This window comes from Carya illinoinensis, chromosome 2 (genome assembly GCF_018687715.1).
Source record: "Carya illinoinensis cultivar Pawnee chromosome 2, C.illinoinensisPawnee_v1, whole genome shotgun sequence".
Classification (NCBI taxonomy): Eukaryota; Viridiplantae; Streptophyta; class Magnoliopsida; order Fagales; family Juglandaceae; genus Carya; species Carya illinoinensis.
Window position 1 is genome coordinate 35,944,814 of NC_056753.1, and position 53,056 is coordinate 35,997,869.

General features: G+C 36.2%; 6 protein-coding genes and 1 long non-coding RNA gene across 8 annotated transcripts; 2 read left to right on the top strand and 5 right to left on the bottom strand.

The window, feature by feature from the left end:
* Positions 1 to 325: 325 nt before the first annotated feature.
* Positions 326 to 4,974, bottom strand: LOC122295541. The gene is made up of 5 exons (XR_006238153.1): positions 4,377 to 4,974; positions 2,572 to 2,639; positions 1,277 to 1,336; positions 714 to 840; positions 326 to 631 (listed from the first exon to the last, which is right to left on the bottom strand). It is a non-coding gene; the product is annotated as an uncharacterized LOC122295541 (long non-coding RNA).
* A 2,483-nt stretch (positions 4,975 to 7,457) lies between these two features.
* LOC122301420 (aspartic proteinase PCS1-like) lies at positions 7,458 to 9,447 on the bottom strand. The gene has a single exon (XM_043112773.1). It carries the CDS (start codon positions 9,217 to 9,219, stop codon positions 7,906 to 7,908), a length of 1,314 nt encoding a protein of 437 aa, XP_042968707.1. The 5' UTR covers positions 9,220 to 9,447; the 3' UTR covers positions 7,458 to 7,905.
* Positions 9,448 to 14,394: 4,947 nt separating this feature from the next.
* Positions 14,395 to 16,449, bottom strand: LOC122301421 (probable E3 ubiquitin-protein ligase RHC2A). Its single transcript, XM_043112775.1, has one exon. It carries the CDS (start codon positions 16,042 to 16,044, stop codon positions 14,866 to 14,868), a length of 1,179 nt encoding a protein of 392 aa, XP_042968709.1. The 5' UTR covers positions 16,045 to 16,449; the 3' UTR covers positions 14,395 to 14,865.
* A 2,285-nt stretch (positions 16,450 to 18,734) lies between these two features.
* LOC122301422 (glycerol-3-phosphate acyltransferase 5-like) lies at positions 18,735 to 20,728 on the bottom strand. The gene is made up of 2 exons (XM_043112776.1): positions 20,004 to 20,728; positions 18,735 to 19,891 (listed from the first exon to the last, which is right to left on the bottom strand). The coding sequence occupies exons 1-2, from the start codon at positions 20,571 to 20,573 to the stop codon at positions 18,974 to 18,976; spliced, it is 1,488 nt and encodes a 495-aa protein (XP_042968710.1). The 5' UTR covers positions 20,574 to 20,728; the 3' UTR covers positions 18,735 to 18,973.
* A 13,691-nt stretch (positions 20,729 to 34,419) lies between these two features.
* On the top strand, positions 34,420 to 41,353 carry LOC122301423 (pumilio homolog 1-like). The gene is made up of 9 exons (XM_043112777.1): positions 34,420 to 35,509; positions 36,321 to 37,867; positions 37,951 to 38,092; positions 38,185 to 38,292; positions 38,910 to 39,122; positions 39,215 to 39,325; positions 39,720 to 39,914; positions 40,466 to 40,640; positions 40,929 to 41,353. Exons 1-9 carry the CDS (start codon positions 34,883 to 34,885, stop codon positions 40,973 to 40,975), a joined length of 3,165 nt encoding a protein of 1,054 aa, XP_042968711.1. The 5' UTR covers positions 34,420 to 34,882; the 3' UTR covers positions 40,976 to 41,353.
* A 1,704-nt stretch (positions 41,354 to 43,057) lies between these two features.
* LOC122301424 lies at positions 43,058 to 47,653 on the top strand. 2 transcript variants are annotated; one of them, XM_043112778.1, is made up of 5 exons: positions 43,058 to 43,933; positions 44,065 to 45,925; positions 46,648 to 46,849; positions 46,949 to 47,145; positions 47,234 to 47,653. In XM_043112778.1, the coding sequence occupies exons 2-5, from the start codon at positions 44,128 to 44,130 to the stop codon at positions 47,308 to 47,310; spliced, it is 2,274 nt and encodes a 757-aa protein (XP_042968712.1). In that variant the 5' UTR covers positions 43,058 to 43,933; positions 44,065 to 44,127; the 3' UTR covers positions 47,311 to 47,653. The 2 variants fall into 2 exon arrangements, with proteins under 2 accessions (XP_042968712.1, XP_042968713.1); XM_043112779.1 differs by having other exon boundaries at positions 44,108 to 45,925.
* Positions 47,654 to 49,817: 2,164 nt separating this feature from the next.
* Positions 49,818 to 52,230, bottom strand: LOC122301425 (L-type lectin-domain containing receptor kinase S.4-like). The gene has a single exon (XM_043112780.1). It carries the CDS (start codon positions 51,984 to 51,986, stop codon positions 49,938 to 49,940), a length of 2,049 nt encoding a protein of 682 aa, XP_042968714.1. The 5' UTR covers positions 51,987 to 52,230; the 3' UTR covers positions 49,818 to 49,937.
* Positions 52,231 to 53,056: the final 826 nt, after the last annotated feature.

Here is a 53,056-nt window from a genome sequence, read left to right on the forward strand (position 1 = left end):
CTTTGGCGCTGCAATAGATCAATTGCAGCGAAATTTATCCTTGCTATATCATTAAAAAACACTGCAATAGCCAGCCAACAACAGCAGCGCTACAGTTGGTTCGTTGCTTTTGTAACTTTTTGCAACACTTAAAATCGCTGCAATTGATCTATAGCCGCTGCAATTGATGTACCTCAAAAGCAACATATCATTTTAGCGCTGCTTTTGTTACTTTTTACAGCGAGTTTGGTACTATTTGCAGCGAGTTTTAAACGCTGGAAATACTCAATTACAAAATAAAAAAAAAAAAATACTACTGAAACTGTAGTAGTTTTTTTACACTTACATATAATCTGCAAGATATTCATACATTCATACAAATCCACTTGCACACTGTTTCAACTAACAACTGTCTATTCCTTACAAGTCAAATGGAGCTCTTACATGAATCATATGTTCAGTACATAATTGATATACAACAAGTAGAAATATGTTCAGTACATAGGCAAGCAGAAACTTCAATATAAGATAGAGGAACTTCCATATTGTAGAAAGATAAATCAGGATAAACAACCGACTTCCCATCAGAATATATCACCTCAACTGGCTCAATTTCAAACTTTCTTTCACAATATTCTGAGAAGGTCGTCACCTAAGAGAACAGATAAAAACCTTTCAATCATCAGCTATAAATCAGAATTACAATCTGAAACAACTGGGAATTTCTTGATTACCACTGTGTTTAAAACTATCTTTGCTTTTGTCAGATCAGTAGCAGTGCATTCAATGAACACATTCTTCGTCTTAAGAGTGATTGCTGAATGTGCACCATTGATAATTGGGGGTAAAGACAAAACAGTTCTGCATCAAGAATAGAATTTTGCATTAAGAATAGAATTTTCAGGGGAAGAAAAAAGAAAGAAATGAAACACTAAACACCAAGCAGAAATAAAATCTATTTGGAAATAAAGAGTTTTGAAAATTCTCTTAGACTTTTTTCCCTCAATCCAAACTTCTTGACACCAAAATACAATCCCAAAAATAAATTTCATAAGAAAAACGTCTTACTTCCATGCCAAACAAAAATCAAAACTCAAAAACAATTGCATAATACTTGCCAGTACTCTCAGTAAAAGGAACAATATGAACTCAACATCTTCCAATCAAATAAAGCTCCAATAACTTGACACAAAATAGAGTAAATTGATAGAAGGGTAAATAAATAACAATAACTAAATGATTGGCAGGTAAAAGAGACAAGAATATTTATAATTTCATAAACATTAAAGATTCATACCTTTTGTAGTCATATATCACAGGGAACACTGGTGAGTTCTAATATTGCATCCTCCCTGTTCTTCTCAAGGCCAGAAAGAAAGATTGCATCCTGATCAGTAAAACTATTAATATAACCAACATATGATCTTACTCCAATCACCCCACATGTTGAGGGTGATTGGAGTAAGATCATATGAGTGATTCAATGGATCTTTTGTTCTAATAAAAAAAGGAGTTCAGAAAAACACTCTTTGAACAAGAAACATACAGAAAAATGAACCAGCAATTGGAAGAAGTTTTGATACTATATTTGATATATATATATATATATATATATATATATTTGGGTATATATATATATATATTTGGGTATGATTACTATGAATGGAAAACAGTGGCCTTTTGAAACAACATATAGCTACTGAAAAACAAAAGGCTGAAATTTTAAGTGATTTAGGTATTAAATCTACTGATTTATTGCTGATTTATTTCCTCTGCTGCAGAATGAAATTATTTTCTACTTTGCTTCTATTTGGGATCAATTATCTAGCTACTGAACAGGTTTAATCATGAGCATATGAGGGGATTAAATGGTGGAGTGCTGTGTAAGAAGAAATGAAGAAATTCTTAGTAGAACTTAAGAAAACAGTAAGAGAATTCACAATAGGAATTTGACACAGAGTTGTGTAGATCTTTCTAGATCTCTTGTGCTTCTGGTTTGTGCCTTCTATTGGTACTTCGATTATGCTTGTGTGAAGTATATATTATGCATATTTGTAAGATGGTAACATTTAAGAGAGAGAGAGAGAGATATATATATATATATATATATATATGAATGTTATTACATTGATTAAAAGTTGTATAAGGACAATCTGTTGGATAAATCACAAACAAAGTAAGCAAGATCCCTTTTTAAACCAAATATGGTAGGGATGCAGCATGATCCAAGTGAAAGTTGGAAGCAGAAGGATCACTTTAGGTTAAACAAAGACAAGAAACTATACATTACATCAACATTGTTGGAAGAAAAATACAACTGTTCCTTTTTTTTATAAGTAAAATACAACTTTTCCTATTGATAAGTCAATGAAGGAAAATTGCAGAAGAGAAAACCAGTGAAGATATAATGGACGAACTCTTGGAGAGAAATTAACCAAATTGAAATTCCTTGACTCCCTAAAGTAAGGGAAAGAAAGGAGCACAATTATAAAGTACTGCAATCTCAATCAACCAAATGGAGTGATATTAAAGTACTTTTCACAATCTCAAAATACTCGAAACTAAAGCTGACAAGGCAGAAAATCATCTCACCTCTTCAAGCAGTAGATAGCATGAATTCTTCATGTTTCTACCTTCCCTCTACTTGGTTACACACCTAACTACATATTTAAGCAGCGAAACAAGAAACATTAAAAAAGCATGAGACTCTTGCAAAACATAATGAGGCTACCAATTTCACCAAGTCAAGCTGGCTTTTAAGAAACAAATTGACCAATAGCTACAGGATCAGCATGTCAACCAAAATGCTGGTGACTTGGCTTCGATGTGGCTATATTAACAGAATGATTGATTTGATCAAAGTTAAAAGTTTAGGGAGTAAAAAGTTAAAAATTAAAGTTCAGGGATTAATCTATTTAATGGGCAAACCACAATGGCTATTTTAGTATTTAACTTTAAAATGAAATATTGATAAAGAAAACTTTGAGGCACCGTAAGCTAAAAGCCTTGTCAAACACAAAAGTGTGGTAGCTACACTTACTAAGAGTACATGAATTACGTCTGAAAGGCAAGCTCTGAAAATATCCAATCATGACAGTCTCAAGAAGATTGTTCCAACAAGCTGAGATTCTTATTTTCAGCAATTCCATTGCCATACATTAACCATTAAAAGAAAGACATTGACAAAAAAAATAGAAGAAAGAAAAGAATATCAGTACACTATCTGTCACTAGAGGCCACCAAAACACCTGGACAAAATCCACAACACAGTATACACAACTGGACACAAACAACTACACAATCTACAATATTTATTTACACAATCTACTCAAGCAATTTTCAAGAATAGATAAATGGATAGTTTGAAGTCAACTCCCAAAAATATTAATCTATCTGCATGCTCATAGATAAAGTGCTCTGCAAAACCTCATAGTTCCAAGCAATACAAACAAGAAGAATTTTTACTTCAGTGACTTTAGGTAATTGAAGTATAAGTAGTGAAAAGTTTACCTACTGCGTCCCTTAATTTTAAGAAACTAAAGGCTTAGTATGATAAATAATTTTTAAGGAATGAAAACAGATAAATCTCAATTCTTTGGATTAGTGAAATAAAGTGCTCAAGTCTCTTCACTTAAGCTTGTATGATAAATAGTTTTACATACATGAGCTAAACCATAATTGATGAGGTGTCACTCTATCATGTATATCCCACACAATAATTATTTCCAATTATATAAATGACAATATACTAGCTTCATATGTTATTTATCACTGTTTAATTCTCAATAAATCTAATGTTACTTACTAGCTAGTATATTGTTTAATTATATAAACAATATACTAGCAGTACTACAGACAGTAGTCTTCATTTCATATTATAATTATCATTTACCTTCCATTTAGTGGTAGCCTAACCAATAAATTAGAGTAAATCATTTGGTATGATAATTCAGCTAGGTGAGCACTTATGACATGAATTTAGGGATTTTGATGGTTCATTTCTTTAAACGCCATATTATGGAACAAGGCCATAACTTTTTTTCATTTCACTGAGAGATAGACATGCAGTCTGTTGTGGGGGTAAAGGGGGCTTTTTCTGTATACAATATCAGTTACATTCTCGATGGATAAAGAGACCAAGTAGGGATTTCAAGCAAAAATCAGTCAATCGGAGGACACACAAATTAAAACTATCACCCAAAAATTATGAACATCCGTATACCCACATCAACACTTAGCCAAAATGCAGACATATATATATAAATCGAGCAAGAAAGGAGATGATTTTAGATTCAAACATCTATCAATAGTCTAGAAACAAAAAGCTACCATATTTGTAAAGCAACGAGCGCGGGTGAAGAGGGAGAGAGAGAGAGAGAGAGAGAGAGCAAAGATACCTGTGGTGACGGAATGGGGTAACCCAAGAGTCGGGCTCAACAACGTCAACTTCAACTTCAAGGTAGAAATCGGTGTGAAAATCACTCCGATAGTAATCACCCACAAACAGAGCTCGTATGGGGAGGAAACGATGAATGTAACTTCCGCGGAAGGAAAATGAAGTGGAGGAAAGAATCTAGGGTTTGGGACGTAGTCGACGAGGGAGGTTATCCAAGCCATGATTCTCAAGGTGGGTGACCTGGGCATTGATGATTCTGAGAAATGGTAAGAACGTCGAAGTGGAGGAGAAGGGTACTCGGTAACAGAGTGGGCATATAATTTCGGGGGGAAAAATTAAAGTGCTCTTGCGATTTGGCGCCCGGACACAATAGCAACGAGATTATCCCGCTGCAACAAAACTTTCCCTATTACAAAGCATATTTTCGCTGCTCTTAAGTAATAAATCGCTGCAAAAAATTAAAGTTGATGCGCCCCAGCTTTAAATCGTAAATTGATGCGAAAACATTGCAACGAGTTTAATTTCGCTGTAAAAAATTACCTATTGCAGCGATTTTAATCGCAACAAAATAAAAAACGCTGCAAAATGTCATATTTCTTGTAGTGTGTAGATGATTTAAGGAAAGTTTATTCAAATTTGAGAATAAAAATGAAGATAAATAAGTCATTACTGGTGCTCTTACCCATTTACCATACGAACAAAAGTTCATAAATAAAAAAATTAAAAAAAAAAGTAAAATTTATTAGATTGTAAATTTAATACGTAATATCTATGAAGCCAGATTTCTTATTGGATTGTAATTGCAGAAAACATACACATAACTTGGGATGCAAAAAGCTCCGCCGTTGATCAAACAGATTGCACGAGCGCAACGAAGATAAGTACGTACCAAACATGATGGAGTACCAAAAATTGTTCATTTTAAGATCTGGCTCATCTTTAAAACATCATGAAAATTGAAGAGCATCACGGTTCATGTTCAAGAAAAGTTACACGATTCCATAATATTCAACATTTGCTTGAATCTTAAACTCTGATTTTTTAAAAAAAAAAAAAAAAAACATAATCTTATAATTAATCAGATAGCATATATATATGCGCAACGATAAATTTGTGAAAAAATTAAGCAATTTAAATAGTGAAAATTGAAAAATACCCTAGCTAGTTAGCTGCTCGTCCAAACATGCCGACAATTTCTCCAATGGCGGATCATGTGTGGTGTATATATATTTACTTGCATGTACATGACCCAGACCCACTGTTTGAGCAGAGAAATTGGAATTTGTTTGGAAAGAAGATAACAATTGCCAATACAGCCATGTAGCCACTGGATCTGTCAGCGGGAAGCAACTCCATATATATATATATATATATATACACACCCATATACAAGGAAAGCTCCCAAAAAGCCATTAAATTTGGGAGGGCCCCTACGCTATATATTTGAGAATGTCTTTGTGACTTTCAAAAAAAAGAAAAAAGAGAGACGCACATGTTTCTGTCTTTGCTGCCTGTTCTTAACACAGATTTTGTGCGGCAAGATGCACCTCTTCGTGACTTAATAAAAAAAATATATATACAGTGACGACACCTGCACGTCCATGGTGTGAGTTTATAGAGATCGAGTACGACAGTTATGATGTAACTAGCTAGGGTTAGTGTACATGCACGTGTTTTCATAACTTTGATTGTTTTAAAGTGGCAATGCCAAAACCATATCGACTTTCTACGCGTAAACAAAGTTTCACACGTTTGAGAGCTGGAGAAAGCTGGTTTCTCCCGAATTCGACATCCCTACGGCTCGAGGTAAAGGAAAACAACTTATTTTCCTACACTACAAAAGTTCTCATCTAAAGTTTAGATTCTAAACGTTAATAAAGTTTTCATGTTTGGGAACATTATGTTCTTAGATATTTTTCAGACTATTTTATTAATAATTAAAAACAATTCATTACTATTTAAAAATTATTGGATACTATTTACAAATAATTTAAAAGAAAAATAATATTTATAATTTTAGAATGCTTACATTAAAAAATTATTTTTTTAATGACGGATCTCATTTTTTTTTTTTATAAATGAGTATGCATGACTTGCGTATTTTAAAACTGTATATAACATTCCTCAATCTAAGATACTCTTTTTACCAACATTAATCTTATACGGTCAAACACAAGAATATTGGCTATTCTAAACGATTTTGTAATTAGTCATTAATCTTCAACGATGTACGTCCATTTTATAACGTCATCAAAATTACTTACATAAACATTAAAAACATTTTACTCGGCAAAAACTAATAAGATTTATATAAATATAAATATATATATTTTCCAAAACTATTATCTTCGTATAAAAACTTTAATTAGTACGATCTTTTGACTATGGGATTTTGTGATATGGGCATTCCAATCTATCTATTCTTTTAGACTTTGTACCTATGTATCATCTGCATGTTGGTCGTAAACTAATATTCGAGACAATTTTAAGTAAGATCTCAATAAAAGCTTAGACCACATCTAGAAGTATATTCAAAGATCGAACTAATCAATATTATAATCCAATTCATTGAAATATCATTAATAAGCGGCAAGAGTTTCTCACTTACAAACACTATAAAATATCATTTGCCTACTACTAAATCCAGAGTATTAAATAAATTTATATAAATATGCTAAAACCTTACTTAAAAAATGTAAGTAATCTTATTTTATGTATTCTCACTCAACTATTGGGTAAGTTTTGAAAAACATTTAGTCACGATTTGGATTGAAATAGATTCTTGACATATTTCATATCATTATTATAATTTTTATAAATTTTAATATAAAATATAATAAATAATTAAATTTTTTTAAAATTTAAAATAATATATAATAATATTAAAAAATAATATTTTATTTAATTTTTAACTTTAATTTAAACTAATCTCATTTTAATGAACAAACCTAACCTTATTTTGAAGCAGTTTGTTTGTTTGTTCTACGTGGGACATAGGAGACCGAGGGAAGTGCCGTTGTGACCAAGGCTATTCCTGTATTTAAATAAATAAATAAATAAAAACATGATTGGACTCGGAATCTGCATGTTTCTGAAAAAAATATTTGAGAAATTTGGTACAACTTTAGGTAAATGTTCAGTGACATGACGTGCTTTATACAGTAAGATGTCATACGTACGGCTCCTCTGAAAGTGGCCAGCCTGCACTGTAAGAAGCGTTCAGAACTCCATGAGTGGGTTCTCAGAGCCATCACCATGAACATAACCCTTAAGTACTAGCTCGCTATGACACATCAAACCTAATAGTGTGGCTGCTGCAACCATCTACACGCAAATCTGTTATTTAAAACAAGGAAAAGAAGGCACAACTGCCTGATAATTAATTGGAGACCTCAAGTAGTGTCCTGGTTTAGGTGGGTCATGGAAAACCCAATTCTGAAATCACTCATAAAACTTGCTTTGGGTACAATGCATGGTCACAACTAGGCCTAAAACTTACTTTTGCTTCAAACTTTAGCAGCAGCAGCTAGCTAGAGATCCAAGCCCAGCCTTTGACTTGCAAGAGCACATCTAACCTCTGCTAGACCGACCCTAGAATTCACCAAATCGAACTCCATCCACAAGTTCTGCTGATGATGGTGACCAATCAGGAAAGCTTCCATGCCCAACAAGTCCGAGTTCCCAAATGTGAAACAATACACCGATTTACCACCCCTCACCATTTCCGGTACCCGATACATTAACCTCTCTCCCGATACCACCATTTCGGCCCCTCGGAACATTAAGGTCACTGCTGGTAACTGGGGCAAACTCCTTCCACTAGAGGGGACTCCGAAGCACAAGTCCATCGCTCCTTGAAAAACGAAATTGGGGTCATCCAAAGGACTCAGTATTCCCTTCGTTTGTTCAATGAACTCGTTCTTCAAAGCGGTGTAAACCGGGCCCAGTAGGAAAGTGAACTGAGTGCCCGAATCGACCATGGTCTGACCTGCCCCGGTATGATCCGGTACAAAGACGGATTTCGGAAGTGCCAAAATTTTAGCCGACACTTTAATACCTTCAAGCTGAACCGTGTAAGCTACCCGATCAAAATACGGTAACGGGTCTGAGATTTGAACCAGAGGGGTGTAGTTCAAGTGTCGGAGCCAAGTGAAACTCGCTTCACCGAAAAGCAAAACACCTGACGAGTCACTGCCCGATATGCAATACGAGAATTTCGGGAGACCCATTTGGCTGATAAACGACAAAGACCCCCGGTTCAGGCCCATCAATCCGGTGGTCTTGGAATCCTCTTCGGAGTTGGAACTGAAACCGGAATCCATGCACCCAAATATCGTACCTGGTCGGGACGAATTTCCAATATAGAACGTCTCGGACGCGAGGTTGCCTTCATTGGACGAGGCGTCCGCGTAGGAGACAGTCGCGTGGCAGAGCTTATTCGGGTCGCAGGATACAGGTTGGAGTAGGGTCTTGGTACGTGTTTTGCAGGCGAGCGAGGAGCATGGGATTGGAGAGTAGGAAGAAGATAGAAGTGGGTTGAATATGGAGTGCAAGTTTGGGTTTTTTTTGCAGTGAAGCCACGAGAGTTCACTCCCCGTGTCGAGGACCATGGTAACTCTCTGTGGGGGCGAGCCTACGGTGAGTGAGACTGTTAGGGTCACGTTGTGGTGGAAAGGGAGTTTGTCTGGAGGTTTTCGTGCAGAACCAGGTGAGAGTAGCGTCTGGACTTTGAGGGGCAATACGACTGTTCCATGTGTTGCAGAAACAGAGCGCTGCTGCAGTTCGTTTATCATGATCAACAACCGCAGAAGAAGAAGGCGAAGCAGCGATTGAAGAAAAGCCATGGTGGAAGAAAATATAGAAGGAGAGAAAAAAATATACGGAAATGTGACAACTCTTGAGAATGTGGGGATGTATGTTTCTGGTTTCTTTCGTCTTTTGGGCTAGAAAGCAATTTGGTGGGAGTGAAATTATCAGAGGTAGGGAACTCTGTTGGTTTGCAACACTCACGGATCGAAGCTCATAATTTTTATTTCGGTGAGAGCCGAGAGGTATAGCCTTTTTTTTAAAACGAAAAGCACTGAGATCATGTAGAAATTTGTAACAAAAAGATAATAAAGTACTCTCTGGACGGGCTGGCTTTGCTAAGATGGTTAACTTTGGGTCACTCCTAATTGAATTATTCTTCTTATTTTTTAGAATATATTATTAAAATTATTTTTTTAATTTTATATATTAACTTTTACAATAAGTGATCTATCAATTTATTTATTTTTTATATTATTTAAATAATATTTTTATTTTTTTAAAATATTTCCTTTCTATTAATAAATTTACAATATCCATATATTTTTTTATATTTGAAATATAATTTTATATACAATGTAAAATAATTCAGTCCTATATACATAAAACAAAAAATATATACACCAAATAAAATCAAAATATGAAAAAATTGGTTTAAAAATATTTCTAATATATTTTTTAGAAGAAAATAAAATATATGTGTTTTAAATTATGAACATTAAAAAGAATTTGCTTACATGGTAAAAATCAAAGTAGAAGAAAATGAAATAAAAATAATTTAAAAATGTTTAAATGATAAAAAGTAACCAGCTACATACCCGCCACATGTAACAGATACTGTAGCTAAATGTATTTTATATTTCATTTTATATAATTGGATAAAACTTTTAGAGTAATTCTTCAAATAATATACATTTTTTATATAATATAAAAGTCATTAGGAGTGCTCTGAAGCGGCCGAGATTGGCTTACTGCCTTCTTACATTAATCAACGTATTGTTTATGAGAGTTAAAAAAATAGATGAAAGTTAGAAGAGAATAAATAAATAAAATAAAATTATTAGACTGAAGAATAAAAAGATATAGATTGTGATTTATGGTGTAAAGTTAAAACAGAATCGATGATTTTTCAGTTAAAACTCATCTAAACACTGTCTTGCCCGATGTGAATGCGAGTTTTTTGGCTTAGTTTTAAGAGTAACTACATGCATTAAAAAAACCATCTCATCAAACAATACTTACAAAATAATATTAATTGATATGATACAGAGGGTGAGTGTAATAATATTTCCTTATCATGCGGCGTCGTATGAAAGAGGTGATATTTGTTTTTTCATATGAGTAAATAAATTACAGTTACATGCATGGTTTGGTGGAAAAGCGCCAAATCGGACGTGCCTTTGACATGAGTTGATTGGTCATTCAAAAGTGAATTACGTGACTGATATTGATCGTGCCAACGTGGTCCATGATATTTTCAACCATAATTTTTTTTTTTTTTTTTCTTCCAATCTCGCTCTGTCTTGTAGCCTGTGTTACGGCTGAAAACTGATCGGATCGGCGTAGTTTTGGTCCCAAATCGACGCCGCATCAACGTCTCTTATGAGAGTTTAGAACTGTCTGAAACCGGTTGAGAATTGTCTAAAATCGGTATAGATTGGAGGAGAGAAAACCAATATTTCTCGATCTCAATGCTTTGCGGTTCGATTCTTCAATTTATTATCGATGTCTCTGTGACGGAGGAGATATGCCGTGTCATTTGCCATGAGAGTTTAGAAGAAAGTTGTTAAAACGAGAAAACGACGGGAACTGATAAGAAGAAGACGCGGGAAAGAAGAGGGATGGGGGGTTTTATTAATCAATTTTGAAATGGTAACGTTTGACTATTGACGTTCTAATTTTTATTTTATTTTTTAACTTCTAGGCTCCAAAACAACTCCGGTTCATTTATTTAAGTTAAATAATACCGTTTCATTTACATATATTTTGAAAAAAATGTATATACAAATGATCGGCCGATTCAGTGATTTTTTCTAATTCAAACTAATGCTGAACCGGCGTACATCGATTTTCATATATTCCGGTTGCACCCCAATCGTTTCCTATAAGTTTCAACCAATTCCGTGCCTCGAAGGCCTGTCTGAGTTGGAGCCGATCGATTTTCTCGATTTCTATACAACCCTAACTTGTGTAGCTAAACATCTTTCCTGCCTTTTATATGTTTAGACAATGAAAATGTTTCATCTCAATTTATTACATTATATATTTTTTTAAATTTTTATATAAAATATAATAAATAATTTATTTTTAAAAAAATTTTAAAATAATAATATTAAGAATTAACATTTTAAAAATATTTTATTCAAATTTCATGTAAAATTATCTCATCTTGTTATCCAAACTATACCTTAGTCTTTACATGTATGGATGCTTCAATCATGGAATTAATATGAAGTGATTATTCACAATTAGGGCTAGGCAAAACTTCCCTAGGCTCTTATTTCGGTTGATATCCATTTCGATTTTGATTTCGACTGAATTGAAAATTTTGATATTTGGAGTTGAAATCAGATTTACTTCAAAAAAATTAATCGGTCTGAGTCGGAGCTGGTCAGTTTTCTCGATTCCTATATAGTCCTAGCTTGTATAGCTAAACATCTTTACTACCTTTTATATGTTTAGATAATGAAAATATTTCATCTCAATTTATTATATTATATATTTTTTTAAATTATCATATAAAATATAATAAAAATTTTATTTTTTAAAAAAATTTTAAAATAATACTAATATTAAAAATTAATATTTTAAAAATATTTTATTTAAATTTTATTTAAAATCATTCCATCTTATTATCCAAACTACACCTTAATCTGGATACTTCAACCATGGAAGATGAAGTGATTATTCACAATTAACCTTAAAAAGCTGTACATCAGTATTGGAACATATCGAAGACTCAATTTCGTAACGAACTAACGATACTGTCGAGTGAAATTATAAATATTTCACTTTATAATACCAAAGAGACGTGGCATTTTAAAGAAAAGAGAAAAAAATGTCCCTCTCGAAGGTAGTCTGATACAGCTAGGCTGTTGGGGACAAAAATTGATACTTTTTATGAAAACCCGGGAGGTTCCATGGGCCTGAAGAGACGAGAGACTTTTGTTTTATGTCTTGACACCACAAAATTATATATAATTGACTTGTTAAATCAATTATATTGGTGAGTTGTGACAACTACTTTAAATAATCCACAAACGCACAAGTTCTCGACTCTCTTCTCTGCGTGGGAGCCGCTGCCTCCCCGAGTTCCAATCTGTCAATTCCTCACAATTTTGAGACTTTCTGAAATCTGGGCTTCTCTTTTGATCCATAAACGTTCCAATATGTCTCGAATTTAGGCGTCATTAACCGATAATAATTGTGACTATTAGAGAAAGCTTTTCTTTGTGGTGTAACGTTCAACCTCGGTCGGGTATCCATATCATAAAGCGCCAAACCCTTTTTTACATGTTTTTTTAATCTCAAACTACAAATCAACATCAAACTAATAGTAGAATTCCTCTGTCAAAGATCCTTTATTTTAATTGGCAATGCTTTAATTTTTTACTAAGAGAACTAGAGATTGAATCCTCCTCTTCCATGCATTAAAAAATAAATAAAATAGTAGAATTCCTCTATATCGATTGGAAAAAAAATTATTAGAATTATTTTAAATGAAGTGCGAGTAAAATACATGGCGCCATTGGCCTTATTTTCACAGTTATTTATTTGATTATATATGCACTAAATAGAGTATTGATTACACAATTCAAATGAGATGAGATTAGATATTCTCTTAAAAGTTAAATAAAATATTATTATAATATTAATTTTATTTTAAAATTTACAAAAATTAAATTATTTATTATATTTTATATAAAAACTTATAAAAATTATAATAATAATATGAAATGAGATGAAATAGTTTGAATTTAGGTATTCAAACCAGGCTTAAGTTGTGTAAATTCAATCTTTTGTTCTCTTTTTCTGAAAAAAATAAAAAATTTAATTCTGTCGATTCGTCCAATTGCACGACAAAAGCTAATGTTTAAATAGTTAAATTCCAAATGGTTAAACTATAGACAGCTGGGGCACTAGAATGTTAACAAGGATGTTTTTGTCTACTCATTTCACGTGTAGAAAGTTACAACGAGATCCCCACCTCGCCTATTTCACCATCTATCTCAATCAGAATATTTATGACATGTACCATTGGCCTTGTTTTCACAATTATGAAGTAGGGATTCTACGTAGCAAACATAGGCTTTCACGGACCTATCTGTAGGTACATTTTGATGCCTTTCGGTGCCAGAAGTATTGCTCTACCTCTACTCCAAGAGTTGATCTTTAGTGTTCAACTCCAGCCACCCACGTCTCTCTGTTACCACCCATCAAATGGTAATGCCAGTTTGTCAATTTATATAGTTACCCACAGCCTACAATTAGATGAGGACAGCCTAAATGTTTGAGAATTTTCCTGTCTGATAAAAATTAAGGAGCATGGAAAATTCTAATTTATGATTTTATAAACAGTCCTTTTTTTGCTGAATAATGGGTCTAAGATTTGGTTTTTTAAGATCATCTTCTCCTTTGTGCTGTCTTCACAATCATAAGCAACGTTGCACGTAACTTGCTTTAGATTTCAGAACTTTTCATATTATAAAAAAATAAAAAAAAATGAAAAAATGTGTTGAGAAGTCAGGACTTGGTGTGCGTGCTTCCACAATCCGAGACAGCATTGAGAAAGACTTTGACGAAGAGTTTGAATTTGGTTTCTGGCTATCTTTTTTGCGGTTATGAACTTTGTATAATTGGAGCAATCATAGAGTTCCGGTAAATATTAAGAACTCTATGATTGCTCCAATTATACAAAGGCCAAACACGTCAACTTGAAAGGGCAGTAAATCAGTGATGTTTGATGAATTTCACGAACGTAAAGCTATTTTCCAAGACATAAATATCTGGATTGCAAATATTGAGTCAAGTACCAATGACTTGGTGCTGCAAAAAGCCGAGGCCTTTGACTTGACGGTTTTAAAAAAAACTCCTCAAAAGGAATAGATTTCTTTGCGAAGGAATAGGCCTCAAAGAAAGTTCATGAAACATGCTCAATTAAGCCTAATAGAAATTCAATAACTTTTTTTTTATTTTTTTGGAGAAAGAAAGAGTGACAGAAACACAGAAGATGACATATCCAAGCTAACAACCTAAAATTCATGGAACAAACAGATATAGATACAGTTGAAGGTAGGTATTTCTAATTCAAGTACAATTTGCAGAGGCAATTATGATACACACAAAAGTAAGTTCTTCCCAGCACAGTTTCATTTCTTCCGCTCTCCCTCGTTCACAGACTTACAATTTGCAAAGGTATTATGGGTCATGTACCTCAGCACAGTTTCACAGTTCCTCATCCTGCTGCTGCTCCTCTTCCTTGTTGTTTTATGCTTATAAGAGTAGTCTATTATTAACTGCACACTTTACCATCGAGTAAAAAACCAAGAAAAACTGCGCCATTTCCCGTTTCACATGTATTATAACCCACAAGTTCCCTGATCCGGCCCCCATTATCCCTCTATGATCTATCGCTGATTACAGTAAAGTCAAAGTTCAGACCTTTATCCTTCTCGCAACTAATTTCACCACTCCCTCATCCCACCATTAACATCCATGGACCAAGTCCTGCGCCTCCGCACTGCCATCATCGAATTATAACGCGAAGACGCTGATCTTGATCTCCTGGCTGCTCGAGTTACCGAATTAGAACTGGATCTGGAACCTGAGCCCGAAGAATCGATTCCCCGGAAGCACGCGATCAGATTGCGAATCATCCGGCCAAATCCTCCACTCTCCCTCCCTCTACTGGCCCCCGCCGTCCACGAAATCCTCCTCCCCGGTGCACCACCGTTGTTCAACCCTCCATAGCCCTGCGTGTGCACCTCCGGAAGCTCCCGCTCACCGCCTCTAGGTCTACCTCCAGAAAACCTACCCACTGCAAACCCACCACCAGGAAGCCGCCATATCGTCAGCCCGAAATTCTCGTCCGAGTTCGAAGCCAGAGTCTGCCTATTCTCGCTGCGGTCAGACTCCGCCACCGTGTTCTCAGTATCTGGAGGCAGCTGTTGGCGGCAGACTGGGCATGAATTTCGAATCAAAAGCCACGGGAGAATGCAGTCCGAATGGTATATGTGCTTGCAGGGCATTTCACGGGCCTCAGATCCCAATTCGAATTGTTCTTTACACACGGCGCAGTGTGGCTCCACGGACAGGTGAATGTCTCCTATTTCGATGGTGGGCATTGACTCGATGGCAGATTTCGAAGCCGGGGAGTGCTCAAGGCGTGCGGAGCCATTTAGTCCAATCCGAGAGAGCTGGTCGAGGAGGCGATCGAACCCGGAGCCAAATAGAAACTCTGACATGCTCGGAGGCAATGGTCTCAGCCCGGACCCACCGCGATCATCATAATAAAGCCCAAAGCCACGACTCTCTCCACCGCCGACGCGGATGCCCTCCGAAGGTCCACGAAGCACGATAACAGGGTTGAAGGGGGAGACTTCCTCGCCGGTCTCCCGGATCCTAGGAAGCGTGTGGCCCAAGTTCTCGTTAGGATTGCCAGAGCGGTGGTCAATCATTAACATCGCGGCCGCAGGGAGCCTCCTGCGCCGCGTGTCCACGTGGGCGGTCCGTTGCGTGCTATCGATGGCTTCCACGAACCCGCTATGGCAATCGGAGCACACGAGGGACGATAATTGGTTGGAAACTCTGACGAAGCGGGTACATCTGTAGCACCAATACGACACCGTTGCAGGCATAGGCATCTGGATTCCAACGCCGATGACACAAACAGCCGAATCCACAAGCTTTTCCCTTCGAATCCAAACCCAAACCCAAACCGACAGAGTTGAAATTTTCTAACCAAGCAAACCCTTGAATTCCCTGACAAGAATTAACACTCACGGGGAATAGAGAGAGGAGGTGGTGATTGAGAGAGAGATGAAAACGAATGGGAGAGAGAGGAGAAAATGAAGAAAGAGAAAATTATAAAAATAAATAAATAAATAAATGAAAGGAAGAACAAAGGGTGGCGAAATCGCGTGGTCATCTGTTGACGTGTCACGGAGGGTACGGGCGAGCAGTGGTGGTTTAGAGCGTAGACGGTTCAGGCTCTGTTTCGGAGCCAGATTTCCAACGGATTCGTTTGGAGCCGTTTGTTCCTTTAGGCTTCTAGATTCATTGAAGAGCGAGGCGGTTGCGTATTCGGTTGGTTGGTTGGTTTGTTCTGAATCCTAGCGGATAGTTCCCACGGGATTTTGAGAGGGACAGTATATTTGTTTCTTTTTGTTTTTTGTTTTTCAAAAGTTATTTTTATTGTTTACAGCTATTACAATTTATTGTAAATATTAATATATAGAAAATCATAGTTAAACTGTTTCGCAAATCAAATTAACGCAAATTTGTAAAAACAATATTTTATTCTTTATTTCATTATTTTTAATTGATGTGCATTTTAAGTATATTGAATTCAATTGATTGACTATTAAAAACGTTAAAAATGTATCATATCCTTTAGTATAATTAAAAATATCATTATTATTTTTTTAAATAATTTTTCTAATATTAATAGCTTAACAACGCTTAGAATTTATGAAGAGGACAAAGAAATTTGGTTGGCACTTTTTTCGTTTTCCACTTGAATTGGTCAACTTCATGAAATAAATAACAAGTGGCTTTTAAATATTTCAGCCTTTTCAGAGTTCGGAAACGTAATCCAAATCGTTTTGATCCAATGGAGAGATATCAATAAGAATGTTCCTCATGATATGATCTCTTTCTTTTCGAGTGGTGATCGTAAAATTTCGTGTAGTTTTGATCTGTAGGCTAGCTGAAACACCCAAGCAACATGTAGGTATGATGAAATGTTGTGGGAAAATGTCAAAGCTACAGCTCAGCATGCCAAAAGAAAAGCAAATCTCAATGGATAGAATAGAAAATAAATTCATGAGAGATAAGTACGTACTTCCAATTCCTACCTAATCCGTCTACCAACCTCATGTCCGGAACCAAACTGTCTCGGCCTAGGTAATAGCTAGTGCCACGTGGTTTACAGATATTTCAAATTATCTTACGTAATATCATTTTCACATTTAAACATATTTAAATATAAATATTTTGTAATTTCAACTTTTTTATTTTTTTATTTAATCATGATTTAATCATTATAATTTTTTTAAATTAAAAAAAAAAACATAAAAATAAAAATTATTTTGAAAAATCATATTTTAACTATCTTTTAATTTTATAATTTTTTATTTAATTTTTTCTCTCATTTTTTAAAACTCTATAAAAATTTTAACTCAAATTATTTTATTGCTATTCATAAATTATATTATTGTTAAGATTATAATTTTTCATCTCATCTCATCTGTCCAACCAAACAAAGTGAGGGTTGATTTTTTAGATATAAACGTACATGTATAACATATTGTTTTTAAGTTTAGTTTGTTTTCATGTATACGTGTATATATGATTTTTTTCACTTTATAGAAACTGAAAGATTGTGTTTGGGTTTGGTTTGATTTCATACATATACATATGATTTATTTAATCAATATGTAGAGAGTCAAACATCTTCAGGTTGGTGTGTGCGTTTGTCAATTGTTTTCCGTCATTTTTGTTGCCGGTACGCCGTGGGTATCGTTCAGTTTGATCTCCCGGTCGTGTTTATTGCTTGTAGTTTTTCTAATCGGTTATTTTGAGTGTGTGTTAAGTTGAGATTAAATAAATACAAAACCTGTGAAAGAGATAAGCTCAATGAAAAGTACCGTAAAAAGACATCAACCGGTAGTCGGCAAAAGCAAGAAGGAAGACAAAACAAAATACTGTTCATGTGTGATTCGCAATTATTTAATAGAATTAGATATATATATATATATATATTTTTTCTCATTTACAATTACTCTAAAAAACAAATCTCCAAAAATTTTACGACCAAGTTATATTTTTAACTGTTAAAGGAATCTCAAGCCGGTATCATTACTAGAAAAATTATACTCAACAATCCTTCATCACACATCTGGTAAGAAAAAAAAATATAAAAGAATTCATCTCACCAAGTATTTGGTGCACGGTAGAATAATTCTTTTTACTATTAAGATTTATTTTAGTTCCCGAACCCTTTAGGTTGTGCTTGGTCTGAGACTACTTCATTACTATTTATAAATAATTTATATTCACTATTTTTTCTTTAATTTCATCAATTATTTCTTCTCTTTTGGGTAATGAAAAGCATCTATAACTAGATACGCAGCTTAGCCCACGCCCGTCCCGGCCATATAAATGTCCGCGACTTTTTGGGCTACCCAACTGCTTGAATTTATCTGGTTCAGTTGGGCTCATATATATCGGGCTTGTTCCGAACGCTAACGGGTTGCATATGGATCCCACTCACCCCCCAATCATTGCGACAATTGCAGGATATAATTAATCATGGAGAAGCTGCGCCCATATATAGTATGTCAAGGAGGAACTTAAAAGATATATAAAAGGATATAATCTTTATCTTTTCAACTAGTTCAACAACACGGATATATAACTAACATTAACGGTCGTAATAGACAAATATTAGGCAGTTTCATACATTATTTTACAATTGCATGCGGAAACAATAATCCCCATCCCCGGCACCAACCTAACCACAAACAAAACAAAACAAAAACAAATAAAGACATCAACTTTATCCTCACAATATTATGAATAAACGGCTTGAAGATGCTCACCCACCTTCTTAACCTGATCAACGAACGAAATATAAGATACAGTTCCATCATTTCCGGCCAACACCCTATACTTGTCCTTTCTAGTAAAGTTCGTGCACTCAAACCCTAGCGTAGCAGCCAAGATCCTTTGCACATAATTTGCAACATCATGCGGACTTTTCCCAGAGGAACATGTCGCTTCGATTGGTAACTGGTTCAAGAACGTTACCTCATAGATAGGCCTAGGGTTCATGAAGAAGAAAACCGGGTCCAGTGCTTTCCAACCCCTGGCCGTCGTTGCATGGAAGAACCCAACGCGATAATTCATGGCCACTGGGACAATTCGATCGGTTAGCTCAGCAAATAGTGCACTAAACCTCAAAAGGAAGGGTTCCCTGCATGTTGTTCCTTCGGGGCAAACCACCAGGTCTCCTTTGCTTAATTGTCGCTTAATTTTCTCTGCGTCCGTCTCCCGGATTCGTGTTAACCTAACAGTGGGTATTGGCGAGAGGATCTCAGATAATCGAGAAATGGAGTATGTCACTGCTGGGGTTTTACGTCGGAGCACGGTGGAGAGTACCACGGGGTCCATTAGGCTCCGGTGGGTGCACACAAATAGAACCCCAGAGTTTCCACCAGATACAGGCGGGGGTGGTTTTCCCTTGACAATAACCTTGCCACCAAATACCCGAGACACGTAAGGAATGGCCCACATTGGTAGAATCAAGCCCACAACAATGCGGATTATTGCAAGCAAGATGCCTAAGGGCATCCACAAGAGGATTAGGAAGGCAATGAGCGGTGTTGGGCGCTTGACTAGGCGGCCATCATGAAAGATCACTGGGAGCGGGGGAAGAACCTGTTGGTCATGCTTTTGATCGGCGATCAATCGTGGGTAGTGCATTTGTTCCTGCATAGAAACCATGGTTACATACTACTTCGTATTAACATACGTCACGTCCATAAAGGATTTGTCAGTAGTGTTTACGTACGTACTTTAGAGAAAATATCTAGCTACTTACATTGCACAGCGATAAGAATGAAGAACCAGTAGCTGTAGGTCTTCCCAATCCTAAGTTTGGTGGTTCACCAACAAACAGCTTAGCCACTCGATCAGAGAGAGGACGAATATCATCCTCGACGAGGCCCGTTGCGAACCCAAACCGATTCACAACAAGTTCGCTTCCAATAACCCCATCAGCTCGCAGATGCTCCTTCGCAAACCTCTCCACCATAATCCTCGGTGTCTTAGTCACCACAACTCTCTTTTCGTGAGAGCTGAAGACTTTCCATGCCTCCATATCAATTTCATCCATGTAAAACTTGGGCAATACTGCCCTCGACACTGATTCGATCTCGGATTCACGAACACCCACGACTGCAACAAATATCATGAGCTTGAGCCCGGCGTCCGCCATGCCCATCACGTGCAGTAAGCGAATCACAGGCCATAATATCAATAACATCGCAAACCTAATCAAGCCCGAGGCCTCGAATGCGACTAACATGAAGTAGGAGAAGGGATCTGGGTTGTTCAGAAGGGTGCCTTCGAGCTCCGCAACAACGGACGTCTGCGCTGGGGCCTTTTCCATTTCTCTTCTTACCCTCGTTTTTTTTTTTCTTTGTTCGAGATTCTTGTGTTAAGAATGTTGGGAACTTGGGCGAGGGGTGACAATGGGTTTTATGGTTACGAACTTTCAGTATTGATCTATTTTGACTGATCTCTAATGTGGAAATATTGGGCAGTTCATCGGTTTACAACTACCCCTTTTATATCCTTTTTGGACAACGCCTCCCTCTCTCTCTGAATGGGTATGCCTGCAAGAGATTAAAGCATTATACGCCACGTACATTTCTTTACAAATATAGACTACTTCAGTCCAACAACTTAGCCTAATTAATTTAGCGCTGGGACTTTCGTAATTCGTATAAGGTCCGTGTACGTACACCTAAAAATGGGTCTAACTCGAACCTTTAGGTTACTTACTACTGTTAACTTGAGCCTTAGGTGATGTTATTCCACCGTGCGTATGTGAATTTTCTACCACAAAAAGTTTGTGACGTTGTTGCATGGGAAACTCTCGGAAATTTTTTCATGGTTTTTTTTCCTGTTTTGCTTTTGGTGCGTGGTTTTGTCATTTGTGATCACTACAAGTTTTGGTTGCATTTATTAGTTATACTCTCTCTCTCTCTCTCTCTCTCTCTCTCTCTCTCTCTCTCTCTCTCTCTCTCTCTCTCTCTCTCTCCCCCCTTAATTTGGTTCAATAAGTCATGAGGTTATTGCTAATGCTCTTAATTACTTGCATGCTAGGATATATATATATATATATATATCCAAGTTTGTAATTGAGAGGACTAGGGCCATAGAATCAGTAGTACGTACACATGACCTGCTTAAATTATAGTGTTATGGATAACACGATAAGCCCCAGATAATTGTTAATTAAGGATCATGAATATTTCTCATTGTATTAAATTTGTTGGAATAACTTCATGCATCGATCACATTATAATATCCGGTCATCCTCAAACGCGGAATATATTGCTCCAACAAGAAAACGGATCATCATCATCATGGGCTATTGTATGTAATACACACACATATTAACAATCAAATGTAACTAAATCTTTCTCATTAATTAATTCAAGCAGTCTCACTTGAAAGAGAGTTTCATTTTGTCAACTTTTATATATATTCCGATCGAATAGCTTGTTCACATTCAAAATAAAAAAAAAAACAATGATTAAAATTGCTTACAAGCAACCTTAAATTTCTTATGCTGTGTTTACAAGTCTAATCATGGATCTATATATATTTTTCTAAACCAACAAAAGTGGTCGATATATTTCAAAGTAGGTTAGAACTCCCAGCTAAATTATTGGGTTCTCGAAGCTTATGGGTATCATGGGAAAGCTTGGAATAATTAATAGGAGCATTAAAGTAGCTAGCTGGTTTAATTACCAACTTGTTTGCCTTAAATTAGCACTGATTTCCTTGACGATCGTTTGCTCAACCTCCTGATTGGTAAAACATGACTAGTTTGTTCAAATGTACGGTATGCTAGCTATCTATTTCGTTTTATCAGGCAAAGGCCAAAATTTTCTTTTGGGTAGGTGAGGTTGGTTTGATTTTGACGATTAAAAGCTTTTGCAAATGCTGTTTTTGTGTAATAAGTTATAAAGATGGGCTTTTATGTTCACGTCCAATGGAAGTTGTTACGTTGGTCGCTCCGTCTTCTAGTTATTTTTTTATGAAAAAAAAGTTATAAAGATGGATATGACGCAACATTTTATAATGTTCCTTCAAACTTTTTAGTTAACATCCAGCAGAAAGAGCAATTTTACAGTGCCTAGTTGTCTATTTGATCAGTATTTCTATGGTGTGTATATATATATATATATATATAGAGAGAGAGAGAGAGAGAGAGAGAGAGAGAGAGAGAGATTCATGCAGTTTGCAACATTGTCAATAAGTAATGTGTATGACCGACATCAGTTATTAATTTGTTCGAATTAACTAAGTTATTTAAACTTTGATTTATCACTGTATACGTCTAGCTAGGACAGGCTTGCTCTTTCACTGGCCTGTCTAATCACTATATATAAGAAAAGGCTACTTTGCAGCCTAACAGAGATATAAAACCAGAGTTGCATTTTATTTATTTGATAAAATTCCACAAAGAAGAAATCAAACTGAAAGAATTCATTTCATGATTCGCATTTCCTTGATACAGTAATACCAACACAGTGCACTATTTATAGACTGATTTAGTCTATATTCCAGATAGAAATAAAAGAATTCGGTTACAAGAAAATTTTAAGATTATTCCACACTATTCTAGCACGTCCTCTATGTAAGTTTGTTGTGAATTTATTGCAAAAGATTCCTTTGATGCTGAGTCACTATTTGCTCTATTAGCCCCTCAAGTCAAGCGGCATAGGCAGTGTGGTAAGACTTGATCGCAGCAAGGAGAAACGGGATGATGACAAGGGCATAGTGAGAATATCAGCAAGTTGATCATGGCTAGAGACGAAGGACATAGTGAGTGTCTTGGCAGCCACACAGTCCCTTATAAAATGATAATCCAAATTTACATGCTTTGTTCTATATTGCAAAACAGGATTCACAAAAAGATAAGTAGCATCAAGGTTATCACAAAGTAAAATAGGAGGGGCAGTAAGAAAAATGCCTAATTCTTTTAAGACAGATTGTAGCCATAATAGCTCACATGCAATGTTTGCTACCGACTTGTATTCAGTTTCAGTTGAAGAGCGAGCAATTGTAGGTTGCTTCTTGGATTCCCATGATATTAAGTGTGAACCAAAAAAGATAAAAAAGCCATCAGTGAATTTCTGATCATCAGGGCAACAAACCCAATCAGCATCAGAGAAAGCATGGAGTTTAGGCAATGAATTGAGAGAAAAATGTAAGGCAAATGAAGTTGTTAAATGGAGATACCTAAGTATGCATTTAACAGCTTGCCAATGAGAGAGGCAAGGACAATGCATAACTTGGCAAATCTTGTTTACAACATAGGAGATATCAGGCCTTGTAAAAGAAAGATATTGAAGACTCTCTATGACACTATAGTAGAGTTGTGGGTCCTCAAACGTAGACCCATCAAGAGCACTAAGTTTGGTGGAAGTGGACATGGGCATAGATACGGGTTTGGAATTTTGCATATTAGTCCATGAGAGAAGATCTGAAATATAACGAGATTGTGATAGAAACAAACCAGCAGAGGTTCTTGACACTTGGATTCCTAAAAAGTAATGTAACATACCAAGGTCTTTTACAGGAAAAATAGAAATTAAGGTAGTGATGAAATCAGAAATGAGAGATGACTTAGAGGCAGTTACTATGATATCATCTACATAAACAAGCACATAGATAGAGATAGAATCTGAAGTGTAAATGAACAATGATGAATCAGAAATAGATGCATGGAAACCCATATCAATTAATTTCAAACTGAGCTTGGAAAACCAAGCCCTTGGGGCTTGTTTAAGCCCATAGATGGATTTTTTGAGTTTACAAACATGCTAAGGAAAGTCAGGATTTACAAACCCTACTGGCTGCTGCATAAAAACGTCCTCCTCGAGATCACCGTGTAAGAAAGCGTTACTGGATGCAAAGGCCAATGTCGAGAGACAACAATGGAGAGCAGCAATCTAATGGTTACGGGTTTGACAATAGGGCTAAAGGTCTTAGAATAATCAAGACCAGCCTACTGATGAAATCCTTTAGCAACTAGAAGAGCTTTACGACGCTCTAGGGTGCCATCAGCATGGCGCTTAGTCTTGAGAACCCATTGTGAATCAAGAACATTCTAAGTGGGGTGAGATGGAACAAGGGTCCATGTGTGATTGTGTAGGAGGGCCTCAAATTCACTGGCCATGGCAGCACGCCAATCAGCAAATTTGGAGGCTTCGATGTATGTGTGGGGTTCTTCAGGAATTGGTGTAGATTCAATAAGATGAGAAGAAGGTTTTGGAGAGGGCCACGATATAGTACCATCAGAGTGCAGCAAGGGGCAATGAGTGTTTGCTTTTGCTCGAGTGATCATAGGATGGGTGTTGGAAGTGGTTGACGTAGATGAACCGGATTGTGAGAAGGGGTATTAGATTGAGAGATGAGAGTACTATGACTCGGGTTTGAAGTAGGATTAGAATGAGAAGGAAGTTCCAGAGATGGTGGCGGTAGCGGCACTAGGAATAAAGAAGGAACATTAGGGTTTGAGGGAGAAGCTAAAGATGTAGGAGGGATGTGATTATCGGGAGCATGAGGGAGATTATCGGGCCGAGCTGAAGAGGCTCGGGGAATATGTGATGATGGGCCGAGAGAATAGGCTGTATTTTGAGAGATATGAGACGGTGAGGTGTTTAGTGGAGAAGAAGAATCCGAAGTTGGGCTGGCGGGCCGTGGGTTTGAGGAAGGCCCAGAGACTATGGGAAGCTGGAGATTCTGTAGAAACCCAGGATTGTTTGGTATAGAAGAAGAAGTAGATGAGGGGAGACCTGTGCTGGTAACAAAAGAAAAGGCATTTTCATCAAAGTAAACATCCCGTGAAATGTAAATGCGACCAGTGGGTGGATGAAGACATTTATACCCTTTGTGATCAGCTATGTATCCAAGAAAGACACAGAGTTTAGAGCGTATATCCATTTTATGATTATTAAATGGACGTAAATTAGGCCAACAAGCGGAGCCAAAAATACGTAAAAATGAATAATCTGGAATTTTATGAAAAAGAGTTTAGAAAGGAGAGTTGTGTTGTAAAATGGGAGTTGGCACACGATTGATAAGAAATACAGCATTTTGAAAAGTATCAACCCAATATTTGATAGGAGCCGAAGATTGAGCTAGTAAAGACAGCCCGATTTCTAAAATATGATGATGACGCCGTTCAATACTACCATTTTGTGAATGAAAATATGGACATGTGATGCGATGATAAATTCCAAAATTTTGAAGTATTTTTGGAAGAGGACGGAATTCACCTCCCCAATCAATTTGAATTTCAATAATTTTGGATGAAAAGGTGTTTGAGACATATTTAAGAAATGCGAGAAATATAGGAATAACATCAGATTTGACACGAAGAGGGAAAAACCAAATATGTTTAATAAATCATCAACAATAGACAAATGAAAGCGAAAACCACTAGAGGAAAGCACATGTGCTGGTCCCCAAACATCTAAAAATAAAATTTTAAAAGGTTGAGTGGATCAAGTTGACGATGGTGGATGTGGGAGTGCATGAGATTTAGCTTGGAGACATGCAAAGCACGGAGACACATTATTTTTGGTGGTAACTAGAAGTTGAAATTGCCGAATAGTGAAGTCTGTAATACGTGGGGAATGATGACCAAGCCGGAAGTGCCAAATTTGAGAGAAAGTGCGTTCACCAATGAGAGCTTTTTTGGATGGGTTAGACATAACCTGAACATCATTGGGAAGCACATATAAGTCTTCTTTAACAAGACTATGGAGGAGGACCGCCTGAGTGCGCAAATCCTTCACAAGAAAACCAATAAAGTTAAATTTAAAAAATACATTGTTATCTAAACAAAACTGATGAACGGATAATAAATTGCGAGAAATGGAAGGAACATGGAGTAAATGACGAATAAGAAAATTGCCATGTGGGGTGGGGAGAATGCCATTGCCAAAGTGTTGTATGGGAAGAGAATAGCCATCTACAATGCATACTTGATTAGTGCCTTGATACGGAGATGAATCCAAACTTAAATTAGAGAGATCAGGGGTAAAATGATTGGTGGCCGCAGTATCAGGGAACCAACTGTTCGGGTTACTGGGCAAGGGTGAATAAGTCGTATTGTTTGCCGAGAAGGATTGAGGAGGAGAGGATTGATAGGAATGATTAAAACGGTGGTGACAATCCATTGTCGTGTGACCCACCTTATGGCAAACTTGACACATAGGGCGATTTGAAGATTGAGAATAGAAGAAATTTGAGGAAGGTGGACGACTTCCACCTTGTCCACGCCGAAAACCACGACCACGGCTTCGGTTTGGTGGAGATGGAAAAATGGGTGGGCGAACAGACGTGGAGTGCGCAATTAGTGGATTGTTGGGAATAAGAGATTTTGTTTGGTGAGTGATGTGGGATTCATGATTGAGTAGGTAGCTAAAGATTTGATTTGTTGTGAGTGGGTTAGGTCTGGTTGAGAAGGACGTGACCAAGGATTCATAGTTAGATCCAAGGCCAGCCAGAATATACACATGAAACTTACTAGATGAAATTAGAAAACTAGCAGCAGTGAGGGACGAAGAGAGTGCCGTGGCTTTATTAAAATACTCACTGATAGACTCATTTCCTTTTTTAAGAGTGGCCAACTGGAGGTGAGTTTTCATAAGATGAGCATGAGTTCGAGCAGAGAAGAGGCCATGGAGAGTCGTCCATACTTCATGAGAAGTGGAGCGACCCAAGACCTGGGCAAGAACACTATCGGATAGAGTGGAGGTAAGTGTAGAAATTAATAATTGATCCTGAAGAACCCATTTTTCATAGTTGGGGTTAGGAGCATCATCAATAGTGGGAGGAGGTTAGGGGCACGATCCATCCACAAAGACATAGAGCTGATTGCCTTTGAGGAATGGAATTACTTGTGCTTGCCAGAGTAGATAATTGGTAAATGTAAGTTTGACTGTGATGGTATGAGCGGCAGAAGAGGTGATATTGAGATTGGGTTTTTGAAGAACTTGAATGGGCCATGAGGAACGAAACAGAGACGAACGGGGGTCCTATCGGCTGACTGATAGTACCATAACAGAGATATAAAACCAGAGTTGCATTTTATCTATTTAATAAAATGCCACAAAGAAGAAATCAGAACAAAAGAATTCATTTCATGATTCGTATTTCCTTGATACAATAATACCAACACACTGCACTATTTATAGACTTGATTTAGTCTATATTCCACACAGAAATAAAAGAATTCAGTTGCAAGAGAATTTCTAGATTATTCCACACTATTCCAGCACGTCCTCTATGTAAGTTTGTTGTGAATTTGTTGCAAAAGATTCATTTGATGTTGAGTCACTATTTGCTCTATTGCAGCCCAACACTTACCGCTTTAGTTAACCGCTTGGAATTTTTGTTTTTATTACTTAATGATTAATGAAGATTTTAAATGTATTGGTATTTTTTTATTTTTTAAAAATATTTAAATATATTAAAAGATATTAAAAAAAAGTTTAAAAGTATCTAATAGTAACCGGTGCTACTCATGTAGCAGAGTAGCACTGAAGATTTTAAATATATTGGTATTTTTTTTATTTTTTAAAAATATTTAAATATATTAAAAAATATTAAAAAAAGTTTAAAAATGTCTAATAGTAACCGGTGCTACTCATGTAGCAGAGTAGCACTGAAGATTTTAAATGTATTGGTATTTTTTTATTTTTTAAAAATATTTAAATATATTAAAAAATATTAAAAAAAAAGTTTAGAAGTGTCTAATAGTAATCGGTGCTACTCATGTAACAGAGTAGCACCGCTTCTATAATTAGGATGAGGCTATTGGCTGGGACCAATGTCACTACCGATAATTCAATCGATAAGTGCATTTCAAAATTTTTATTTTTATTTTTATTTTATTCATTTTGTTAGCATCTTTAAATATTTATTTTTACAAAAAAATACATCAACTCAATAATATTCACTTGCTTAATAATGAAAAAAAAACAAAAATAAAAATCGGTCAATCATTGGTCATCTATTAGTTCAAACAGCACTATCCATAATTAATGAAGTTAATTGTTTCTGTTTAATACGTATGGGTACGTATCCACGATGTTATTATTAATTCCATCATTCTTCGATGAATAAAAGTACATTAATATCAAGCTTTAGCCATCGAGTATTCGATCGAGTTCAAATATCGGGGAATATTATATTTCTATTAAACGGATCTTGGCTGAATATTAATGGACAACTTTGTATGGGATCTCACACAAATCTTGTATTTACAGTCCGGAGCATTTACATGCCTACAAAAAACTAAGAATAACACTAAATTCATTATTTCCCCTATTGGGTTTTAGCAAAGGATCGAAAATGATACTATATTCCTGAATTTCTCTATTCAATTCGACCCTTCATGTATTTTATTTTACTAATGTATTAGTATTTTGTTTATTTTTTTAAATATTTAAACATATTTAAAAAAATATAATTTATACTAAAGGATCACCAAGTAGACAAACTTGGATGCAGCACTACCCTTTAGTAAATTAGAGTCCATTTACCATCCCATCAGTCGCTGTTGGCCCGGAAGCGATCCTCAAGCCCGAGAAATTGTATTGGACCACATTTTCCAACTTGTACAGGAATAATTATTCTGCGTTTTTCCAACAATGGGAGCAAGAATGCTTGACTATGTCTAAAAGCCAAACCTTATTTTCTCTCAAAGCATTCCAATTAATCTAATGTTGATTTAATTCCTGTTTGTTTTTCAATGTGATGATGATTGATGATCGATGTCCCATGACGAAGATGGCCGTATCATAATATCTCAAAACATGCACGCCCGTTTCCCACTAATTAAGGATAACATAGACCATTGGCCAATTAGCAACGCGGTGAAATTCATGAGGAGGAGGAGGGCGATGATGAATGATATAGCCTTAGACTCGTGCATTTACGTGCTCTTTGGTTCGTCATGAAAGAGGACATCTGGACTCATCTAAACTCTCCACTTAACATATATCTTGGATACACGTGTTATGAACTTATGGTGATCGATTTATAAAGAATTTCAACATTAATTACCCCGCCCTTCTTTGCGTGATATATGGCCATGATCATGTATGTTTTTTTGACAAGAAGTTTCAATTCTCGAGAACATTTCTTTTTAAGTACAATTGGTGGGATTCATTGAAAAATATGTTTGGAGAAAACCCAAGAGATGTCTGTGTGTGTGTTTTTTTTTAAATGTTTATGAAAATGATGTGTTTTTTTAATTTGTAACTTTTTTATGCTAATGCTCAGATGAATAGTCTTTCTTTTATCAACGCGCAAAAAATTATTTTTGAATGAAAATTAGAATAAAATTAAGAAAAGGGAAAATGTTAAAAGGGGGAAGAAGAATGTGTTGGAAGAGGAATATTGGTAATTGAGAGAGTACGAATCCAACGGCAAAAATGAGTTGCAAAAGTTAAAATTATGGTTGGCAACACATCTCGTTAACTCAATATGAATATAACACGATTATAGTGTATTTGGATTTAGTCTGAATAGATTCATTGGTCAAAACAGGTTAACCTATTAAAATACTATTACTTAACGGGTTGATAACATATTAACATGTTTTGACTCGTGAATGAAGTTAAAATCACAATTATACTCTTTTACATAAAAGTAAAATTATTGAGATTTTAATTTAAATATTTTTATTATTTAGATTGTAATTATAGACTTGTAGTTAGTTATATATATATTTTTATTGATATTATAATTTTAATATTTATATAAAATTATGCTAAATTTAATAAGATCAAATGGGTTAATTTCAGATTTATTCAAATAATTTATATAAACAGGTTGAAATTAGTCGGATTGCGTTGTGTTAACTTATTTCGTAATATTTATTAACATTTCAAAACATGTTATGCCGTGTCAATGTGTTATGTTATTAGATCATATTAGGATTTAAAATTTTGATAAGATAAACTTAATAAATCGTGTTCAAATTGATTTATATAATATTATATATATACATTGATACGACACCAACACTATCATTAACACAATTTAATATCCTAAATTTATTTAGTCTTAAATAGTGGAGTGGAAGGCAGGCTGCCTAGCTAACGCCTTTATTAAGCTGACTTCCAAGTTAATTATCAGGAAAATAAAAAAATAAAAAAAAAATAAAGGCGGCATAAATACAGGAGATAAGATATTAAAGTTGGTTCAACCGTTTTCTCTGCCGATCGAGTGGCTACCCACCCAGCGAATAATTAAATATGATGCGTACTGTAGGGTGAACATTAATCTTCAAAAACAGAAATTTATGAGCACAAAAGCTATTTTTAATGTCTTCACCTAGCCCCCTTGGAGTATATAACAACTAATAGTTATAGGAGTTCACTTATTTATTTATTTTATTTTTTAATTATTCATTTGTTTTAAATAAATATTTTAGTTGAAAATTAATTTTACAAAAATAAATTCATAAACTATTGTAATTTTATATGGTATATTTGATTATAAAATTATTTTATTATGAAATATATTTAACATATTATATAAAATCATATCAATTTATTTTAAAAATATATATTTATGAACGTAACTACTTTGATTCTCGCATTAATTTTTCTCTCTTAACATTTTTCTATAAGCAGAAAATCAGAGAAAATCTTAGCATACACTCCATGCACAGACAAGTCACGTGGCCCCTAGAACCGAAGTGGACTTTTCCCCAAACAGGAAACAGATTCTCACATGTCCGCAAAATCATTCTTATCCACTGGGTTTAAATTTTAATAAGGGGATTGTGCTACCCCCACAGGACACAGCACAAGAGAAGTTACAGACAGGCCGAATGTTTTTTTTTTTTTTTTTATTCTTAAATATTTTTTTAAATAGAATTTTATAATATTATTAAAAAATAATTTCTTAATTATTAAATAAAAATAAATAAAAAATTCAATAAACTTTTTCGAAAGAAAATCTCGATAGACCCGTTTTCCTTAAAAAGATGTAATTAAAGATGACATGAACACAAATATAACGAAGATAAAATTGCTTTTCCTACATCTAAAAAAATAAAAAATAAAATAAAATATTATTTCACAGGTTTTTTGGGGCTTATGCCTATTTTGGACATTTTGGGCGGACTCCGTTGAGAAGAGGTGATTTATTGTGAAAAAAGCTAGGGATCCGCCGGGAGTTCCTCCTCATTTTTTTTTACTTAATAATTAAGAAAATATTATTTAATAATATTATAAATTTTTAAAAAATATTTAAAAAAATAATGTAAAAAAAAAAAAAAAAAAGACCTAACGAAAGTTTCAACAGTGGGCGTAGACCCCCTTTACTTTAAGGCGAGTTGATCCACTTGGTAATTACTTAATATTTTATTATTATTTATTATATATTATTATTAACTATTATTTAATATTTTCTTATTTTTTATATTTTTTACTAATTTATAAATATTAATTAGTAATATTAAATAATATTAAATAATTTAAAAACATTCTTTAATATATAAAGAATTATTATATTATATTAATAGCAAATCCTAATATTAGGATTTTAATATTAGGATTTTAATATATTAAAATCCTAATGATTTTAATATTTTATTATTATTTATTATATATTATTATTAACTATTATTTAATATTTTCTTATTTTTTATATTTTTTACTAATTTATAAATATTAAGTAATATTACATACAGTCTTCATTTAGATATTGTAATATAAATTTAAATAATTTTATTTTTAAAATTATAAAAATATTTCTCTTAAAATAATATTTTTTTATTTAATTAAAAGTATGCCAAACTACACATATAATCTCCAGATTTCTGTTTGTTTAATAAATCTTAAATTATTTTATCTTATTTTTATTTTAATTTATTATTATAATGTTTTTAAATTTTTGTATAAAATATAATAAATAATTTAATTTTTTAAAATTTTAAAATAAAATTAATATTAAAAAATTATATTATAATAATATTTTATTTATTATTATTTAAATCATCCTATTTCATCTAAACCGCCGTAACACACTTCACGTAAATTGCTCTTTAGAAATATCTCACGTCGCCCACCGCCCAAATCCTAAATAACCGCAGGGTCAAAAAGCGTGATAAGGGGGCCACTTGTCACGGTTCTATTGGGGGTGAGCAGTTCTTTTTGTTTTTGGGGGGAAGGGGTGCTTGGGACGGTCACTTCTCTATCTCGACAGGATGGCGTGTCAGGCCAACACGGGCGCTTATAGTACTTTGTCTGTGTGATGGCCATTGGCCATGTCATGCTCTTCTTTTGGGGATTTGCTCATTAAAATTTAAGGTTTAAGATCAAAAGCAAACACAATTAAAGAGGATAATAGCGATCCACTATTGCTTTTTTCTTCATACTAGACGATGATAAAAAGATTTGTCACAAATTATACTTCTCTTATTTAATAGTGTTTAATATTTAATGTATAATAGCACTCATCATAATTTAACCTATCTTGCATTTTGTTATTGCGATGTAAAACAATTTTATTCATAATTGATAGAAAAATGATGTGAAATAAAAATAATTTCTATAAGTCTTAAATAGATAAAATATTATAAAAAAGTGAACTTCATTAAAAAAAATAATAAATAAAAAACTGTTTTTTATTAGTAAGACTCGTGTTTTTATAAAAAATTTAAATAAAAATTGTCTATTTGAGATTTGTATCTAGTATTACTCGAATATAAAATATAGATGATTGAAGTCTCTAATAATGAAATACAAAAATTACTAAAACCGTTAAAATGACAAAGTCCCCCACATGCACCATATGGGTAACGGTTCATACGAAGTACTGAGTTTATAAGTAGCATCATCGGTATGCTAGCATGTGAACACGTACAACAAATGCTCCACCACTGCAAAATTTATAGGTCATCTATCTAACAATACAATAAGGAAGATCGAAAATCAAACTAGCATGTGAAACTCACACATATATGTAGGTTCATGTATGTGTAATTTAGTTACACAGTTTAGATGAAATGATATTAGATATTTTGAATAATAATAAATAAAATATTATTTTAATATTAATTTTATATTAAAATTAAAAAAAATTAAATTATTTATTATATTTTATATATATATTTTAAAAAATTATAATAATTAAATGAGATGAAATTATTTAATTTTCATTAACCAATCCGAGTTGAAAATGCCATGACAGTTGTTTTGGAATACTGGTAGTGACTTCCCATTGTATCTACTCAGAACTAACTCTTGTTTTTTTAATTAAAGTGCCTGCGTCAACGTTAGGGTTTATTATTTATTTTTTAAGTTTTTATTTCGTAATAATTAGAATGATATTTATTTATATTGACATCTCCACCATTTTTTAATTCCATTCCTTTTGTATTTTCAATTAAGATGCTCATTATCACAATATGAAATCATTCTACTTCCAAAAAGTAGTTGCAAGTCGGGCCATTAATACTAGCGGATTGTCGTGAGAAACTTTTACGTGGTTTGGTAAAGTGTTTATGTTAATAACAAGTTTAGAGGATCTTATTTGATTGAAGAATATCAAAGTACAATACGAGAATAATTACGTTGTTTTAGATGCCATATCGTTCATGTTAAATATGGTTACATTGCAAAAGTCCTAATTTCATAATTATCAAGTTGTTTGTTCAACCGACACGTCGAGTGAATTATCTGTCTAAATTTCATTTGAATGACCAATCGGGCAAACTTTCTAACATTTATCGAGTCACAAACTTTCTCACAATCCAAACTTGCGCTCTATAGTAAAAACCTACTTGAAAATCTCCTTAAAATTCATAATAAAAACTTTTCAAATAGAATATACAACTACAAAAATAAATCAGTCTCCACTTACTCAAGACTGATAAATATAAGAGTAGTGTTAGGTTGTTGTCTAGTATTGACTGTTGAGTATGTTGCCTAGCATATTTGAGTATTTTTATTTTATTATTATATTTTTTAATATATTTAAATTTTAAAAAAATATAAATTTATTTAAAATTATTTTCTTAATTATTAAGTAAAAAAATTAAAATAATAAATAAAAAAATTAAAATAGTACATTTGAGCGGTATGAGTGGTGTTTTCCTAAATATAAACTATCGATATGCATTAAAGGAAAATAAAAGTAAAAAAACCTAACTAAACCAACAAACCGGCATTCAATCATGGCAATAAAACCCTAAAAGACGTCTTGTAAGAACAAATCACAATAGAGTTAATCCCAGCCGTTCGTCCCAATATGCAACCGCTGAGATTCATCCACTGCTTGTGCTTATCACTCCCCTCTTCTCCACTGCACTGTCTTCCCCTCCCTTGCTCACCATTTCTCTCTCTGAAAATGGCCCAAGGCATAATCAATTATACTTGCTTTATAGCTCGACTCTGATCTCTACCTCTTCGAGTAAACTCCAAACAAGGAGTTCAAAATCCATACTCTTACACACCCAAAACAGTTCTCTTGCTCTTTTTTCATTACTGCTAAAGTTTGAGCTTGGGGTTTGTGATCTTTAGCACAAAAGCAACATCTTTTTCGAATTTTTTTGAGAGAAATCGATTTGTTTTTCAGCAATATAGAACTGATTCTCAGCTCAAAGTTTCAATCTTTTAGCAGTTTCGGTCTGCCTATTTCACTCATGTGATGGTCACCGATACTTATTCGAAGATGGCGCCCGATGTTTCAGTGAGATCAGTGCTCAAAAACAGCGATTATGACGAGGATTTGGGGGTGTTGATGAGGGAGCAAAGACGGCAACAGGAGGAGTTGACAGACAGAGAGAAGGAACTCGGTATGTACCGAAGTGGGTCGGCCCCACCAACCGTCGAGGGCTCGCTGAGCGAAGTTGGGGGATTATTCGATGCCTCGGTGGTAATGGGTTTCAAGAAAAACGGTGGCCAAGGGCTGGTGAGCGAGGATGAACTTCGGGCTGACCCCATGTACGTAAATTATTACCATTCGAATGTGAATCTGAACCCGCGGCTGCCGCCGCCGCTGCTGTCGAAGGAGGAGAGGCGGTTTGCACATCGGTTGAGTGACGGCGGCGCGGGCCCGGCGGTGGGAGGAATCGGTGATAGGAGGAGAATGAGTAGAGGTAATGAAGAGAGTAGGAATGGGGATGGGAATCGGTCGCTTTTTTCGGTGCAGCCAGGGTATGGTAGAAAGGAGGAGAATGGGAAGGGAACAGCGGAGTGGGCTGGCGATGGGTTAATTGGCTTGCCTGGTTTGGGGCTAGGGAGCGGGCAGAAGAGTATTGCGGAGATCATTCAGGTGAAATTAGACGGCGATATGTAATTTGTTTGTTCGGTTTCTTTGCTCTTTAGTTTTGGATGCTTTTAAAGATTTTAAGGCGACGCTTTGTTGTCCGAAGTTGCCATCTTGGAGCTCATATTTCTTTCTCGGTCTAGCTTTATTTTTGCATTGTTCATCGGTAATTGGTTAAAACAGTATATGCTTGGTAGTGTAAATCATTTTAATTTCAACTTCTGTGTTCTATTGAAGATCGTTTGGTTAATATAACTTTTATCTGCCGATTCATGCTATCGTGTAATTATTGAATCGTTAAAGTTCTTGTAATTATCCATATTTGATCACCCTAAAAGAAGTTAGTTTCTCCTACTGTAGGCTTCCATATAGATATTTCAGTGGTTGCTCTATATTTCTCGTTTGTATCTGCTTCTCTTTTTTCTTCACCAACTGCGTTTTCTTTTTTGATGTAGAAGGATGTGCCGTTAGTTATTCATGCTAAAGTATGAACTTTAGTGCCCCTGTTCTTTGGGTTAATGTTGGTGGTATCTCAGAACCTTCAGAGAAGTAATTGGTTCATAATTTGGAGAGGCACCTAATTGAAAGAATGATATGTCCTTTGTGAGGGCTGAAATTGAAAAAAATAGTGCAACTGGATTTAAAACTGATTTTCACAAACTTGTTATCTTACCCATAGGAGGTACTTGTTTTACTTGATATGTACATTTGCGTGTGCCCTGATTCGTTTATGACATGTGCTAATATCTTTTGAAAACTTCAGCTGATTTTTCCCTGCTAAATGCTGCTGCCTTTATGGCTTTTGTTCTCATTGCAGGAGGATATACATACATCATCTGTCTCTAAGCACCCATCTCGCCCTGGCAGCCAAAATGCATTTGATAATGGTGTTGGGACTTCAGAATCCCATTTTGCTCATTTGCGCCATGAATTAGTGTCTATGGATGCTTTGCATTCTGGTGGGCATAAGCAAGGGATTTCAGGGTCACAAAATGTTGGTGCATCAGCTTCTCATACATATGCTTCTGCTTTAGGTGCCTCCTTGTCGAGGAGCAGCACACCTGACCCTCAACTTGTGGCTAGGGCACCAAGTCCTCACATTCCACCTGTTGGAGGAGGGAGGGCTAGCTCATTGGATAAAAGAAATTTTAGTGGATCAGACTCATTCAATGGTGTCTCACCTGGTTTCAATGACTCTACTGATCTTGTTGCTACTTTGTCTGGAATGAACCTGTCGGCAAATGGTTTGGGAGACAATTCAAGGTCAGAACTGCAACATGAAAGTGATGCTCACCGTGACCTATTCAATTTGGAGGGCGAGAAGGATCATATAAAACAACATTCATACTTAAACAAGTCTGAATCTGCCCATTTTCATCTGGGCCCCCATTCAGCTAAAGGATCATATCCGAACATGGGTAATAGCAGTGGGGTTGGGATGGATCTGAACAATTTATTGAAGGCTGATAAGAAAATAGAACTCCATAAGCCTGTTGTATCATCTGCTAACTCTTACTTTAAAGGACCATCTACACCAACTTTCAATGGCCGAGGAAGCTCACCTTCTCACAATCAGAATTTGGAAAATATGAATTCCCCATTTCAAAACTATGGCTTGAGTGGGTATACTGTTAATCCTTCATCACCATCGATGATGGCTAGCCAGCTTGGGATTGCTAATTTGCCACCGTTATTTGAAAATGCTACCGCTGCATCTGCATTGGGCCTTAGTGGCATGGACTCTAGAGTATTTGGAGGTATGTCTTTAGGACCAAATTTGTTGGCAGCAGCAGATTTGCAGAATATTAGCAGACTGACAAATCACACCGCAGGAAGTGCCCTTCAGGTGCCACTGATGGACCCATTGTATCTTCAGTACTTGAGATCAAATGAGTATGCCGCTGCGCAGGTTGCTGCCCTTAATGACACAGCAATGGATAGAGAATGTATGGGTAATTCATACCTGAATATAATTGAAGCCCAGAAAGCTTATCTGGGGTCATTGCTTTCACCTCAGAAGTCACACTTAGGTGTTCCCTACCTTGGTAAATCTGCTGGCTTGAATCACGGTTATTACGGAAATCCAGCATTAGGTCTTGGGATGTCATATGCTGGAAGCCCATTGGCTGGTCCTCTTCTTCCAGGCTCCCCTATTGGATCAGGTAGTCCTGTCCGGCACAGTGAGCGAAACATGCGTTTTCCTGGCATGAGGAGTTTAGCTGGCGGTGTTATGGGTGCTTGGCCGTCAGAAGTCAGCGGTGACTTGGATGAAACTTTTGCAGCCACTTTACTAGATGAGTTTAAGAGCAATAAAACTAAATCTTTTGAACTTTCAGAAATTGCGGGCCATGTTGTTGAGTTCAGGTATACACCTGTTAAAATTTGTAATCTGTTACTTATTGAAGACCTTCAAATTTCAATTTTCTCATAGAAATCTTCTTGAACAGTGCCGATCAGTATGGTAGTCGATTTATTCAACAGAAACTCGAAACTGCCACAGCAGAAGAGAAAAACATGGTTTTTGATGAAATTATGCCCCAAGCACTTTCATTAATGACTGATGTCTTTGGTAATTATGTGATTCAGAAGGTAATTTTGTCTACCGATTTGCCTTGTCTACGTATTCTTTATTATCTAAAGTGCGAAACTATTAAACCTCACAGTTATTATTTTGTATTCAGTTTTTTGAGCATGGAACAGCGTCCCAAATAAGAGAACTGGCTGACCAGCTCAATGGTCATGTGCTGACCCTTAGCCTTCAAATGTATGGCTGCCGAGTTATCCAGAAGGTATGGTCATTCAATTGACCTGATATAAAGTTTTCAGTACATCATTCATATTTGCTTATCTCGGATTTCTTACTTGATCTTCAGTAGTGGTACTACCTTGCATCAATGTGTTGAAGAGAGGCTTAATGTTCTATTATAATATTCTTAGGTAATTTGAGAAATTGTTAAGATTCTCATCTGAGTTAATGCTGACATTCACCTGCTTAAGTAGTGTGAACCATTATAAAGCTGGCCTTTGAGAATGGTGAATTAGACATTCCTTTTTTGAAAAGTTTTAGACTGTCCAGGAATCATCTAATCCTGTTAACTTTGAAGCAGCTGGAGGCATGAAAGAGAGATTTAGGCTCTCGTAACTGCCCTTACGTTTTGGTGTGTTAAACTAGGCACTGGTATTCTTTGTTTTCCAAATGTTACACATGATAATGCATTATATCATACCGAATCTGCATTTTTAGGCAGTCATTTCTTTTCTAAGCTTGTTAGGGATATAAAAATTCAGATTGTCTTTTGCCAGCATGTCTCTAAATATATCGTAATGCTGATTGCTGAGTACTGGTGCTTTTGACCTTCATTTAAAATGGTGTTTCAGGGTTTACATTCTGTTTTCTATTCTTCAGGCTATAGAAGTTGTTGATCTGGATCAGCAGACTAAAATGGTCAAGGAGCTGGATGGTCATGTTATGCGTTGCGTACGCGATCAAAATGGGAACCATGTCATCCAGAAATGTATTGAACGCATACCTGAAGATGCCATCCAGTTCATTGTTTCAACATTTTATGATCAAGTTGTGACTCTTTCCACTCATCCATATGGCTGTCGTGTCATACAGGTAAAGTTTCTGTTTTTGTAGGTGGACAATTGTGTGTGGTGCTAAACAGGGAAGAATTCTATTGCTGAAGTGCTATAAATTTCATATGACAGAGAATCCTGGAGCATTGCGATGATGCTAAAACACAGCAAATAATGATGGATGAGGTTTTGAGGTCTGTTATCATGTTGGCTCAAGACCAATATGGGAATTACGTCGTACAGGTTTGTTGTACATCTATGAAGCTTGTTGCTTGCTATTGCAATTTGAACTTATCTGGGTTCACTTACGTTGATTATATTGATATGAATTTATTTTCCAGTCAAATTAAATTCAACTCCTCCAATAAAAGGTGGGGATTTTAAACATTACTGAGAAAGAGAATAAAAAAAGTTTTATATGTTACTCATCTCTAGTTTTACAGGAACTCAGTATCGAATTCTTAATTTATAGTTGCATCAGATGACAGTCATATATTTCGCACCACTTCAACTCAGTTGTTCTATGAAGTGTTTTGACTACTGCTGCTTTCTTAAAAATATTATTTGGCTTTAGTTTAACCCAGATTTAAATTTAGTTATCAAAAAGTGTTTTGACTGCTTGCGTCTAATTTTACAGCATGTGCTGGAGCATGGCAAGCCACATGAACGTTCGGCTATCATAAATAAATTAACTGGTCAGATTGTCCAAATGAGCCAGCAGAAATTTGCATCCAATGTTATCGAAAAGTGTTTAAGCTTTGGAACTCAAACCGAACGCCAGACGCTCGTTAATGAGATGCTTGGTTCCACTGATGAAAATGAGCCCCTCCAGGTTTGTTAATTGCTGTGCTTCCCATGATCAAATATGCTAAAGCCTTTTGAAGCTTTTTCCAACATATATTTTCTTTGATCAGATTAGGTCCTAAATATTTCTCTTCCTGTGCACTTGAATAGAATAGAACCTGCCTGTCATCCCTCTCCTAAAATTATTCCATTGTGGATGAGATAACCTAACCCTGTGCTTTTATGGATTCACTTTTTGATTTATGGGGCCAATTGTGCTAGTTTGAATTGTTAACCTAGATTGTTGAAGGTTTCTGCTGATAAAAGCTAAGGGTGTTCCATGGCCCCACCCGCCAACCCCCCCCCCCCCCCCCCCCCCCCCCCCCTCCTTCTCTTCCTCTCCCTTTCCAAACAAAGAGTGATTCTGGTATGTTGCAATTCATAAGGTTCCATCCTTGTATGGTTTTATCGGTATGCAAACTATGTTATTTTTTACTTGCTGAATTTTTTGAACTTGGTTTTTACCATATGTCAACTTTTCTAACACTTTCCACTTTTCTTATTTGGTTTTTGATTTTTGGTTTCTTCCTTGGTGGATAGGTGATGATGAAAGACCAGTTTGCAAATTATGTTGTACAGAAAGTGTTGGAAACTTGTGATGACCAGCAACTTGAACTGATACTTAACCGAATAAAGGTCCATCTGAATGCTCTTAAGAAGTATACATATGGGAAGCATATAGTTGCGCGTGTGGAGAAACTTGTTGCAGCTGGAGGTATTTTTGTTAATTAATTAATTCTGCTATTTACTTGTACATGACGAGAATAAATAATCTGTTTGCTTTAGTTTTTCTTCACCCCGTTATCTTTAAAAGGTTCATTGCTTGTCAATTGATTTGAGCGTTGGTGAGCAACTGATATTTTTAGTTATATGTCTAGTATTTTACTCTTCTTCTCAGTTTAAAAGTTTAGATTCTTGTAAATTTAGGTGAATTAATGTTTTACCTTAAATGCATAATTAGCATGTAAAAACTTTCTAACTGGCTGCTTAAATCTTTTTGCAGAAAGGAGGATTAGCATTATGAATCCGCATCCTGCTCAGATGGCATAGGAAACGAAGTTCTTGTACAGCTAACTGAGGATAGTATGAGCACCCTCTCTATTTCTTTTTCATCTTATATCTACTATTGGCTCGTTCTATCTTTTCATATAGATAGGAGCCGATTGAAAATAAAAATTGGTGCTTGTACTTAAAACTGTACATTGTTAGTTTGAGGATATACTTAGAAACGGGTAAGTTGAGACCCCCCCGATGGTGAACGTACCTGATGCCTGCTGCAGAGAAGATAAAAATTAGTGTACGAGTTTTTAATGTGTAAAAAGGGATGAGATAGCGGATTTGGAGCCACGACTGTACAAAATGTTACCAGAATTTTTCTGAAGTATGGAATTTGATTATTGTCTTTAATTTAAAGAACCTTTTCCCCCACTCATATGGCTGTGGCATGTGTTGTGCCTTTGAAATGATGCTAGTTATGCTTTGGCTATACTTTGCTTCTATATTGTCATCAATTGGTAGGTGACTTGGATCGAATGTGGTGATTGATTTCTTGACCAATTTGATTTTTTTTATTCTATAAATACTTGCGAGGCGGTACCTTAAACCAGGTTATCGATCTTCTAGACGTGCCTCCTCTAGTTTACGTTTCAATGATCTGCATAGAAAAGTAGTAAAGATAGGTGTTTATGGTTACCCTAAACCAAGTAGGCTTTTAGGATGCAAAATGCGGGGGGAATTTGAAGTGGGTTGTGCCGAAGAGAGAACTTGTGCATCTGTTGTTTAGGAATACCAACTTCCAAAAATATCAAACTCTAATCCCCACGACATAGAAAAACTTGAATCATAAATTCCGTGGACGTCAGTGATAACGATGCCAGTAAACATAGACTATATGGTATGAATTTACCTGCTTAAATCATCCATTAGTTAGGAGGGCAAAACGTCATCGCATACCGAGGACTCGAGGAGCCCTTGCATGTCTTAAGCGCCGTAGAGATATCGTATGCATAACGCAAATGGCCTTGAAAAGTCGAGCAAATACCGTTGGCTTGCAGTTCTTTGGATTCTCGAAGTCCCCGGTACAGCAGTAGACTTTGTGGCAAACAAGCGCTCTTGCAGCCACACCACCTAGGGCTATGTGCTCACCACTATAGAGATGCAAGCCACCAGCTTTGGGGGGTGGTTGGCCTGGAGTGGGCCTGCAGTGCCAATAACTCCAGGCCATATGCTTTCCTTGCAGTTGTTCTCACTTCACTATTATGAGTTAAAACCCTCATCCAAACATCAAACAGACGATAATGTAAGTTCCCAACTGCTATATTTTACACTAGTCGTCGAAGTACATCGAGGAAGATTTGAAACAGGAATATTGTATTAGTTTTGGTGAAAAAAATGCTGGGTTCATGAGGCTTCCACAGTTTCCATATTGTACGTGAGAGGGTGGGGATGCAGCTGAGAAGGAGAGGTAGCAGAGAGTGCAGAGGAAGAAGAGAGGTGAGGAAGTCGCCATTTTTTTTCTTCAGAATTCTTGGATGTGGAACTGATTGTTCATAGTGGGTTCTTTAGCTACTTACATTCTTGCCACTTATTTGCTCTGCTCCTCGCATGGCTAGAATTCACCTTTGTTGATAAGTTCGTTCCCATAACAATTTAATTGGTTGTGACATTTATCTTGAAAAGTTCTCATCATTAACTTTGGTTAACAAAGTTTTTCTTTTTCCAACTTTAGCTCCATTCCATTTTCTAACTTTTTTTTATAAAGTAAATTCAATTTTGAAACATTCAAAACTGTTAGAAAATGAGTCATTGTACAGTTATGGACGGATACAGAAATGCTAAAGCCACAAACGGCGATCCAGACTGCGAATTCCGACAGTGTAATTATTATTTTTTATTTAGTGCTTACAAAATATTTTTTAATGATGTAATTTTAAAAAATATATTTAAACATGTTTAAAAATATAAATACAAAAAATAATAATAATTTTTTTTACTTTCGGGATACCATGTGCGGCTGTAGAGCACTCAAAACCAATATTATGGTTCACGTATCAGCACTGTTACATTTTTATTTTCTGGCCGAGTTGCATTTTGGGTTCAAGCGTGCGAGAACTCTCTCTCTCTCTCTGTGCATGCAGCACAAAACAGAGAGAGAAAGTTCATTGCTTTTGAAATCAAATTTAATCTGCATCTATTTACGATGAAAATCATAACCATATCGTTACCGTCAAAAGTATTCACGAGAAACTGTGTAAACTGTTTAGGAGGAATTCCAGAATAATCTCTTATCTTTTTTTATCTTTTAATCCCTTCTTCCGAGGATCTACTTTTATGGAGACTAGCACATTTCCAAGACAATTCCTACAATGCGTGCAGTTCGTTCGTCAGATCGTTATCTAGGTTAGCTCCAAAAGCATGAAACCCTTTACCACAAAAAATCGGAATTCTTTGATCTCAGTTAAAACTTAATCCGGTTCAAACATAGACGTAACTCTTCTGAGCCCAAAGGAAGCAAACGTCCCCCTCACCATAATGGTTCAATTTCATAATCAAACCCTACCTTTCTGTTTGTTCCTTGGGAAAATCATTCCTTTGCCCCATTATTCCAAGAACCGGCCAAAAGACGTACCGCGCCGAATAAAATCGAAGCAATTTCAATAAATAACAATAAATTGGATTTGTTACTTTTCGGGAGGGAAAAACATACCCCCCAGCTGCAACGAATCTCCGGTTGGCGGCCGGTCTGGATATGATCGGCCTCGCCGGCTCTCCAGTTAGGTTAGGTAACCGGAAGTCTCGGTTTTGCCCACCTCAAGACCGGTCCATAAAGCTTTGACCCCGTTTTAACCGGTCACCCGATTAAACCGAACAAATTAAAAAGTAAACTCAACCGGCTGACAGCTGCCCTAACCGGTTCATCCGGTTATACATTTACGGTTTATAAACCCCCGACTCTCCTAACTCGGTCCTCTCACCTGCTCTCGACGGCCTTAAAAGAACCCAAAACAAGTATGCTCTCTCGCTCTGTTCTTGTTGTTTTTGAATTGAGTGTGTTTTTTGGATTTTTAATTTAAGTTAAAAATATTATATTGGTGTTAATTTTATTTTACATTTTTGTTTGTTTGTTCCGCATGTTTTAGTTTGTTTCTCTCTCTTCGTATCAACTTCTATCAATTTCCACAGTTGTTAATAAGGTTGCTTAAATGGCTTCGAATCTGGAACCAATACCTATAACATCCCAAAAACACGACCCGGCATGGAAGCATTGTCAAATGTTTAAGAATGGGGATAGGGTGCAGCTCAAATGTATATATTGTGGCAAACTGTTTAAGGGTGGCGGGATTCATAGGATCAAGGAACATCTTGCTGGTCATAAGGGTAATGCCTCTACTTGTATAAGAGTTCCATCGGATGTTCGGGTCTTAATGCAAGAGAGTTTAGATGGGGTTGTGGTGAAGAAGAGGAGGAAGCAGAAAATTGAGGAGACCATTTTGAATGTTACTCCGCTTTCTAGTGAAATGGATGCTGTTGCTAATCACTGTGAAGAAAGTACCGGGCTTCAGTTGACTGGAGTTTTGGAGACACCTGAACCGAAGTCCAGTTTGTTAGTGGACGTGGAAGGAACAAGTAATAGGAGTGGGGAGAGAAGGAAGAGGGAGAGAGGTAAGAATTCTTTGACAATTGCGGCAATTGCTGATGTTGGAGCTCTTACTGGCAGTGTTGCATTAGGTTCAAAAAGGGTGAATACTCATGTTCATCTGGCAATAGGACGGTTTTTATATGATATAGGAGCACCTCTGAATGCTGTGAACTCGGTTTATTTCCAACCTATGATTGATGCAATTGCCTTGGGTGGATCTGCGGTTTCGCCACCCTCATATCATGATCTTCGGGGTTGGATTTTGAAAAATTCAGTTGAAGAAATGAAGAATAAGACTGAGAAGTACAAGGCAACATGGGCAAGGACAGGTTGTTCTGTTTTGGTCGACCATTGCTGCACAGAATCAGGTAGAAATTTGCTAAGTTTCTTTGTTTATTGTCCTGAAGGAACAGTGTTTTTGAGATACGAGGATGTATCTGACATGTCAAAGTCATCGGATGCGTTGTATGAATTGTTTAGGCAGGTGGTGGAAGAAGTTGGAGTAAAAAATGTGCTGCAAGTTATAAATAACGGGGAAGAGCAATACACATTTGCCGGCAGGAGGCTGACTGATACTTTCCCTACTCTGTATTGGACGCCCTGTGCAACTTGTTGCATAGATTTGATACTTGAGGATTTTGGAAATCTTGAGTGGATAAATGCGGTAATTGAACAGGCTAGATCTATTTCAAAATTTGTATACAATCATAGCTTGATTCTGAATATGGTGAGAAGGTATACTTTTGGCAATGATATCATAGAACGGGGAGTCACTCGCTCTGCTACAAACTTTGCCGCATTGAAACGAATGGTTGATCTTAAACACAATTTACAGGCAATGGTAACTTCGCAGGAGTGGATGGACTGCCCACATTCAAAGAAAACTGAGGGCTTAGCAATGTTAGATTTTCTAACTAGTCAGTCATTTTGGTCCTCGTGCATTCTGATAGTCCGTTTAACATATCCTCTCTTGCGACTTCTGAGAATAGTTAATAGTGAGAAGAGACCTGCCATGGGATATGTTTATGCAGGAATGTATCGTGCAAAAGAAACAATTAAGAAAGAACTTCTTAAAAGGGAGGATTATATGGTCTACTGGAATATTATAGATCACAGGTGGGAACAACAGCGGCAGCTTCCTCTTCATGCTGCAGGCTTCTACCTTAACCCAGAGTTCTTTTATAGTGTTGAAGGGGACATGCACAATGAGATCCTGTCAGGGATGTTTGATTGCATAGAAAGATTGGTTCCGGATACGAAAGTTCAAGATAAAATAATCAAGGAGATAAACTCATACAAGAATGCTATTGGAGATTTTGGGAGGAAGATGGCAATTAGAGCTAGAGACTCTCTACTTCCGGGTGAGGGTCCATTCTATTAGATTGAATTTTTTGTCCCCCCTTCAGATGCAATGTTATGACTTTGTCTCTGCTAATAAACTTGCAATTTTTAAAAATCTTAGCAGTATAAAGAAGTTCATCATCATGCTTGGTCATGCATAGAGCAAGCCTGCTGAGTAGGAATAAAAAAGATGCTCATACATATAGCATGAATGACCGTCTAGGAGCATTTGTAGGCAATGTCTCCTCGTATATCATGAAATCACTCCAAAGTAGGGCTGGTAATTCGTGTTATTCAGACTGTGTAAAGTCAGGTTCGAAATTCATATGAGTCGAACCCCTGGACCATAATCTGCTAATTTCATGTTGGGATCATGTCGAGTTCACAGTTGTGACAGAACTTCTCAACTCTAATTGTCTTGTGTCAATTTAGGGTTGTATGTGAGTTAACTGTAGTTGGACTCATTTGATTAAATAGGTTAGACCTCCTCAACCTAGTTCGCTAATTTTGTATTAAATTCGTGGGTTGTGTCAAACTTGCAAACCACCCTAATAAGGATTGCACTATTGGCATTCATGGAGGTGGAAACTTCCATCAATCATGCATGAGTCAAATACTTCCCCTTCTCATCTTTCATGTATTTCAGAAGCAAAATTTCATTGTCATTAGTCTTCTGTTTAGATTTTTGTCTTATTGAGTTTATACCCATCAAGTCTTTTTCTCACCTATGTAATTTGATCAGCTGAGTGGTGGTCAACTTATGGAGGTGGTTGCCCAAACTTGGCACGTCTTGCCATTCGTATTCTCAGTCAAACTTGCAGTTCAATTAGTGGTAAGCAGAATGGTATTCCTGTCGAACAAAGATATGACACAAAGAACTACCTAGAGCGTCAACGCCTTAACGACCTTGTCTTTGTTCATCACAACTTGCGACTTGGACAAATGTGAGTCAAAACTGGTGGACCTTCTATACATGTGTAAATGTTGGTGCAGAATTTTTGGAGGGGTGAAGTCTTATTTTTTTGGCTTCTACTTTTCCACAGGGTTGGCCTGAACAAAGAACAGGATTATATTGACCCCATATCATTCGACTGCATTGATGTTGTTGAAGACTGGACCACAGGAAAGGACATCAGTGTGGATGACTATGGGAGCATGGATTGGACGTCAATCGATCCACCTTCCATTAGCACAACACTTTTAGGGTCTTCAAATGATGAAAGTGAAGACTTGGGTGCAGGTAATTTTAGTTCCTTGTATGTGAAAACATCATCAAAGAGTTCTTATTACTTCCATGTGTCATGTTTTTTTTTTTAATCAATTTGCAGGGTTTGATGACCATGAGATTTTTAATAGAGACAAAGAGGGGGAGGAAAATAATGATGACATTATGGTGCACCATTAGAATAGGATACAACAAACTCCATTTTTATCCAGAGAGTCCATGTCGATAACTTGTTACCTCCTGCAGGATGATCAAGCACAGAAGATTATGCAAGTAAATGTGCATGTTTATTATGCCTTCAAGCACAATTAGGTAGTCATCATGTTAGAGATAGAGCAATGTTGCTGATAACTAGAAGCATGTAGTTGTATAGTTGAAGATGCTTTTGTAACATCTCATCTCTTCCGGAGTTGAATTTCAAAATTATTAAAGCTTTTTAAACACACTGCGAAGCTGTATATGTACCGAAGATATAGATACCTTGTGAAGTAATGTGATTTTTCTTCTTTCTTTTGCTTGAGCATTGCTGGTGATATCTGAAAAATTCATATTTTATTACTTCCATACCAACTACATGAAGTCAGGCGTGAAGCAATCCTCCTGGTCATCTCTCTCTCTATTTAGGACCATAACTATGAAAGGTCATCATATTTTTCTCACAATCTCGACCCCTGTTCTTTTCAGCTTGCCCTTTCATTGTAGTGATCACTTCTCCTGCATGGTATCGTCTTTATTCTCCATTATACATGAGCAAACTGTTGGTAGATGGTTATATTGACTGTACATATATCTTAAATTGATTTTCTGTTTTAATGTTCTGCACGTGGTTTTGGTAATATCCAGTGTTTGGTGCACTGAGGCAAGTGCTCCACCTGTGAGCTGATTCTTGTCTTGCAAGGTAAGTGTAATATTTATTGGGTTTTAACAATGGCTTGACGTTAAGATTTGGTTGTCATCTCCATTAGCTCAATAAAAAGTCGATCATTTCCAAGGATTTTTTTTTTCTCCAAAGGCTCTGTTGCTTACTTGGGTGGGCTGACATCAAGCTGATGCAGTTACATTTGCTTTTGTTAGGTTTTGACGTGGAAACATTAGCAAAGAAAGGAGACATTATGACTTTTTTTTTTTTTTTCATTTTTCTTTTCAATGTTGAATTGCTCTTAGGCTGTGAGATTATTTTAGATCCCTTTCGGAAGCTTTATCAATGCATGATTACTACGGAGATATAGCTGAGATATAGGACAGCTGAAGCAGAGAATCGCACCTACATGGTCAACATAAGAGTCGGGGAAGATGAAGCTATGGAGATTTTAGGGCTGAGCTTAGAAGATCAAGGTAACAGAGTTATACTCAAATGATCCTTACAGTAAATTTTTGGCTTCTAACATCAAGGCTTTTTTTAGAGTATACATTGACAAATTTTAGAAAGTTGCTAATAAGATACTGCCACAAAATTTATAGATGTGCCATTGGTATCCAATAGAGAAATCTTTGGAATTCCATCACTCATAGAATAGACTGAAGAAACAATGAAGTTCAAGATTAGAAAGACAGTATGGTTCTTAGTTTGGTCAGATTGTAACTCCTCTGTGCCTTTATGGAGTTGGACGGTGGCCTCCGGATATTTGCTTTTGCATGCTAAACTTCACGCAATGAAAACGGGTAATTTGAAGTTCACATGTTAAAAATCTCCAAACTGCACCTTAATAGGTTTGAATATGCCGTACTTTGTAACGCATTTATTCTCTATGATTAAGCCAAGAACTGATTTGCCTATGGTAATCTTATCTGACCTGTACGTTTGAATATGTAGAGTTGGACCATTTTTCTGTGCTTCTCTAGTTTTATATTTTGGAATCGACCCCCTCTGCTTCTTTTTTCTTTCCTAGTGCGCTGCTTTATTTGCGTGCGTTTGGCGCGCTATTGAATAATATACTGATTGGCATCATATGACTGTAAGGGGAATATGTGTGTTGTTTAGTTACAAGTTGGACTTTGCAACTTGATTATCAATTTTAGTTTGGTCGTCTTCTTAAGCGACTGGAATCATGGTTTTCTTCAGAGACCGGATTCTGACGTGGCATATAGATATATCTATTACTTTATTAGAAATCCCAGTAAAAGAATAAGAGGCAAAAAGGTCTACATCGATTGTATGGATGCAACAATGACCGTTTCATTTACAAGGATGCAATAATCGTCTGTAGGGGACATTTGGATATGTGCGTTGGAGAGCTTTGTCGACATGTTGTAGTTTGCACATTAAAAAGGCTGCGGTGGAGGAACCCGCCAAGATGCTGGTCACTTAAGGAGTGATGTCCAGTAATCAACTGGGCATAATACCTGACATTCTTTGCCCATGCTAAAAGAATCTTGGGTGACTACGATTATGGTGATAGCCTTAATGTTTGAAATTTAGTTAGAGAAGAATGACGTTTGTAAGCTGAAGATTAGGATAGTTCTTCCTTGTCCTTCAAAAGAAAACACCATTTATCTAATTGTCATTCCAAGACTTTGTACAGGAGAACGTCTACTTTGGTTGCTGGAAGGTTGCCATCTAAACCTTAACTAATCCCTCTCCACCTCACCATGCCTACCCCATATATTGGTACCATATTTCTCTTGGTTAATAGATCTTGCCCTGTATGCAGTAGATAGGAATATCCGGATAGGACATAAGATAACCGTTAGTGAAAACCCCGGATTTTTAGATACCGATCAAGAGATTCTTAAACTATAACTTTTATAGCATAACCATACAGTATAATTGGAAGTCCATTAAAAAAATCTTGGAACCCTTCTCATGGTTACCTGACCTTACCTCTGCTGGGAGGTGAAAGAGGTGAGGCTGAACTACCAGCTTCAATATCAGCATCCATATCATCGTTGACCGATGACCGTGTGCTCACTTTCTCAAAGATCGACGATGTTGTATAAGAATGTACATAATCCTCAAGCTTAACGCCACCTTTTTTTTCATCATATGCATCTTGTGCTTCCACAGACTCGGGCAGGGCCACCTCCCCTTCCAAGTACCTGGACACCTGCCTCATGGTGGGGCGTGCTTTTGGTGAGTTGTTGGAACACATTAAGCCTAGTTTAAGAACCACAACAGCCTCAAGCTCATCGAACTCTCCTCCAAATCTTGGGTCTACAACCTCAAGAATTGCTCCTAATCTCCACTTGTCCCATACCCAATCCACCAATATTAGCTCCTCAGGCAACGCTTTAGGCTCGATGGGTCTTCTACCACATACCACTTCAAGCAACAAAGCACCAAATGCAAACACATCCGAGCTGGTTGTTGGCTTGCCAGTGCGTGTGAGCTCTGGGGCTAGATAACCCAGCGTGCCCACCACCTTGGTAGTGCTTGGATTGGAACCGTGCTCGTATAACTTAGCAAGACCAAAGTCTCCAAGTCTTCCATTTAGCTCAGAATCCAATAAAACATTACCTGCCTTGATGTCTCTGTGAATGACAGTTTGCTCCCACTCTTCATGTAAATATAAAAGTCCTGAAGCCACGTCTTTGATGATCTTGAACCTATGGTCCCAGCTCAGAATTGTTTTGGGCTCATCAAAGAGGTACTTGTCCAAGCTTCCATTAGGCATGAAATCATAAACGAGTAACAGATCGCCTCGCTGCCGACACCATCCTAACAACTGGACTAAGTTTCTATGACGAAGACGGCCAATACTGGCGATCTCCGACACGAATTCTCGCAAACCCTGCTTTGATTCATGCGAAATTCGCTTAACAGCGACTTGGGCGTTCGAAGATGGCAGAGTTCCTTTGTAAACTCGACCAAAACCACCAAACCCGAGTAGCTCTTTATCTCTGAAACTTCTTGTAGCTTTCTTGAGCTCCTTGTAAGAAAATCTATGTGGACCAACATCAAGCTCCCAGGCTTCAACCACATCAGCGTTCTTGATTTTCCAAATGAGGTGAAAAGACAAAACAATCACGAAGATCATCAGTACAGAAACTGAAACACCAATGATTAGGCTCTTGCGATTCTCTTTAGGCCTTGGGAGCGAAGGAAGTTCATCTAAATTGAGAGTTTTGGCTTCTCCATTCATCTTTAAGCTCCAGCCCATGATAAAGTGCGAGCTAGAGAGCAAACCAGTTGAAGAAGAAAATCCAACGTACATGTATTCTTGAAGAACTGGAGAGAGGTCCACTTCAAAGGACAGAAGTGTCGATCTCGGTTTCACAGATGAAGGTGAAAGCTTTACATCTAATCGGTTATTTTGGGAATAATATTCTATCCATGCCTGAATTACCTGACCACTCTTCAAATTAAGTTCTTGCAGGGAATTATTACCGTCGAAATAAGCGGCCGGAACTGATTTGTTTGATACTAGGCTGTTGATGTCGATGCCAACATGATTGTCATTGATGTCCCCGAACTCCAAGTCCTGGACGGTGTCGAACTCCACCGCAAATATGTGGTTAGAGAAGTTCCCAACATCGCTGGCGTTGAGTAGGCCAAGATACTGTCTTGGAAGAGTCCCCAGAAGCTCTTTCGTGGGGGATATTGCGAAGGCAAGGCCATGGCCGCCAAGAGTAGCATACTCGGGGACTATGGCGAAAGCAAAGGCGGTGGAGAATGACAGAGCTTTGCCATCCGTGGAGTTCTTGAATTGGATTGGAAGTGGGTAAAACGCGTGGCCCAGTACTCGCTGCGTTTCGTTTGTTAGCCGAAGTATGCCATTGTCTTGGATCCCTGAAGCTCCATTCAAGCTCATGTTGCTGGCTGCACCTTTGAACCCATTAAAAAAGAGTTCGTCAAACACAGACCTTGCCGGAATTGAGAGAACACAGAAAACCCAGAAAAGCACGAGCCTTTCAGCCATATCTGCGATCAGAATTGAGCTGTGTGAACTTGAGGATGTGCAAGTGTGTTATGGACCAACTTATGGTATTTAGTGGGTGAATTCGTACGAAAAGATTTGAACAACTGTTCCTTCGCCTGCATTTTCTTTCGGAAAGGGAAAGATAAGAGACTGATGTATCAAGCCGGTGAGAATGAAACCGGTTTCACGGTTACAATAACAGCGAAAAAAATAAAGGAAATATCAAGGGACACAGTACAAGGAAAAAGCGGCTTCTTTTTGTAAAAGAGCAGTGCCATGTTAAATACTTTATCTTATTTTCATTTTACTTTATAAAATATTATCTATTTATCATCATTAAATAATATAAAATTATTTAATAAAAAATTATCTAATATTAATAAATATATCTTACATAGTAAAATAAAACAAAAATTTTATATGTAGTTATTTTTACATACTCTTTTATCTATTCTATTAATGTGATTGTTTATGTATTAAAAAAAGTAATATAATCAATTATATCAATAGAATGCGTAAGAAGTATATAAAAATAATTATATATAATATTTATTATTCTTGATAAAAATAAGATGATAATGTGATGTAATAAAGTTTTCTATCTCAATAATATTTACAAAAAGAGCAAAACATTATGGCCCCGTTTAGTTACACAGATGAGATGAGATGAGATGTTTTAAATAGTAATAAATAAAATATTATTATAATATAATTTTTGAATATTAATTTTATATTGGGATTTAAAAAAGTTAGATTGTTTATTATATTTTATATTGAAATTTGAAAAAGGTATAATGATGAGTTGAGATGAGATGAGATGAGATTTTTAGTTTTGACTAAACAAACCAGGCCTATATCATTCCCCCTATATATATTAACAGCCTGGCCTATGGGGTACTTTGTGCACGGTATTTATTGTCTTCTCGTATGAGATAGCAGCACGAACTTACTTTTTGAGCTAAATCAATTTCCTTTTCTTCTTTCAAAAATTCCATAGATAATGGGAGAACGTCAGCCAACTTTTTCTCCATAAATTGTACTAATATCTTTACGAATTTCAAAATATATTT

Bases quoted from the DNA above. Each gene is read 5' to 3' on its own strand.
- LOC122301420 (XM_043112773.1), bottom strand. From the start codon at position 9,219: ATGGCTTTTCTTCAATCGCTGCTTCGCCTTCTTCTTCTGCGGTTGTTG.
- LOC122301423 (XM_043112777.1), top strand. From the start codon at position 34,883: ATGGTCACCGATACTTATTCGAAGATGGCGCCCGATGTTTCAGTGAGA. The intron at 35,510-36,320 runs GTGAAATTAGAC...TTCTCATTGCAG, and splicing joins GTATTGCGGAGATCATTCAG to GAGGATATACATACATCATC. The intron at 38,093-38,184 runs GTAATTTTGTCT...TTTTGTATTCAG, and splicing joins GTAATTATGTGATTCAGAAG to TTTTTTGAGCATGGAACAGC.
- LOC122301421 (XM_043112775.1), bottom strand. From the start codon at position 16,044: ATGCCTATGCCTGCAACGGTGTCGTATTGGTGCTACAGATGTACCCGC.
- LOC122301424 (XM_043112778.1), top strand. From the start codon at position 44,128: ATGGCTTCGAATCTGGAACCAATACCTATAACATCCCAAAAACACGAC. The intron at 45,926-46,647 runs GTGAGGGTCCAT...TAATTTGATCAG, and splicing joins TAGAGACTCTCTACTTCCGG to CTGAGTGGTGGTCAACTTAT. The intron at 47,146-47,233 runs GTAATTTTAGTT...ATCAATTTGCAG, and splicing joins AAGTGAAGACTTGGGTGCAG to GGTTTGATGACCATGAGATT.
- LOC122301422 (XM_043112776.1), bottom strand. From the start codon at position 20,573: ATGGAAAAGGCCCCAGCGCAGACGTCCGTTGTTGCGGAGCTCGAAGGC. The intron at 19,892-20,003 runs GTAAGTAGCTAG...GTTTCTATGCAG, and splicing joins CATTCTTATCGCTGTGCAAT to GAACAAATGCACTACCCACG.
- LOC122301425 (XM_043112780.1), bottom strand. From the start codon at position 51,986: ATGGCTGAAAGGCTCGTGCTTTTCTGGGTTTTCTGTGTTCTCTCAATT.